The sequence below is a fragment of the Vigna angularis genome, chromosome 10 (genome assembly GCF_016808095.1).
Source record: "Vigna angularis cultivar LongXiaoDou No.4 chromosome 10, ASM1680809v1, whole genome shotgun sequence".
NCBI classification, from domain to species: Eukaryota; Viridiplantae; Streptophyta; class Magnoliopsida; order Fabales; family Fabaceae; genus Vigna; species Vigna angularis.
Genome location: NC_068979.1, coordinates 25109702 through 25181454, shown reverse-complemented (window position 1 = coordinate 25181454; position 71753 = coordinate 25109702). Strand labels below are relative to the sequence as shown.

Genomic DNA, 71753 nt, shown 5'->3' with positions numbered 1-71753 from the left:
ATTGGACTGTAATTAGGTCCTTACTAATAAAAAAACCTACTCTAAAATTTATAAATACAAGTTTAAGGTAAGGAGGTAGGTCAATTTGTATTTACTACACCATTAAAACTTGAGTTGTTGATTCTTTACTAACTTTGACATTCGAGTACTTTCTATAGATAACCTCAATGTGACACGGTGATATGAAAATTTGAATTTGGAGATAACACTCAGACATTTTCCTGACATACTAGACAACATACCGTTAACCTAGAGCCCCAAACTCGAAACATTTGACGTCCACCATGAGGTCTGAGTATTTAACAATCAATAACTCTATGATGACCACAAGAAACATGACAAACAACGATGTACCAGAGGATTTGGAGAACTAACCAAGCCATATTAAAATGAATATAAGCATGCAACAACAAATGCAGGAGATGCAACAAAAAATTGAAGAGAATCTAAGGACTCTTTAGGACTGAAAATGTGACCATGCACCAGGAAAAAAAGCATTTGAAGAAGATCATATCTTTTTCATATATAGAAAAACCCATTAGATGGGAGGAACAAACAAGGCTTTAGAGGAAAGACCTAACCAAGCAAGGGCTCAAAGACAAGAAAACTCAACTTTATTTTTCCATAAGAACAATAATCACTTCAAATTTGAATGTCCAATAAAGAATATAACTTAAGAGAAGCATAAGCATTTCTTCAAATGAAGGATGTGCAGAAAGTTCTTATATCTATATGGGAATTACCTAGATGACTTTGAATCTAAAGAAGAGGAAATAAAAGAGGTTGCAAACCTTTATCTCATGAAATAGAGTTTGACAAGGTGCTATATTTTTGTAACCAAAGCATATCTTGAGTATTTTTTTTGACATTTCTCTTCTTTTTCAAGCTTGCAATAGAAAAACAATAAATATTACTACAGAAGATGTTTCCAGAAAAATGTTGATTTGATAGCGGACCACAAAATAATTATAAATAAAAAAAAAAACTATCACGAAAATATGTTTTCAATCGGATTTTGACAAATAATGCTCAAAATTGGGTACTGAAAATGACTTTCTCTTTTTCATAATTTCTTTACCTCCATTATGTCTAAAATAAACATTGTCAAATTTTTCCAAAGTTCTTCTTGTCCTCACGCAAAAGAATAAAACTATGGTAGACAAAACGTATATAAACATTGACTTTGAGCAGTGGTATTTTCAAAAGAAACCATAAAATAATGCCAACCAACATCAATTCTTAACTAAGTTAGCAATCATTGCAATCTCCTTCATGAGAAAATCACAACACAGTAAGACCTCACCTTTAATGTCACCCTCTTCATCACAACACAATTTAACTTTATTTTTCATTGATACAGCGTTTCACATACTCCCCTTTTCTTCACTTCATTCTTCTTATAACCCCAAATAAAAGGTAACCCAATTAATTCCTAACCAAACTTAACAACAATTGTGCCAACATTACATTTAAACTCACATGGGTTAGTGATTTTCATGAATGTTATGCCACATTCATCAATTCATATCAATCAACCCTAACAAATAAAAAAGGATTTTCATCACAAAAATTAAACGACAAACTAAAAGTAGACAAGTTTTTTTAGATAATCTAAATCTATATTTAAAAATTTAAAATTTCATAAAAAAGGAAAACATATTTAACTTTAAATATTATCTCCGATATTATTGAATTTTTGCAATCTAAGAACTATTATAAAACATGTTAAAATCGAATTACATTCACTAAATTTAACTAAATTCAAAGAATATAAGGTAAATATATATAAATAATGTTATTTATATACACTATAATGAAAGTGACATTGAAACGATGCATTCAATAAATGGTGTGGACTAAAAAGTGTAATTTTTTTAATTAGCCCCCCATCATTATGAGCAATGATACAACTTGCAAGCAACGACTCAAATAAGGATATGCGAGATCTGAGAACTATAAGGAGAGTTATTGGATAATCTTAAAATGTTATCGATGTTGGTATGCAATCACCATTTCCTTTTGTACATAAATTATTTGTTAGCAACGAAATAATAGTTCAACCAATGCAACAGAATTAGAAGGCTTTAAAAATGAGTTAGTTGTAAACACTCGAGTATAGTTTGGTTATAAAATTCTCTTTTCTGCATTAGTTTGAAGCAATCAACCTTTTCCACTTAATACAAATAAGTTAATGGATTGGTTTTCTTCATTTTACGACCTTTTCTTATTTCTTATATTGTTATGAATGAAAAATAAAAACACAACCAAGTATAGAAGATCCATATAAAAAAAAATTAAGAGGTCTATTTTTACATTATCAAGAATTTTAAACCCTCATGTGGGTTTAAAACCTTCCGTAACTAACATAAATTTTAAACTTTTGTAAAATTTTATGAATTTTAGATTTTTTATAAAGATGAAATCATTTACAATTCAGTTAAAGGATCAATTATAGTAGTAGGAATAATTTTCTTTACGTTAATCAAATTTTCAAGATTAGAGAACTATGATGTATCTCATCTAACAAATATATTAAGTAGCATAGCTTAAATAAAGATTCATTCAACATTACTGATTTAAAGTGGTTAAATAATATTTTAAGAGATATTTGTTAATGCATATATTAACAGAATATGTGACTAAATTTTAGTAGTTTCACTACTTTATAATATCCTTTAATATCATATATCAACAAATATGGTTAATAAAGTAAGATAATTGCATTATGCTAATTTACATATAAACAATATGTTGTTATTATAAGTTTTTACAACAAATCTCATAAGGTAAAAAAACTCTATAAATTCACTAGAAAACACACACAAATTTTTTTTCATACTCTATCTTATATTAATATAAATTCTAAAGTTTTCTTATTTACTTCAGCGTCAAAAAGTATTTTGCACATGTATTCTAAAAGATCACACTCTAGATCTTGATAACAAAAAAAAAAATTATCTCTAAGATATAAACTGAAAGATTTAAAACTAGATATATTTGTATGATTATCCAATTAGAACTAAATGATATCTATCACTTAGCTTTACCTAGCTATATAATGTTTTCCATTTAGTTAAAAATTTTCAAAATATAAAGTAAAAATCATAAGATTTTAGGAGTGTTTTTTTTAATTTGATTATATATATATATATATATATATATATATATATATATTTGTTAACAACAAGTTGAATTGAAGACTAAAGAGTTTTGGTGATAAAACTAACCTTGGGATTAAATATTATAAAAATTATTATTCAATTAAAGCTTTTGTTTTTAGCAATTTGTCATTATATTCTAGAATTAGTTTTTATATTTTAGACTTAATTTTGTGTAGATCGTAACAAGTTAAAAAAAGTCAAGATTAAAGCATTTTACAGAAAATGCATTGGGATAATTGATTATTATTTGGGATAATCGATTATCTTAGTAAAAATCATAAATAACATACACACATTTTTACATGTGAATTGATGATTTACCTCAACTTAAAAAGAATAGTTGTTACATTCATATTCTTAAAATATATATGATCAGTTCTTTTTTTACTCAATCCATTATATATGGTCTCTTTTGTATATTTGTTGGGAGTGTTTTTAACGTGGTTTTGCATGATTTTGGTGGGGAGAAAATTGATAGAGCTGAGTTTACTTTTTGGTCATGATTTATAATATGCTTTTTTTGTCGTGGATAGATAACATGATTTATTTTTCAGGATAGTTCTTACAATTGGATTTTTTTTTATAGCATTAGGATTCACTCTTAGGGTCGGTTTAAGGTTAATATACGGGGGAAGTGATGTTACAATTTTATGTTTTCGTCTATTCTTGTTTATTATTCAAATTCTAAGTAATTTTCTGATTAGTTATTATAGAATCTCTTATATTGTTTTCATATATTAATTTATTTCTTAATATAGGACACAATGTTTTGCTAAATATTAAATTTGAAGAATTTTTTTAACAAAATCAATCACACAACTTCTTACTGTTAAAACAAAAAATAAGCAAACCATTAAATAAATAACAACATTAATTAATATATTAACTATCAGATATAATATAACACAACAATTTCTTTTTGAAATTTTGTTACTGTATATAATAAACTTATTAGTTTGACTTTCATGTATGTATTAATCAGATTCTTATCAGTTATTGACTAAATCATTAAATATAATTCATATAACTTAACGTTGCATAACATATTTATTACATTATTTAAATTTAATATTGAGATAACTAAACTTAATTAAAATGTAGATAATTTTATACTGCCAGTTAGTTTAAAGATCATATTTGATTAAATTATTAATTTCAACTACTAAATAGTAAATATTGTTAAAAATATACATTAAATTAAATTCTTAAAGAGAAAATGTTGAAGCATGAAATGGTGCGTTAGTCAACTTGACACGCCAAACATGTGTTGATAACCTTAGATATCATCAGCAATTTTAATAGGGATGTGATGTGCGAATGGGATTGTGCATGCCCACAGCATGGGCAAAATCCTCACCGCAGAGAATCTCCGTTGCGAAATGAAAACTAATAATTTTGAAAAGCCAAAGTTGGTTGGCCATTCGTGAGTGGGGAAGATGAAAATTTGAACCTCTTAATTGGTTGGGTGGGACCCACCAAAGCTAAAGATGGAAAAAACAAAACATAGTCAAAGGAAATAAGAAGAAAAGAAAAAGAGAAAAAGAATGCAGCGCATATATAAAGAGATCGAAAGAGAAGATGAAAACAGAAGCACGTACAGACAGCTCAGTTGGTACGTGAGAGCCAGTTTCAGATTTGGGTTACAGCTAAGTTCTTTTCTTTCTCTCTTTCAAGCGTTGAGTTATTACATATATCACCAGAATCTGAAGAGAGTGTAGGAATCCTACGGTGGGTGGAGCAGCAGAGTAATAATTCTGCAACGGAACATGCTTCATCGGTGAGGTGGGGTGAAGAGAGGAGAGGTGAGTTTCATACGAAAACTCATAGTGGGTTGGTTTTGTTTTGTCGTGTTTGTTTTTACTTTCATTGTTTTTGGGTTTGTTAAGGATGAAGTCAAAGGTTTCGTCGTTTAGTGTTGTGTTGTGTTCGTTTTTTTTATTCTGCTCCTTTGGAGTTCGGTCGACGGATCCGAGGCAGCAATGTGGTCGTGTTTTTTCTTTTCTTGACGGTGAGATTTTCTCGGGAAAATTCTGGGTTTGTGGGGAAGTGGGATAGAAAATAAAAGGGGTGATGATGACGGTGATGATAATGGTGAGTGGGGAAAAGGTAGCGAATCTGATAAAGATGGAGTCTTTGGAGAGAAACAATAGTGGGAAATGAAGGACACTGGGAAAAGTGAGAAGGATAAGGAAAGAAAGTAAAGTTGCATATTTTTGGTGTGAAATTAAATTTTGATCTGAGGGGAGGGGAAGCGTTAGAGGTGAAAATTTAATGCTACAATATACCCTATTGAATTTGGGTATTGGAGGGTAGGGTCGGGGCTTCGTTTTACTGTTTTTAATGCATTTATTGCAGAAGGAGATGGTGGAGTGTGTGATGTGTGAAGGGATTAAGAAAGAGAGAGAAAGAAGAAAGAAAGAGAGAGAGTAACGGTTGACCATTATGAATGCTATAATTACAACTCATCCATCATCTCTTAGTACTCTGTGGTTGCTTTTATTATTAGTATTAATTAATTAATTAATTGATTAAATTTTATTACTAGTATATTAGCATATCTCTTCCTTTCGATCATCCTTAAGCATCCAATACGTTTACCGACATATGCAAACTCTTTCTTCTTCTCCAGTTTTGGACTTTGGTAAATTCTAAATTCTTTCTGCTCTGATTTCATCTCAGCCCTATGATTGTCTCTCTTCCACTTTCTGACTTGCATGTTTTTTGTTCAACCAATTTTGTTTCACTTTTGTAACCAAAAGATTATTATATACCTTCTGGTTCTGAATGCTGCCACTTTGTTTTATTTTTAAAACACTTTAATCTGCAGGTGAAGTTGGAATTTTCTCTGAAATTGTCTGTTCTGAAGTTTTTGATAAAATGGTTTTTTTGCTGGCAAATCCTTTTATATTTTAATATGAGAATAGCTTTTTAGCCCTTGACTATTTTATGGGTATAGGAAGGTTTTGGGATCTGAGATAGATCTCTATCGTTTTGACCATGTTCCCTGATTTCTTTCGTGCGATTCCTGTGTAAGTTTTCACTCTGCTGGTGTTTTTATTCACTGTACCATTTTCTGGTTTTCTAAACTTGTTTATTCTGATGAGTCAGATCTTAATCAGGGCTAGAGGACAAATTATTGGTAGGGATTTTGTAGGGAGTCATCTCGTTATGTAGGCCTTTTGATTTAAAATTTCGGTTTGTAATTTTGTAGTTGAAAACTTTCGAAAAAGTTTGAGATTTTTAAACTTTTTTCTTGTCCTATTATACCTTCTGTACCTTCCTTGGATTCTACTTAGGCGAAATCTTTTACTTATAAAAAGAAAAAGCAGCATACTGGTACTTGCTTTTTAGTACTTAAATATTATGATATATGTAATTTACATGTTGTGTGGATATTAAAAGCTTAATATAGAAAATGGTCCCCAGTTATTCTGCCTTAATATAAACCTTTGTTCTTAGAAATATTGGTAAATTCTTCATTTCTTTCTTTCTTATTCTTTCTGCTTTATTTTATGATTGGAGTGATGACTGGAGTTGGATTCTGTTAAATTTTCCTGTTTGTTTGGGAATCAAGAATTTGGGGTAATAGTGACATAATCCTTTGTTCTTTTATACTGCAATTCAAATAAATATTTTATGATTTCTTATGATTAGAGAATTGCTCTTTCTTTCTTTCTTTCTTTCTCTTTTTACTTTTTTCTTCTTTTTTTTATCCTTTGGAACAGTAGAGTAGAATGTTGTTATTGGATTTTAGCTTTGAGTGCTTCTATAGACCATGGAATCCATTATTGCTTCTTGTTTTCATTACATGCAGCTAATTTAGTTACTTCTAACCCATCATTGTTATTGTTTGCTATTTTTCAGATCTCTGAAGAATAGTGTAATCAGACTAGTCTCTTTGGTTGAAAATAGTCGAAGAACCACCTGCGACTGTTGACGAAAATTTACCCATGAATCTCTACCTGGCTGCACCATGAAATTAGGTGACATACTGTTTATTTATGGTCCCTGCAATTGGTTGTTTTACTGTATCTTGCTGACCTTTTACTTGGTTTTTGCTTTAATATGGGTTGGACAAGTATAGCTTTGGTTTACCATTTGTTCAGGGTGTTTTGTTTCTTGATCTGTGTGTTGAATGTGGGTTAAGCATGGTTCTTACCAGTTCTTTAAAGCAATTATGTAACTATTCTAAACACCTGTTCTACTTATGATTTGCTTAGTTCTAAATGGTATCTGTTTATCAAATGTTTTAAATGGTATTGTTTCATTTATTATCAATTTTCTTACTTTTAAATTCTAGCCTAACTAATTTTTGACAGTATCATAATGAATGTGCAGAAGGAAAAGTGGCTTTTCGGCATTCAAATATTGGTCTTGAGCCTGAATCTCAGTCGTTTGTGTTCATCGACGATCGAATTTCTGATGGATACAAATTACCAAGCCAGAAACTGAAGGAATATGAGAATGAAATGCCCGCATTTCAAGAGAAAACTGAACAAGGTTTAGATTCATTACGATATGACATGGAGTCAGTTGATTGTGAAAGAAATGAATATGAAGCAAAGGTAAAGGACTTGGTTGAGCCAGTATCTCACTCTTCTAAGGATGTAGAGTCATTGTTGAAGTTTCCAAACGATATAGAATCAGTTAAAAGGTCTCCTTCACCCATCTCTAATCCTAGAGAGGGAGAAGGGTCACCTAGGAATTCTGTTGATGTTTACATGGTCAAAACTGTTACAGAATTTGAACCACATCCAGAAGTATGTTTCAATGAGAGTAATTATCATGTTGTCAAGGATATATGCATCGATGAAGGAGTCCTTAAGAAGGATAATGTGGTGTTTGTGAATCCTGTCGACGAAAAGGCCCGCGATTTCTTCCCTTTTGAGAGTTGTGAAACTAAAGAAAAACAGAAAGACAACACCAATATCAATGTACTAAGCCTAACACCAACAGAGGAGTCTGATAAGGTTTCTGCTAATCATAATCAGCACAAGGATTTGATGCTCACTGAAGTTTCTGGCGATGTCAACAAAGAGACACCTTCACTGGGAGACAAGGTTTTGTTGCAAGATTTACTCACTGAGGACTCTGCATCTTCTGATGACAAGGGTGAACAGGTATTTAATATATATTATCAAATATTAAATATGTTAATAGTTCTTTTGGAGGGATTGAATTTGGCATGTTAATTAAGTGTTTAAGATTGATACTTGTTTGATTAGATACAGCATTGAAAACACAATGTGTTCATAGAGTAACTAGTTAAGCCCACAAGTTTGATATTTTCTGAGATCAAAACTGACAAATGACAAATGTGTTATATGTGCAGATCTCCTCCCTATTGGAAGAGTCCAAAAGTACAGACGAGGAAGCAATGTTGAGTAGCCCTTCTTTGGCAGTGGCAGATGATGAATCAAAGAAAGACAACAAGCCTCAAGAGAATGCAACCTTCACTCGGCAAGTTGATCCTTCAGCTCCTGCAGATTGTGGTAAAGAAGAATGCAGCCAAACTGGTACTTGTAGATGTGCTGAAATCCATCATACAACCAGGCCAATAGAATGGAAGAGCGATGATCAGGCTGTAACCAGCCTCATTCGTCACAGCTTAGGTGAGTCAAGTTTCTCCGCCGTCGGTCCAGTGTCTGGTCGAATAAGTTATTCAGGGCCGGTACCTTACTCCGGCAGCATCTCCCTTCGATCGGATAGCAGCACGACAAGCACACGATCCTTTGCATTTCCTATGTAAAGTTCCAGAAAACTTGTTGAGTTGACATTTTTGCATTGGCCCTTTTGGTAAGAAATCCATAACTGATAAGCTGATTTTTCTTCTTCTGCAGAATTCAATCTGAATGGAATAGCAGCCCGGTTAGGATGGTGAAGGCTGACCGGAGGCATCACCGGAAGCAGCGGTGCTGCTGGACGGGTGGCTTTCTTTGCTGTAAATTCTGAGAGATTAGTTTCTAAAGATTCTGATATATGATTAAAATTCTAGCTGAGTTTCATGCTTATACATGATCACCCTAGCTGTTGAGTAGTGTGCGGTAGGTTTAGAATGGCCAGCCAATGCTCTGAATGTTTGCAGGCAAACAAAGTAGTCTTTAGCTTAGTTTGCTTATGCTTCTCTCCTTTTTTTATCTTTTCCTATACATGGTTTCATTGATTTTTTTATTTTATTTCAATTACAAACAATGCGCAGTACATATTAGCTTTTCATCTTTTCATGTATAACTAACTGCAAGCTTTTCAGTTAGAAGGTGGTTAGTTTAATCATTGAACCCTTCTTGATTTGGATATGAATCTAATTTAAAATGTTTCCCATCTTTTCACCACAAATGCTATATATCCAATTATGGAATTGAGAATAGAGAATTTTCCTTTCAAACTGTATATTTGTTTAATTTCCTTGACCAATGTTCCAAGGAACTGGTTGGCCAACATAACTGGAAATACAGGATTGAGTCTCAAGATACATTTGTTTTTCGAGAAAATATGGAAAGTATATAAAATAAGTAATTTTGCTATGTATAAGCAAATAACAAAGGTTGTGCCAAGAAATTTCGAAAGTCATTTTGAATTTAGAAGAGCTTGGAAATTTGGAAAAGTATTTTTGGGAACAATTTTTGTCATGTTTTGCACAAAATTATTCAATACTAGTTTCCACTAAATTAATTTTTTGAAGTGTGAGAATTTAACTTTATGTTTATAAAATCTAAAAATAAAAATAGTGAAGAATAACTTTATTAAATTGATTAATGTAGTAATAAATTAAAGTGTTAAATATGTTTGTCATCCCTTAAGTATCACACGATTTTAGGTTTAGTTCCTACTCGAAACTTTGATGGTGGTCCTCATAGTTTTGAAACTGTTATAAATAGTCCTTAATTTTGGATGACATTAATTTTTGTTTGACGTGGCTAATGGCCAACTCACTTCTGATGGGTATGAGTTTATTCTCTTCTACGTTTTCTTTTCTTTTTATTCCAAATTTGCACACAAACCCCTAATTTCTTCAATGTTTACACTTCACATGGTAGATCCAAATGTACCTCTGCCAATAAGTTTTCCTTTTTGCCACTGGTTTTTCATTGGGAAGGGTTTCGTCTTAGCAATAGGAAGGGAAAAGATAGCAGAAGGTGAGACTATGGGAGCTCCAGGCCCAGCCCAAGGAGGCAAGGGTAAGGGATGAACAGAGTAAGGAAGAGTGGTTTGCCGACGTGCCGTTGAGGTGTCAAGGGATAAAATGGAGTGTATGGATGGAGAAGGAGAAGAAGAAGAAGAATGGGCATTGGGGTGTTTGGTGGGGCTTTTTCCTCGCGGGCTTTGATGGGGAGGAGAAAGGGTGGTATCAGTGCGTAGTGCTGATAAATCAAAGAAAGCAGGAGGTGGGTGCCTAGCTGAAGGGTCAGATGTTGGCATCTTTGGTGCAGACAAAATCATCGACAAAGCACAATTAAGAAATTTAATGAAAATGATTTGAATAACCGATATAGTACACGAGAAAACGGAAACTACAAAGGAAACAACGAGTGCTGAAGTTGACAGAAGGAATTTACATGCGCATTTGAAAACCAGCGGGAAGGGTAAAATCGACGGCGACATTGGGTTTGTCGACGGCAACATTGGGTTTTTCGGCGGCAGCATCTTTGGATGAGGGTAAACGGGAGTCGATGGCTCTGGGCAAGGGTAACGGCTGAGGTCCGAAGGAGGGGGCGGAGGAACGATCGAAGGTGTTGGTGGAGCGCGACAAGGGGGTGATGACGACGCCGTCTATGTCCTCCACGTGACTCAGCTTCCTGGAGCGCGTCGACTAAGACGTGACCTCGCTGTTTGTCACATCTACTAAAAGTTAACGCCGTCCAATTTTAAGGATTAATAGTAAGAGTTTTAAAACGATGAGGACTAAAAACCATCAAAGTTTCGAGTAGGGACTAAACCCAAAATCATGTGATACTTAAGGGACGAAAAACATATTTAACCATAAATTAAATTTTTTAATGAAAATTAAGTGAATATGTCTCGTTATATTTTTTCCAATCTAATGTATTTTAGTCTTTCTTAAAAATTATAATTTTTAGGGTATGCGACTTTAGAAACTATATTGTCCGTGTATGAAGACACTTCCTTGTGCACCAAAATGCTAGAATCATTATGTTGAAATTCTTCAGTTGATTTGATTTTGCAGCAAAATGATTCAAATAATGACATACACGAGTGAATATAATACAGCATAAGATTATTAATAAATGATTAAGGTCAATCTAAGTGTTTCTTATTGTATATGCTAAAATAATTTTTCATTCAATTTTATTCTGAAGTACCTATCTTATGCTACTCTTTATATTTACTTTTTTCTTATGCTTATTTGATTTGAAGTCTTTCCAGAATTTCGTCTTCAGTTTAATACGGTTGTGTTCAAAATTTTCGTTCCTATTATTCCATTCATTATGATTATGGGGAATGGCTACGGTAATATATTGTTGAAGTGGTGATGAAAGTGAATATGGTAAGAGTAAAATTAATAATTATGAGATAGTGATGACGATGATAATAATAAAATGGTGACAACAATGATGATGAAAATAGTTATAATAATGATAATGACAGTAATTAATAAGATGTGATGAACATGACAAAAATAGTAAAAGTGATAGTAGCAATGTTGGAAGTGAAAATGATGATTGTTAGGATAACAAGTGGTGATTATGGGTTATAGAGTGAGTTGGTATCTGTTGACAGTACAATAGTGCGTGGTTATAGTTTTAACATATGTATAGTTATTTGTTATAGTTTTTCCTGTTCTGTGGTCAAACTAAGTTGTTCTCTTGCACTTGATTATTTAAGGCTTAATAGGATCTATTCAATTTCTTGCAATGAAGCTATTCAATACCTGCATTAACAGTTAGAACAGTTTGGTCGAAAATATAACTCCATTCCTGGCAATTATTCTCTCCAGATGATTCAGTTTAGTTTAGATAATGAAATCATTTTCCAATCTCATTAAATATCTATGATTGAATATAGAGTTTCTTTTCAGTTCAAACATCAAATATAAAACTAAATTAAATGGAAAACATAAACATTTGAATATAATTGCACAAATAAGACAAGAGTACAAAGAATTTACTATTTCATTTACTTTCAACACAATAAAGTTTAACCACTCACTATTATTATGATACTACAGTGAATTCATCAACAAAAAATAACATGGTGTTTACAATATGGAACTTTTCTCCCTGCTTTAAGACATTATAACGGTTATCTACTTATAGAATTAAGCTACTTTGTTTTTTTCTAAAAGCTTTATGCTTAACATTGACTTGCTAGCTTAACTAATAGTGTTTTCTTATATGTAGCGTTTTCTCTATGTTTAATCTCTTATAAATGTTTTGGTCTAAATTGAAATCTTATACTATTAGGTCCATAATACAAAGTTTAAATAAAATCTAAACTACTTAACCTATAATATAAAGTCCAAATAAAATCTAGACTATTTGGTCCAAAATACAAGGTCCAAAATTATTCCTACGTATTCTACTAAATTTTTATTATGGCTTAAGATGGCCTAAGAGAAAGAGTCGATGTCCATCTTCCATAGATGATTCCAACTCTTCATAAATGTGCTAGGTCATGGTTACGGGTATGTCATCATCCCCCCTCTTAAAAAGAATTTGCCCTCAAATCTTCAAGTTGATATAGGGCATCCTTCTCTTTTTTTCTTTTTGGAGGTATTTGTCTTTGCTTCCCCAGGGTCAAATACCCCTCTACTTATAACACAAGATAGTACAAATGTTAGTAAAATAAGTATAAGAAGAATGTAGCTCCCAAGGATGATACACCTTTGATCAAATAAATGATCAAGGTTTTGGTTTTTGGAAGCATTTTCTTTGAAACTCTTGTTTGCCTCGTGTTGATGTATGTGCTTTTGGAATGATTTCCCTTTTCAACACAAGGTTTTATTTAGTCTTGTATTTCCATGTTTCTTGATGAAGATGGTGAAAATACCTCTTTTATTTTTCTATACAAGTCTTTGGCCTTTAACATAAGAATTCTCTTGTTGGGAGAATTCTTTAGACTTGTGTTATTTTTCTTGACACTTAGAACATTGATTGTTATAAGTGTCTTTATTTTTCTCTTTACCTTATTCTTTTTCTATTTTCTTTCTCATTTGTTCTTGATCCTCTTCCACTTGAGAATGTGTGAGAGGATGAAGTACAAACTTTCTTTTATTGTGAGTGATGATTATCTCATTGATGTGGCCATGATGTAGAGATTCTCTATCAAAAAGCCAAGGCCTACCTAACAAAATGTGACAAGTTTCCATAGGTATTATGTCACATAACACACTATCTTCATAATTCCCTATGGATAGCTTGACCATCACTTGTTGATTAACTTCCATTTCCTTGTCCTCATTGATCCATTGAAGTTTATAAGATTGAGAATAAGGAAAAGTAGTTAATCCAAGCTTGTTAACCAACCTAGTGCTACAACAATTTGAACATGAGCCATTATCCACAACAAGGGAACCTATTTTGTTTAAGGATTTACATCTAGTGTGGAAGATGTTATCTTTTTATGTGTGCTATGTGAACTAGGTTGATTATGGAGAATACTTATTATCATAAGAAGTTCTCCCTCACAAGGATGGACATCCTCACTTACACTTTCTTCTTGTTTCTTTGCGCCACTTCTCTCACTCTCACTTTCGTCATCTTGGCTACTATATACATCAATACCCCTTAAGATCATGGTATTTTTGGTAGGGCATTGCGATGCAATGTGACCTCTACCAAGACACTTGAAACACTTAATTTAACCAGTGCGAGTGTGAGATGATGTTCCCACCCTTAGTTTCTCTTTTTCTTTATCTTCTCTCTTCTCCCTCCTTATGTTCCTAGAGGGTTCTTCTTCTACCACTTGCTTACCATCTTATAGTCTTTCATAACACTAGAGTTAGAGTGGAAAGCTTTAAACCTTTTTTAAGAGTTGTTGCTCTACCTTAATGCAAATTTGTACCAAATCATTTAAGTCTTTGGTGGGGCAAAAATTCCACTCTATCCCTAATCTCAAGTTTAAGACCACTTAGAAACTTAGAGATGGTGGTCTTTTCTTCCTCTTTAATTCCCGTTATCATCATGTAGAGCTTCATCTTTTGCGTATAGCTCTCAATGCTTATGTCTTTTTGTTGGAGCCTTTGGAGTTTGTCCATTAGCTCCCTATGATGGTATAAGGGAATGTGTCTTCTTCTTATGACACTTTTTAAGTCATTCCAATAGGTGACTTGGTGAAAATTAGAGAGTCTTCTCTATCACACAAGGGGAGTCCACAAATACATGGCATTTCCTTGGAAACTCAAAGTGGCCAAAGTGACCTTTCTCTCCTCACTCACATGATGACACTCAAAGTGTTGTTCAACTTTCATTTCCCAATCTAATTATGTCTCAACATCTTCTTTTCCATGGAAATGGTGGAGGTCTACTCTAACTTCTCTTGGAGGGTGCTCTCTTTGAATTCTAAGAGGGGGAGGTTGATAATATTGATGGGCAAGCCTACTCTTGGTTTTAATCTTGTTTTTCTTATATCTTCTTGAGCCTTTTCTTGTTTCTCATTAAGGACTCTAAGTTCTTCTTTCAACTTAGCAAAATACTCTTCTCTTTTAATTCTTTCTTTTTCTTTGATAAAAGTTTCTTGCTGTTGCCAAATCTTAAGTGACTTTAGCTCTTTTGCTAAATTTTTCAAAGTGAGTTTTAATTCCTCATTAGAGTCACTACCAATTTCATAGGAAGCTAACTTATACATCCTTAAAGGTTTTCAAAAAGATACAATGCACAAGCAAATACTTAAATTTCAAAAGGAGTTCCTCAAGAGACTTAAGGAGGCAAAAGACACCCAAGTTTACTTCTAGGAAAGGGAAGTGAATCACAATGAATTGCTTATATACCAGACATTTCCTAGTCAAAGTTTACCTTAGGCACTCTTGAACCAAATTTCTCAAAGGAAACTAAAGTTGAAATTAAAATTGACACACACTAAACTATCACAATTAAAGAAAGCAAATAATAAACTAGTTATGTTGCCTAATGATTAAGTTAGAAGAACTTTGGTTCCTCTAACCAACCAACTAAAACACAATTTACTAGGAAATTAAGGATCTTGTTGGGAGATGGGATTGAGCACCAAAGACTTTTCCAAGATATCTAACAAGGTCGAATTACAAAAGGCAAAGAAAGGAAAAATTACAAAACTAAAAATTACAACCAAATCAAAGCTTCCATAAGCTTTACAAGTTTACTCCGCTTAAGCCCAAATCCTTACGATCATGATCAACCTCTTTTTTCCCCGACTTAGCCAAGTTTTAGATGAAAGAGAACAATCCTCCAACTTTACACTTACGACAACAAAAGACTTAACACAATCAAACAAACCAACAATTCAACCCTACACAACTTAGAAAATAACCATTCTCAACTCATTAGAAATGGATATAACTTGCACCACATGTATAACTTCCAATCAACAAACTTAACTTGTCCAAACAACAACATTCGATTCAAAACAACAAGAGTCAGCCAAACAACAACCAAAACAACGTATTCATTTTAATCAACAAAACACCAAAATTTAATATTGCAAATGAAACGAGAACACATAGTATATGAATCATGCACATAACAAGATGAAAATAACTTAAGTAAAAGACTAAAAGAGATTATATACCTTAACCCCTATGGTTTATTCCCAAACATCTCTACCCATACCAAAATTAACAACTAATATAACTTAAACAGATTCTGAAATGTTATAAACATCATAAAAAATATTCCAATAGTTTAATAGCTACTAACAAACTCCTTTTAAGTTTGCACCTACACCATATTCATGCTTAAAGCAAACTCTTAAAATAGTTTCCACAGCAGAAAAAATTCCATGAAAAACTGGACATCAAAGATTTTTTCTTAGCACCTTTCTTAATCACTTAACATCACCAAAATTGTGTGCTCAAAACTATGTACCAATCCTACAACTCATATCAGTCTTCCTTATTTACTAATGTAGAAAATCAATTCTCTAGCAGCTTCTATCCAAATATGCACCTACACAAACTATGCTAAACCAATTGCTAGTACCATACAACATGTCCATCAACTATTAGTTTATAAAGAACAAGGTTCACTTCCAAAATGCTGCACGTTCAGAACCTACATAAAAATTACTTGTGTCTAGAAATAGAATGTTGTCTGAAAACCATATTTATGTGTCAATTACACCAAGCATCATATGTGTCAACTGCTGCACTAAAATTGAGAGGTACGCATTAGCTGCAGTAGGCTGCAATATATGCGCCTGCAAGTCTTTCCAGTGTTCAAACAGTCCAGAAAATAAAAACACTACATCAAGTTCACTAATCCAGCGCTAATCCCAGTTCATGCACCAGACTCCATAATGCCTTCAAGGACTCACATACTTAAACAACCAATATAATCTCATCAGTGAACCATTAACCCCGTGACCATTGGTCACTAGTGAAAAATAGGGCTAAGAACACGGGTCATACGTCTCGGTTTCCAGAAAACCGAAGCATATGTAAAGGCGGTGGCCTTTTTGCAATTTGAACGAACTTATACGCCTCGATTGTAGGGAAACCGAAGCATAAAAGCCAAATTACCTCGGTTAAAAGCCAAACCGAGGCGTAATGTTCTGCCACTTTCCACCTAAAACTGGATATTCAACTGACAACTTTTTGAAATTGCCTTACTGCCTCGGTCTCTAACCAACCGAGGCAGAAAGGTTTTGTACTTAGGTATCTTTTCTCGCGAGCCTTGGGTATCCTCCATTTTTTTTTCTCTTCTTCATTCGAAATCGAGAAGCTTAAAGCTTCTGCTCTTTTTTTTTCATCGCGGCAGACTCAACGTTGATGGCGAGTGCGGCGAGGCACGGCAAGGTGATAACAGTTGAAAAACTGTTATTTTCATGCTTAAAATTGATACTAAAAGCAACCTTTAGACTTAAAAACTAGCTTGAAATCATGCTTTTATCTTTATTTTCAGAAATAAGAGAGCTGGACAGGTTTATGCTTGATTTCAGTGTTTTTGTGCAGGTTTTAAGGTGAATTTAGTGAAAGAAGTGAAGAATAAGAGAGATGGAATCAGAAAAGGAATCAAAGAGTGCAAAAAGAGAAGACGAAGGCACCGCTCAGCGGCACTTTACCGCTGAGCGGCACTCAAGAGCTCACGGGAGGACCGCTGAGGGGAAGAAGTGAGACGCGCACTCACCGCTGAGCGGTACTTTACCGCTGAGCGGCACACTTATGGGCTTGGGCTTTTGATTCTTTGTAATTTTAGAATAGTATATAAGCTTTAGGACGTCCTAGGGTTTGTATCTTTGGTAGAACGGAGGCAAACACTTTCTCTTCCACCCCTTTGAAGGAGGATCTTGGATGCTCAGGCTACCTCTTCACCTTTATTGGGTTTATTCTTTCATACTTTCATTGTAATTCATCTAGGTTCACCATGAATATGGTGAACTAAACTTTGTATGTTTGTTGGGGAATCAATGTAATCTCTTGAAGCTCTCATATATGGAATTTATGCTTGCATCTTAATCTAAGATTTATGCTTTCTTTCATCATTAGTTAGGGTTTTTCCTCTTTGCTCAATGCTTGCATAGTTTAACTCATTCAATGCATGATTATTGGTTTTGTCGATACGGACACGTACGGGGAAGTCTAGATCCGGGGAATTTCTCCCAATATTATATTGGTTGTCGTTAAGCTCCTGCACTTATGAACTAATCATTAGGAATGCTAGGAATTGTATGAACTCGTGATTAGGGAGAAGCCATCTAGAATGGTACTTTAGAGAGTGGCATTAACAATGATGATTTGAATGTTGAATTCCTAAAATGTATGAGAGTGGATGAGATGAAATTGACCCCCAACAACATATTCATTCATATATTTCATTGAAAGTGTTTATCTTTTGTCTTTGCCATTGATCAAATTTCATGCATACATGTTTATTTTCGTCTTTTGCATAATATAATCCAAATATTTCGTCTTTAAGTCTTAGCTAATCAAGAAATCACACAACTAAACTAGGCCGTGAGTCCTTTGGGAAGAACGATACTTGGTCTTACCAAGTTTATTACTTGAACGATTCGGTCATACTTGCCGATTGTGAAACAAGTTTGTGACATCATATTTTGGTGCTTACAAATTTGTCCATCAAGTTTTTGGCGCCGTTGCCGGGGACTCGTGGTTTAACTGGTTAATTTGTGTGATTATTGATTATCTTTGACTTTAATTTTGAATTTCTGTTTTTATTTTTCTGTTTTTATTTTTTCTGTTTTTATTTCATTTTATTTTATTTTATTTTATTTTATTTTCTGTTTTTATTTTATTCTCTGAATCTTATATCTTCTCCTATATCTTTTTGTGCTAACAATTGTTTTTAGGGTTTTGTGCCTAATGTCTGCAGAATGCAATTTGGTCAAGAATTTAACTATATGGGCACTCAATTCTACCAAAGTAATCTCAACCACTGGTGGGAACCTCACTCAAGCATGGATCAAAGCCAATTTTGGCAAGCTGCTGGACAATTTGAGAACCAACCACAACAACAATGGCAGCGAAAACCCTCTCTATCAGAAAGTTTGGAGGACACCCTTCAACGATTTTTGAAAAATTCCGACTCTACTCAGAAAAGCATTGAAGAATCATGTAAAAGGATGGAGATGCACTTTCGATACATTAGTCAGAGATTGAATGATGAGGTTAATACTGAAGTTAACCTTAAGGAGGAAGGGCAAACCAATGTCACTGAAAGTGACAAGATTCTTGATGAGAAAAAAATAGAGGGAGATGCGGAAAAGATAGAGAGAAAAGAGAAAGAAGAGTTGAGTGAGAAAATTAAAGATGAAGAAAAAGAGAAAGAAGTGGTTGAGAGAGAAGAGAGAAAGAAGATTTGTGTGAAAATAAAGAAGTTGAAAAGAAAAAGAAAAGGGAAGAAAAAAATGAAAGAAAGGAAAAAGAGAAATTTTAGGGAGAGGAAGCGTAAGAAAAAGAAGATGAGAGGAAAGAAGAAGGAATCATATGAAAAATCTCATCCTCATCTAAAGAAGAATCATAGGAAGGAAAAGAAATTTAAGTGCTTTATGGAAATCTTCAAGAAATTGGAGATTAAAGTTCCTATGATTGAGACACTGCAACAGGTTCCTGGTTTGATCAAATTTCTGAAGAAGTTCAGTAGGAAGAAGAAAAAGAAGAAGGAACTTGAACTTTACTGGGTCAAGCTAATGACATTAAAAGAGCGCTTGCTGGGAGGCAACCCAGTGATTTAAAAACTTTTGATTTTATTTTGGTTTTGTAACTTTTAATTTGTGGACATTATTTTGTAAATATTTTGTTGGACATAGCATCTACTGAAGGATGCTAGGTGGATATAGCATCCACTGAAGGATGCTAAGTGTGTAACACCTACTGATGGGTGTTGGTGGGAAAATTTTGCACCTACTGATGGGTGTTGGTGAGTATTGTAACACCTACTGATGGGTGTTGGTGGATTTTGGGTCAGGCTCGTGACGTTAAACAAGCGCTACCTGGGAGGCAACCCAGTTGATTGATTGTTTCTGTTTGTTTATTTTAGTTAGGATTTGCATAAGCATTTTTAACATTGAATTGCAGGGAACCCATGAGGGGCATGTAGGGAAGTCACGTAGGTTAAGAAAAGAAGGAGAGGAGCACATCACGAAAGTGCCGCTGAGCGGTATTTTACCGCTGAGCGGTACTCCCGCAGATTGGGCATTAGTTCCCCTTAGCGGGACCCGAGCCCATTAGGGTATTTTTAAACCCTAAGCTGCGCACTTGCTCATACTTTCAGGCTCTTCTCTGCACACACACTCCTACATACCTTTTCCAAGGTTTTCCACATCTTTTCACTCTTCCCTCTTAAGAAAATATCTCTTCCACTCACTTTTTCACTAGTGTGCCATCAAAGTTTGGGGTTGGAAGAGAGCATTCTAGCTTGGAAGCATTCTCATTGCATTTAGCATCTCCACCCAAGTAAGTAAAATGCATTTTGTTCATTCTAGGGTTCTTGAATTTGAATGTGATAGTCAAAGCATGAATATTTAGGGGTTTTGATTTCTATGCGTGATTTGATGATACATTTGATGTTTGAACCGATTAAACTGCATGATCATGAACTGGAAAACTGAAAATTGCATTTGGGTGGAGTTAGGAAAGCTTTAAAATAGGTTTTTCAAAAATCTGCAGAGTTACCGCTGAGAGGTAATCTGCCGCTGAGCGGCACTCTGCCAGATTTGATTTTTCTGAAATTTTGCGTGTTGGAATGTGGCACTGGTGGCGCTGAGGGGAAATTATGGCCCTCAGCGGTGGTTTAGCTTCGAAAGGAGTTGTGTTCTGTGTTTTACTAATGATTAACATCATGTTCTGTGGTTTTGTTTGTGTTTTGAATGTAGGAATGGCTTCTTCATCAGGAAAAAGATTGAAAACCATGGCAACCAAGAGAAAGGAAAAGGAACCAGAGCAACCCCATTCTGGCAGGTTCCTCTCTAGGAAACATGAGAAGCACTTTAGGGTGGTTCAGGACAGGAGACTTCTGATGGAGAGAAAGGTTGGAATGATACCTAACTTTGCTCCTCAATTTGGAGAGCAAGTGTTAGGGAATGATTGGGGAAAGCTAGCCACTTATCCTGCACCTGCCAAAATAGCTGTGGTAAAGGAATTTTACGCCAATGCAAAGAAAATTGGTGATTATCCAGCTGAGAATTATTTGGGATATGTTAGAGGCCATGCTATCAGGTATGATCCTGATTCTATCAACAACTTCCTGGATACTGTGCGGGCTGGTGAGCAATGTCAGTTTGCTCTTTGCATGGAGGAAGGTGCTGATTTTGAGGATGTGGAGAGAGTGTTGTGTATACCTGGAGGACACTTCCAAAGGAATAGATCTGGCTCAGTGGTTAACATTAGGAGGACAGATTTGAATCCTCTTGCAAAATATTGGATGGCATTTTCTCATGCCAACATTCAGCCATGTTCACATGTGTCAGATATTACTCTCAGCAGGGCACTATTCATCTACTGTGCTATCAGAAATTTGAATGTTAATATTGGGCAGGTGATAGCTGATGAAATTAGTGTATGTGCTAACACCTCAAACAACAAAGCACCACTAGGACATCCTTCTTTGATCACTCACCTTTGCAAGCTAGCTGGGGTGGACACTTCTGTTCCACCATTTGAGAGGCCAAGAAAAGCTATTGATGAGGCTTATTATAGACAGTACTGTGGAGGTGAGGATGTAGCTCAGCCAGTTCCACCACGCCGGGCTCGTAGAGAGAGAGGGCCAGCACAGAGCCAGACATCTGCTGATACACATGAAGCAGAACCATTCCAGATGAGGGACATGTATATGTCTCTTATAGGTGCTCAGTTGCAGTCCATTCACAGAGGGCAGGTGGCCACTGCTGAGATGATAGTGGGGATGTATGATACACCTCCAGCCCACAGGTGGACTATGGATGAATTCCACAATGTAGTAGCTTGGCCAGAAGAACCAGTACATGGAGGAGGAGCTGGAGCAGCTGAAGCTTCAGCTAGAGATATGGAAGAAGATGAAGCTGAGGAGGAGGATGCATTTGATGATGATGAAGATGAGGAGGAAGAGGAAGATACAGAGGACAGCTCAGACTGATGAGGAGCTGAGATAGCATTTACTGATGAATGTTATCATATGATTATGCTTTTGTGGTTTAAGTTTTCTGAACTTATTTATTTTTGTTTGATGTACTCTATTGAACACCTGGTTTGTTATGATGGTTTGCTATTAACTGTGATTGTGTGATAAGTACTGCTTGATGATGCTTATTGATTGATTGATGTTGAGATAGATGTGCACATTAAAATGCTTATACAGGTGATTCACAAGCTTTGTGAACAAATGCATGATATTATGATTGTGATTGTGAGATTAAGCAGGATGTGTATGTCAAATGTGAATGAGCTTATATGTGAGGTTTTGAGCTCCAGAGTTTTTGGTATGATTGAATGCTATTACTTTGAAAGCATGAATGATTTTGCCCAGGTTTTCTATGATTGAATCAATTGCTTGTTTTGCATCATGTGATCAAGGCCATTTGTTGGAACCCTTTTTATTGGCCAAATTCATAAAAGTTAGCCTACTAAAAGAGAACACGTTGTGTTCTATCCTTTGAACCCTTAGCCTTGAACATACACTGAAAACCTTTGATTGAAAATCTTTACCTTGAGTTAAGTAGAAGATTTTGTATGGTATTGTTAAATGTTCAAGTTTGGGGTTGTTGGGAAAACATGAAAAGAAAAGCATTGAGCTAAGAGGTAAAAAGTAAGAATATGCAAAGAGAAAAGAAAAAGAAGTAAAGCTCAATGCAAATGCAAAGGTAAAAGAAAGTTGGGAATAAATAAGATGATTGTGTTGTTATGATTCTCTTAACTCAAGGATTTTGTGATCCAGAAAAACCAATTTTCTTGTTAGCCCAGCCACATTATAAGCCATTGAAAAGTCCTTGTGATGATGCATGCTTGTGAATGTTTTTGATTGTGGTAAAATGAAAGGCAAAGTTGATTCATGTGACATTGTGATAGTAGAGTGAATGAGTGATTACCTCTTATACACTTGTGTGTTGAGTGAAACACTTTACCTAGTGAGGAAATATTCCATAAGCACATGAACATCCATGCTTAATTGATTGATCATTCATGAAAAATAGCATTTGTTGGAATTTAAATGACTTTGTGAACACTAAAGCATGAGCACATCTTGATTGAACTCTTGGTCATAAGTTTGAGTGAAGTTGTTACTTATCTTGAAAAAGAGGATTTTTTGAATGAGTGAACCATCATATGAATTGGTTGGAGATGGAGTTACATTTTGTTTGCTTGAGGACAAGCAAAGTTCTAAGTTTGGGGTTGTGATAACAGTTGAAAAACTGTTATTTTCATGCTTAAAATTGATACTAAAAGCAACCTTTAGACTTAAAAACTAGCTTGAAATCATGCTTTTATCTTTATTTTCAGAAATAAGAGAGCTGGACAGGTTTATGCTTGATTTCAGTGTTTTTGTGCAGGTTTTAAGGTGAATTTAGTGAAAGAAGTGAAGAATAAGAGAGATGGAATCAGAAAAGGAATCAAAGAGTGCAAAAAGAGAAGACGAAGGCACCGCTCAGCGGCACTTTACCGCTGAGCGGCACTCAAGAGCTCACGGGAGGACCGCTGAGGGGCAAAATGGCCGCTGAGGGGAAGAAGTGAGACGCGCACTCACCGCTGAGCGGTACTTTACCGCTGAGCGGCACACTTATGGGCTTGGGCTTTTGATTCTTTGTAATTTTAGAATAGTATATAAGCTTTAGGACGTCCTAGGGTTTGTATCTTTGGTAGAACGGAGGCAAACACTTTCTCTTCCACCCCTTTGAAGGAGGATCTTGGATGCTCAGGCTACCTCTTCACCTTTATTGGGTTTATTCTTTCATACTTTCATTGTAATTCATCTAGGTTCACCATGAATATGGTGAACTAAACTTTGTATGTTTGTTGGGGAATCAATGTAATCTCTTGAAGCTCTCATATATGGAATTTATGCTTGCATCTTAATCTAAGATTTATGCTTTCTTTCATCATTAGTTAGGGTTTTTCCTCTTTGCTCAATGCTTGCATAGTTTAACTCATTCAATGCATGATTATTGGTTTTGTCGATACGGACACGTACGGGGAAGTCTAGATCCGGGGAATTTCTCCCAATATTATATTGGTTGTCGTTAAGCTCCTGCACTTATGAACTAATCATTAGGAATGCTAGGAATTGTATGAACTCGTGATTAGGGAGAAGCCATCTAGAATGGTACTTTAGAGAGTGGCATTAACAATGATGATTTGAATGTTGAATTCCTAAAATGTATGAGAGTGGATGAGATGAAATTGACCCCCAACAACATATTCATTCATATATTTCATTGAAAGTGTTTATCTTTTGTCTTTGCCATTGATCAAATTTCATGCATACATGTTTATTTTCGTCTTTTGCATAATATAATCCAAATATTTCGTTTGTAAGTCTTAGTTAATCAAGAAACCACACAACTAAACTAGGCCGTGAGTCCTTTGGGAAGAACGATACTTGGTCTTACCAAGTTTATTACTTGAATGATTCGGTCATACTTGCCGATTGTGAAACAAGTTTGTGACATCATATTTTGGTGCTTACAAATTTGGCCATCACAAGGTTGTGGCGCGGTCGCGGTGAGGTTGCGGTGAGCTCGCGGCGAGGGCGTCCTATAGCGGTGGTGTTTCTGCGAGGGTTCAAACTCCAACTTTTTTCTTCTCTCTTCTCTTTCCCGGCTTCACAAGAAGGGGAGGCATCAACCTTCATCTTTTCTTCTCTCTGTTCTGGTTTTGCCTTGCAGGAGCCTCCCTTCTTCCCCAAATCGTTCTCAGTTCTCGTTCTTTCTCACAAGGAGGGAATGCGAGTTCAAAATATTGGCGCGACCCATCTCTTCGACGCATGGATTCGTTTGCTGGCGTCTCTACGGCGGAGAATGTCTCGGTCTATCGGAGTTTAGCGGCGGTGCATTGCATTCTAGGGTTTCGATTTGGGACTTTGGGGTCCTGTTCTTTTGTCTGCTCTTGTTATATTTGTGCAATTTGAGAAGGTGAGATCTGGGTCTGGGATTTTTGTTTGATCTGCGTTTGGGTTTCTTTGAGAGCTTCGTTGCATCTGCATTGGGTTTGATCGTGAGGAAGTCCACCTTCGAGGTAGCCAATGACGACGAACAGGTTCAGACTGGATGGCAGTAGACTCTTGGGTTGGGGCAGATTGAGCTTAGTTGGGTCTTATGCATTTTTGGTCATCTTTTGTTATGTCGCACACTTTAAGACCTTTGTATCGCATTCACCGCCATTTTAGTTTTCTCTCTCTACTCTTATAGTTCAAATAAATATGCCAAAGTTGTGTTTAGGAAAATAGTGCAGTAACCAGTGGTGTGTAATTAATTGTGTTCATGTGTGAAGGTGAATGGATTTTCCTGCAAGGCAGAGACGAATGTGACAGAAGCTGATTTCTTCTTTGCTGGTTTAGCCAAACCTGGAGTTATCAACAACACATTGGGATCTTTGGTTATTGCAGCCAATGTGGAAAAAATTCCAAGACTTAACACATTGGGAGTGTCTTTCTCTAGAATAGACTATAAAGCTGGGGGACTTAACCCACCTCACACACACCCTCGTGCCACTGAGATTTTGTTTGTGTTGGATGGTCAATTAGACGCGGGGTTTATCACCACAGCCAACAAGCTCATCTCAAAGTCCATTAAGAAAGGTGAAATCTTTGTGTTCCCGAAAGGTTTGGTGCATTCTCAGAAGAACAGCGGAGACAAGCCTGCTTCAGTGCTTTCTGCTTTTAACAGCCAACTTCCTAGAACCTTTTTTGTAGCTGCAGCTCTATTGCCCAAAAACCACTCTACTACCTCGGTTCAGGTCCCAACCGAGGCAGTAGAATCCGAGATATTGACTCGGTTCAGCAAGAACCGAGGCAAAATCCTACCGCTTTTTGACTCGGTTCACAACCGAGACAAAAAGGGGTAAACTTTTTGCCTCGCCTGTATATGCCTCGGTTGAGGAACCACTGTCATTTCCCTTGACTGCACTAGTGGGTGAACCAATTCAAATAGTATGCACCAATTTAATAAGCAACTATATACTTAAGCTTCCACAACCAACATATTTATCCAGCACCATACAACAATGTGACTTCTATCTAACACTTAGATCAACCATAGACACCACATATATACTTATAAAGCTTCATGTTCAAACTTAAAACACCACATTTTTCTAACCAGAATTCTTAAGACACACCATGCATCAGCTACAAAAACTATATCCCTGGATTAACATTATATAGTCCATATTATCACTGTATTCAATCTGTTTTAATTAGCATACTAAACTGTTTTTTTAACTAATAAAAATTTCCTCCACCAAACTAGATTTTGTGTCAGCTTAAACAACCAATTTTCAGTAGAATACCACAGCAAAAACTTTAATTCCAAGCTTGAATTTGCAATCCAGAAGCATGCGTCAGTTATTTTTTAGTAAATATTACCATTGATTTAACCAATTAAAGTAATCTATAGTTGTCAAAACGGGCCACCCGACTCGACCCGACCCGGCTCACCACGGGTTGGTCACTTAGTGAGCCAACCCAACCCAGCTCATTTATTAGCGAGCCAAAAAAATTCGAACTCGACCCGACCCACCACGGGTTGGTGGGTAAACGGGTTGACTCACTGACTCACTTAATTACAATTTTTTTAAAATAAAAAAAATTTACAAACTTTCCATAATTCAAATCTATACAAATTTTACTCCCCAACAGCGGTGTTTAATTAATTTTGAAAATAAGAAACTTAAATAAATTTTTCAAGCAAAAACAAAATAATAAATATTTTTTTATAAAATTAAAATTAAATTTTAATAAAATAAAATTAGGTAGGTGGGTTGGTGAGCCAACCCAGCCCACCACGGGTTCAACTCGCATGAGCCGGGTTGAAATCTGATCCGCATAAAAAAATACAATTTTTTCAAACCCAATCCAGTTCAAACCCGTGGTGGGCCGGATTGGCCCGCGAGTTGTGATCTATTTTCACAGCTGTAAAGTAATCTATGTGGATAATGTAATTAGCACCTTCAACTACTACACTTTTAAAAACAATTTTAAAGCCTAAAATCATCCTAACAAGACCAGAATTACCATTGCACCATAACTATCTCAGGTTTTAAATTATAAAATTGGTTTTTGCATCTAATAACTTCACTGCACCAAGGCCAATTTCAGAAAAGAGCCACTGCACCACTAAATTCCAAGTACAAGTTTTCTTTTTACAGAAACTTAACACCATAAGACACATAAAATTGTAATGCTGAACCATAAAACATGACCACTTAATCACTTAATATTCTGCACCTAAAACAACAAGTATACATTTTCTATGAACTATACAAGAAGCATTCACAGCCTTAATTCAAAAACACACAACCATTCAATTGAACCGAAAATTATATTTGCTTAAACTAATCACACACTTGTGTACCTGACTTGAATACACTGCAACCAAAATTAAGCACCTAAATATAAAGGATTATATTCCCAAAACACATTTAACAGGACATGCTCAACACATAACATCCCCAAACATCAACTAAAATTCACGTCCAAAGCATTTGTTCAGTGTATCATTTCTGCACATACAAAATCATTAAAGTTTAGCATCCCTTACCTCTTTTCCAAAAAAAAAAAAAAATCTTTAACTCTATGTTATTAATTCCACAGCCACTTCCTTTGCTAGTTCTCACCCACGACAGATGCACAAAAAAATTCTAAGGTCTTAACACTCACGTTCTAGCTCTCTTGCTCAGAGCTATTTTCATGTTAAGTTAAAAGTACTAAAACCACACACAACTCAGTCCCTAATAGCATTCACTCATAAATTAATAGTCTATAAAAATATAAATAACACTATAATAATTTATTTGTTTGTTTAATTTTAAATTATATTAAATATTTTCAGCATTTGTTCCAAGTGATCCAAACTTATATGTTGTTCAATAGAGATCTAAGTTGTTAGAAAAAAAAAACCACCGAAATAATTAAAGTAATAAACAAAGATTTTTTATTATTCTTCCCCAATGTTAATGTTTTAATTTAAAAATAAAAAAAACGTGTCTATATATGCAGAAAAGAAAAACAAACGAACGATAACTATTTAGTTTACGTTACAGAATTGATCAGTACTTGCTCCACAAACATTTTTAACAAAGAAAAGTAATTAAAGTAAAACAAGAATACTTTTTAATAAACTAATAAATTTAATAATGTAAAAGTTAAAAATATTGAAGAAAATTATATGAAAGAGTTTCTAAAAATTAAATAATGGACTTATTTAGACAAATTTTCTATAAACACTTCAAAAAGAAAAAGAAAAAGAAAATTTAATAAAATAAAATTCTTAAAATATTAAAATTAACTAATACCTAGAAATGGGTTTATATAAAAGTACGTATAAAAGAAGTTGTCTAAATTTTAATTTATAAGAAAATAAAAGAAAAGAATAAATTTGTTTTAAACACTCCACGATGAACTTGGATACTTAGCTGTCTATTCATAGTGTGGATTAAAAAAAATGAATGAATATCACGTAATTTTATATCTGGGAGGCACATTTGGACAAAAAGCTAACCTTTCCTGAAACACTGCGCCCTAATGTTTGATGAAAAGCGTTGCATGTGGCGAGCTTCGAAAAGCACAAGTATTTCTAGGACGATGATGATGAAGATGCGTTTTGACTATGAGATGGAAGCTTGAAGTGATACCTTAGCATGTTTGAATCATTTTTTGATTCAGTTTGCAGTTCCCACTACAGTTACTAACAAAACAATGTAGCATCTTTTTTTGACTTGCATGAATGTTGGTCCACTTGGTGAGTTTCGAGAGCCTAATAAAGTGGTAGTTTTTGGAACAGTATAGTAACCGCGTACAGTTGTAGAACTGTTGTGTCATGTGAATCGTCGTAGAAATTTCACTTTACAATGTACGATCTTCACTTCCTAGGTACGTAGTCTGCTAGCTAGAAAGTTCCATTCCCATAGGATTCTCTCTTTCTTGTAATACTACAGTCAAAGTATTTATAGGGTGCTGTAATCTCTTTTTTTAAATAATTATAATGAGTTTTAGCTACATTATAATGTATGCTTGATTTTAATGGGTACGTGTTGTCGATGTAAAATTTTCACGAGAAAATGAGGTCGTGTAAACAAATCTGACGGGGATGAAAGATTGTTATAGTCTCATTCAAGTTGTATAATTGATGTTAAGATTACGTATTGAATACAAACATTTGATATACAAAAGAAAGTCTCCAAAATTTACACTGTAGACAAATTAAAATAATTGATTATCACAATTTATCGATAATTTTAAAATTTGTTAATAAATTAAAATTATTAATAATCAAATATTTGTCAATAAAATTCATTTATAATTATCGATGAAAAAATATGTCAATAATGAGTAATAAAATAATTTATCGGTAAAATTTGTTGATAAATATTATGATCTGATTTGTATTAAGAATTTTAAATTATCAATATATTTTACAAACGAATTTTAAGATATATAATTACTGAAAAATTTATCGATGAATCTTACGTATAAAATTATATTCATCAGAAAATTCGTCGGTGATAGAAACTTTAATATTTATCAATACAATCAATTAGTAATTTGAATTTATCAAACAAATTTATTTTCATCAATAATTATGTAAATATATAGTGACAAGTGAAATGTTAACTACGATATATTTCAACAATTTTAAGAAATTTAAATATATAGTATTTGAATTACATACAATTTGTTTTTTAAATTTTTAAATAGCTTTTTTTACGAAGTAATTGAAATATTTTATATTTCAATTTTCTTATTTGAATAAAGTAATTCAATGTTTTTTAAGGAAAAATTCTATTTTAAAATAAAATTAGATAATTTAACTTTATCTTTCAACATAAGTTCACTTAGTTTAACCTTCGATTTTAGATGACTCATCTTGATCTTCAAATTTAATCGACTCGGCCCCACCTATGGCTTGGACTGACTTGTCCAAATTTTTGGCTCGGACTAGCTCATGTCTACCTTTGCCATGACCTTACTCTTCTAAATCCTTTATTTGAGCCAACTCATCTCAACCTTCGATACATAATAACTTGTCCTGACCTTTGACCTAGGATGACTAGTCTCATCCTTCAACCTAGTCTACTCATTTAAACCTTTGCGTCAAGCTTACTCGTTTCCTTCTTCAGTCACGGCCTAGGCTTAAGCTGACTTGTCTGCACCTTTAGCCCGACCAACTTGTTTTGACCATCAACCTAACTGATTTGTCTCAACCTTTGGTTCAAGCTTACTTGTCACAACCTTTAACCAAGGTCGAATTGGCTCGACCTTCGACCCAAGCCGACATGCTCGACCTTCGACATGAATCAATTTGGCTCGATCTTTGGTCCTAAGCGACTTGTCTTGATCTTCGGTCCGAGCTGACTCGACTTGACTTTTGGCTTGCGGTGAATCAACTCTTCCCTTGCCCTTTGCAAATTTGTCTCGACCTTGTTGAAGTGCCTCAACCTAGTTCAGGTTGACTCGTTTGAACCTTAGGTCCAGGTCGAATCGTCTCAACCTATGGCCTGCACCAAATCAACTCGACTTTCAAACGTCTACTTGTCTTGCTCTTTGGTCAATCAACGTGACTCAAGCTTTCTCTCAGATCATCGGCTTGTCTCGACTTTTGACTCAGACCAATAAATCTTAAACTTCAAGTTAGGCCAAATTGATTCGTCTTTCATTCCGAATCAACTGGATTGAACCTTCCGTCTGAGCTGACCCAACTCATCTTTTATTTTAAGTCGACTTGATCGAACCTTTATCTTAATTCGACTCAACTCGACCATCTTCAATAAAATTAAAGTGAATTAAATTAAAGTGTTGTAATTTAAAAAAAAAAATAGGTTGTCATCTTTCTCCATCATAATCAAGTGATAACATGTTATCACAAGTTTTTTTTGTGTGTGATAGTTACGAGGGTTTCAAAAGAGTTTTTTTTCAATGATTAACTAACGTTTAGATATTTTACAATCGACATATTGATTCAAATAAGAAATTGAGGAACAATTATACCAATGTAAACCCAACATTGCAGTAGTTTAACTAACATATTAAAGTATAAGTGACACCTCATGGACGTGTATGTTTATTATTTCTCTTTTTCAATGCCTTTTTTACTTTCATGTTACATTTAATTTTTTTTAAAGGTTTTTTTTTTCTTATTCTTTGTTTTTAAACTTTAAAATGCTTTCTTAATAACAAAATTATTCTTTCTTTAACACTTTGTTCACTTTGATTTGAGAGAGAGTGATTGAATGGATTTGAGAGGATTTGAAGGTAAACTTTTTGTTGTTTATTTGAGTGGATTTTGGAGGTGAGAGTGGATTTGGAAGTAAATTTTTTTTTAATCTGTCACATCAATCAAATTCTACACTAATTCTCATAAACTTTACTTCCAAATCCACTCTCACTTACCTCTAAATCCACTCAAATAAACAACAACAAAAATTTACCTTCAAATCCTCTCAAATCCATTCAATCACTCTCTCCCAAATTCATTCAAGTGAACAAAGCCTAAATGTTTTCAAACAAATATTTTAAACTTTTATTGGTTATTTTTGTTTATGTTGAAAACATAATCATATTTCTTAAATGCTTCAAGTAAAGTTATTTTTAATGTGATGAATGAAATTCATGTTACTATGTTTGTGAAGTTAATTTAACAAATTTATGTTGAAAATCATTTTTTAATTTCTATTTTAAATAAAAAAAATTAAAAAAATTAAAGTATACTTTCTGAATTACAATATTTTCATTAAAAAAATGACACATCACTAATGAAACACAAAAAAACACTAGAAAAGAAGTTTGAATAGTGTTTTAAAACATTTTCGCAATTAAGTTTTTAATGAATTTTGCAGGGATTAGACGATTTGTAATAATTCTTAGATGCTAGTGTGTTTAAAAGAGTGTTTAAGAAAATGTTTATAAAGTGAAACAATAACATACAATTTTTATATCGACTTGCTCTAACCTGAACTACATCTAGTTTTTCCTTAAGATCTCTAAGAGATTCCACTAATCTTTGTTGATCTTATGGTTAAAGATGATGATAACAATGACAATAGGGTCTGTGATGAGTAGAAGAAAATTTGTATTTTTTTAGTTTTGTTTGTTTGTTTTCTTTGCTTTGTGAGTGGCAAGTTCATAGGCCACAAGATGTAATTACAATTTACTATCAATGAAATCAACTTTCACGTCAATTCTGTGTTTCCTTTCATGAGTTGTGTTTTATTCATATTTTAGTAGTGGATGTGTGTTACGAGTACTTTGTTTCTGCTCGGTAGTAATTTTGCTGAAGTAGAGTATTAAAGTATGCATGTTGTTAAGATTCAACCAAAATCGCGTATATTGATGGTAGGAAACTGCATAAAATGTTCAACCAAAACCACCTTAATAGACGATAAGGAACTGTATGGAAAATTTAACCATGACCGCCTTAATAAACAACAGGGAATTTTATAAATCGTTCAACAAGGATTGCCTAAGGAGGAAATTAAATGGAAGGGTCTATCATAATCAATGATGGTTGAAAGCTTTTCTGTTAACATTATGAAAAAAAAAACATTGAAAATAAAATAATTCAAACCAAAGTTATTATTCGTAAGGACTAAAAAGAGAGTTTCATTAGCCTCTTCTGCATAAAAGGGATAAAATTTGCCTTATGCGGAAAAACTTATCATCCCTATCACTGAATCATTGAAGGGGGAAGGCAACTAAGAAATTGTTCAAAAAATCTTTAATTCCTATAATAGAAACATGATATCAAACTCTGATGACGAAATCATCAACATGTCAAATAACTGTTCTTCCTTTATGATACAAGTAAGAAAAGATGGAAGTGGAAAGATTATTATAGGCTTGTGTGGTTGAGGGAGCAATGCACTGAGATAAAGCAAATTATTATCGAAAGTAAGAAACCAAGGGCCCTACAACATTAGGTGAATCAACAACAACCTGAATTGCGTGATGCCTCCTTAAAAAGTAAAAAGTAACTAGTAATGAGTATTTAAGATTTTCCCATGCTTGTTTCGGAACTCTGCATTTTGTGCTTTGTGTTTGCTTTCTTTCTCTCTCTTATGCCCTTTTCTGTCTGTGAGGTTTCCTTCTTGGGTTTGTATATAAACCAAACCTACCTGCTGAAGAAAGTACCTCTCTGCATCATCTCAAGAAAAGAAATGGAGCTTCTAATCATCATCACTCTTTTTACCTTTTCCTTCTCTTCTCTTCTACCAACTTCTTCTTCCCATATTCAGTTGCAACCTTCTTCACTCCAGCTTCAAGGTGGGAACAACCTCTTTTTATCTTCTTCTTCATCAGTGAATCAGTTTCCAAGTTCTTATTATCATTATCTATCAAACAAACTCCTTATTATAACTCTTCATATTCTTCCTTACAGATGATAATATGAATACAAACCTGCAGCTTTCTCTACCAGCGGTTCCCAGAAAGCTAAGATTCACTGAGAAAGTACTGCACGAGTCTAAAAAAGCTTCTTTTTAGTTCTCTTAAGTTGTTTTCATCAATATTTATGTTCTTTGTTCTTTATAATTTTCCAAAATTAGGTTAAAGAAGATGAAAAAGCCAGAGATCTTGGACCACAAAAGCAGGATGATTCCTTTGCTGCAGGTAAAGATCGCAAAAAGTGTTTAATCATTACTCAAAATAACTCATTGACTGCATGAATTTAAAGAACTTCCTTGTTGTTAATTAATCCTAGCTTGTTCATGCAGTCTCTCATCTCAGAATCTTTTCATGAAAACTAGGTTAGCCGCAGTCTAGAGTCTATTTTACTTTCCCATGGTTCATGTACCAAATCAAGTGAGGTTAATTTCATCATGCTAGGGGTAAACAAAGAAGTGAAAAATGAAAAGTAGAGAAAATAGTTGCATTTGTGGACTTTAGCGTTTAACACAAATAGTTGCTATCACACTTCCATTTTCATCCACTACTACTGAAAGATCTCATTCCTCTCCAACTCAATTATCACTTTGCATTATCTTATCAGTATTCATTGTTTGACATGAATATGCATGTGTTAATGAGCATATTTTGCTTATGATTCGTGTTCTAAACTTTCCATATTAAGTCACAAAGAAAAGCTCTAGCCACATATTATCGGGTACATCTTCACTTAAACTTAATTACTATATTCACTTTCTTTATCAGCGTAGATAGAAACAGCAGCAATTTGTGTCCCCAACAAATTTCAGTAATGTCACTTTGAGTAAAGCATGAACTATATTAGAGAATTACTTACATTATGTGGATTTAAGGTTTTTGACAGTACTAATAATTCTTTTTTCATAATCAATAATCCCTGTCAATATCATGTTTACAAAATAAAAAATTCCACCTTCCTTAATTTTTCATTTTTTTTCTGTCTTGTTTTTAATAAATCAAAATATATTGGTGAAATATGGAGTATTCATGAGAATGAAGTGAAACCCACTTTTGTATATCTTCAAGCAATATTGCATATTTTATAATTGAGCATAAACAATATTCTAAAATCCAAAAAGGACTTGTACTATAATTTATGTTTGATTTGAATCCACTTTTATGCACTATTATATATTAATTTAATTGGAAATAAAAGATTCACCAGCTAAACATGTTTAAGAAAACATGCAACTTTTGCAGAGAAACAATACCATAGAAAGCAAAACATGGTGCTTGGCAACAAGGGGACAAGACAAGAATGGATGGAGGTTGATGACCCTTCACAATACTTTACCATGGATTATACCCGAGTGAGAAGACGACGTCCCATACACAACAAGAAATTGCCGGTTGGTCCATGAACATGGTGTTGAGAAAATGCCATAATCATAAACAGTTTTCACTCTATAGTTGGTTTTGAAGCTTGTACTTATATTAGGTTACGGTTTTGTTCAATATGTGTGTTAAAAGTGTTAAAAACGTAAGCGTGAGTTTAAGTTATTGAGTAAAAAGATGAGAAAAGTTCCAAGGATCCATAAATGTGTAATTAGGAACATGTGCAGTGTGTTTTGTGTCTTCACTTTTGCCTCCATGGCTAGCATTGGGACCAAAACCCTAAAACTTGTATGAAAACTAGGACTTCACCTATCTAATTAACAAGTACTATTACTCTAAATTAATTATTATTCTCAATGAATTTGTTTTTTCTTTTCCTTGGTGTTAGTAGTCAAAGGGGATTGGCATTGCCAACATTTCGTAAAACATGGTCTTGGAAAGTCAAATTTTGATTTGTATATTAGGAGGAACCCAACATAACGTGCTTGATTATCGTAAACAAATGTTTTAACCTGTCATGGAAGAATGCTATTATCATGGTGATTTAGACACGGCATTGACATCCGGTGGAACCCACAGTTTGCTAATAACATGAAGACATACCATGATAAAGATTAGATTGTAATATTCATTTTTAAAATTCTTGATAGCTTTTTTTAATTTCATTTAATTGGAATATAAACTGCACATAGTTACTTATGATAAGTAGGATCTTGAGTGCTTAAAATAGTTCATAATAGGGATTATGCTTTTGTCTTACCATGTCCCATAAAAGGCAAAGCCAAAATGATGCTAACGTTGCATATATTTAAACATAATAAGCCTACATATGCGAATGAAGTGATAGAAAATGTATAATGCTTACTTGTTGGTAGTAGATGCGTACATTCACAAGCTTAGATTGAAGGCTCTCATGGACAATCAGATTCACACCTTGTGCAGAACGTTGGATGAGAATGGAGATTCGTTCATCGATTTGGGAATTTAGGGTTTTCAAGAATTATTTGAACAACGAAAATTTTGAGGTTTTGAGAATCAAAGGTTTTCACAAGGGATTTGGAAACTGGAATACGATTGAAGTTGAGACGATGTGGGGAGATTTGGGAGGAAGATTAACAAATTATATATTTTTTATTTAATCTTTTAATTTTACCCATGGATTAAATGGTCATACCCATTCATCTTGCTTTCCCATGCCCCTCCATCGTAGGTAAGTCTCATGATGAGTATGTTATTTTCTAATTTTTGTTTCCTCCTCAATAACAACATTATCCGTGTATATTTTCGTAGGTAAAAACAACTTACATTCGGACCTTATTTCATGGATAATTATCCATGGAAAATTGAGTTTTTTTTAGTAATAATTGACCAAAATAGAAAGCATATTTTACTAAAAGATATTTTTTCCCATAATAATCACTTAACAACTTAAGATAATCGATAAAAGATATTGAGATTCAAAATCTTATAAATTAAATATTTCTCCAATCTATTAACTAGAACTTGGTGAATATGTATTCATACATTCTGAAATACATTTTTGTACTAAGTCAAGTTTCAATAGTGTTCCAAGAAAAGGTTTCAACAAAGTTTCAAATCATTCTTGTTTTGCAAAGATATTTAAAGAAACCAAAGCTATGATTGTTAGGTGTATTGTATTTTGCACTTCTGGAGCTTTATAATGGATATATGGATTGTCGAATTTGTATTCATATTCTATTATTTTTATGATTTGTAGAAGTTGAGACATTGTTGTAAATGAACCCTGTATGTATGTTTTTAATGTTCTTCCAATATTTTACTACTGCATTTTCATCATTCTTTAATGGATAACTAAATCTTTAAGGATAAATTCATGAAATCAACATCAAACAACACAATTTAGTTTTGTATTGATCATTCGTTTTGAGTTTGTTCCTTCTCTTTCCTAATTTTGGTTTGGACCATGATATGTTAACAATTTTTTAATAATAGACTATCTGTCACTATTTTATTGGTCTGTATATTTGAAATGGATTAATCACAAACTACCACATAGACGTTGTAAAAAAGTTGTCAAGAAAAAGTTGTTAAAAATACTTTTTCCTTTTGATTTTGCTTTTTATGATATCTATTTGCATTTCTAAAATTAGAATTCAAATTAGGAATCAATTAAATCTTAATTTAATAATTAAATGCAAATTGAAATGAATGACATTAAGATTTAATTTGTACCAATCAATTTAGTGGATTTATTGAATCAGGAAGTTGTTCAAACTTGAACATAGTATTTAGAGAGTTATAATTTTCAAATTGTTTGATTGTTTTAGTATATGAATTTATCTGTGTTGATTATTATTTATTTCAATTTTAAAATATTTAATTTTTCTTTCCAATATATTTTTATTGTTATTAAATTCTTAAACTCTCAATCTTATTTTTACAAGAAAAATAGTAAAGATGAATACAATTTAGTATGTGTTCTTTAGGAATTGACCATGTGGTCTATATTACAAAATTTAGAGAACCCTTGTGTTTTTTTTACTTATGATAATGAAACATCAACTAACTTGGAAAGATATTTGTTTTGCGAACTAGAATAGTTAGTATCAAAGTTTCACCTATTGACTTCAAATCATTCATTGATTTCTGAACATATAAAATTATTGTCTAAACATTCCTTATGAAATGATATTTTCAAAAAGTGTCAAAAGCCTTTAAAAAAAAAATCAACCCTCCCTTCTTATGTTATTTTTGTTTCCAAACATGGCATAATAACCACACTCAAAGTTATCAAGTTATTTGTACACTAATATTCGTTCTAATGCAGAATGCATTATTGACTCAAAGACATGATGATGAGAAGATTGAGTTGTTATATGTAGAAGCAACATCTTCTAAGTTCAAAACTAAAATGATATTCCTCCACCATCTCCTCCAAAACGTCATCAGAAGTGGAATAATGCTCACAAAAGGCTTAAAGGGGAGATGAGACTTCATTAATTGTTGAGAAGAATGTAAGTGTATTTTAAGTCTCCTTTCAACACTAAATATACTCATGTATCAACATAAAGGTTGCAACATAAAATGTAGGATTCCATGGAAATATGTAGTGCAACCAAGGAATTTTTTTTTTCACATGTACATCATGATATATTAATGACTATCATAAGGCATTCAAACATTATGGACTGGAACATGTTGTTGGAATTGAAAGTCAATTTCAAGTGCACACGCAAAAATTTCCTATATACCTTGTGTGTGTTGAAACATTTAAAAGAAAAATGGACAATAATTCATTATTCATATTGTTGTTAGTTTACATTAGTATTTAAAGATGGCATAAAATTCCACTCTTTTAGGATCTTAAATAAATGGTTTAATTATTCAATAGATCCTATTTTTGGGCTAGAATATCAAATAAGTCCCTTACTTATTCGTTTTCTCAATTGGATCTTTAATTATGAAAAATTGAAACAAATAGATTATGTGGTATGCTGTTTAATAGGCGTGTACGTGGCATGCTTAATTGGATCCTTAATTGGACAAACGTCGTTTAATAGGCGTGTAAGTGGCATGCTGATTGTCATTTTTTTAATGATATGATATAGATTATGTGGTAATAACCATAATGTGATGTGGAATTGTATAATTTTTGAATTAAAAAAATTGAATTAAAAAATTGGGGGAACTTCCCCCTTTCTTTGAATTGAGATTTACAAAAATATATTGGGGAAAAGTTTGAGGGTGCCTTCGTATTAGGGTTTGTTCGTGGGAAAAAAGAAAGTGAGCTTTTGTTGAATTGTGAAATTAGGGTTCGTGGGCGAAATACAACAATTTCAAATTAGGGTTCGTGCGCAACATTTGAAACAATTTAAGGTTGAAGCACGAGGTGAGGTGTGGGACCTTGTGTCGTTGAAAGCGCGAGGCTGAAGCACGTGGTGAGTGGAGGTGAATTTGAACCAAGGTCAATGTTTGTGCTTTATTTTCTTAGCTTTTATGGTTGAGAAACCACAATATTGGGTGGTGGTCCCCCATGGTTTAAATGCTTTGGTCTGCGTTGTTGATTGCAATATGGTGGTCCCCATGTATGTTTAAAGTTATTTGATAGTTTGTGTTTGAGTGCGTTTTGTTATTGTTTTAATATATATATATTTTGTCGTCATATGCTTGCATAACAGGTGTAGATATATTTATATTGTGTTGTGTGCAATGGACGAGGCTATTGAGTGTGTTTTCCACCATGGAGGGAAGTTTGTTAATGATGGTACCCTTAAGTATAAAGGGGAGACAACAACTTTGTCCTTTTACCCTAATATGTAGAGTTATTTTATGGTTGTTAATGTAGTGAAAGGTTTAGGATATGATGGTTTTAAAGATTTATGGTACTCTGTAGGAGGGGGTTTAGTGTTGGAAAATAGGTTGGAACCATTTATTGATGTCACTGGTGCCATGCATATGGCTAACTTAGCTAGGCTTAATGGTGAGGTTCATTTATATGTTGTACATGTTGTTTCTGAGCCCAAAGTTATATATATGCTTGAATATATTACTGATGATGAAGTACAATTGGCAGCAATGTTGCATGAGTCCAGTGAGTGTGTAGGTAAAGTTGGTGGTCAATGTGGAGGTCATAGTGCAACAGAAGAGATAGGCGATTGTGTTGTTGAATTGGAAGGTGAAACTCTGATACATAAAAAGTTTCATGAGGGTGGTGTTGAAGTTGAAGGTCATGGTGACTTACAACAAGAGCTACATGAGGGTGAAGAAGATGGTGATGATGTTGAAGTTGAAGTTGAAGGTGATGGTGACGTACAAGAACAGGTGCATGAGGGTGAAGAAGGTTATGGTGATAGTGACGTAGAGCAAGAGTTGCATGTGTGTGAAGGAGTTGTGGAGGAGGAAGTTCATCTTCGTAGTTGGAGTTCATCTAGTGACGAAGGTGATGTACATGGAAATAGTCAGTGCTTGGAGGGGTTAGTTGATGTCAATGTTGAATGTGATATGGTGATATAGATGGAAAAAAGTCTGGTAATGTGGAAGTAGAAGTACAAAGTCTTTCACATGAATTTAGTGTAGAATGTTCTACTAACAATTCAGACAACAACTTTGATGATGATGACAGAGGTTTGTCAGATGAGGAGTTGAAATATGAGGAATTACTTAGTGTAATAGATAACGATAAAAAGGTTAATGAAAATGAGGGTTATGGGATATTTTCTACCTTTTGTATGCCAAAAAGTATGGTAGACTTTACATGGGAAGTTGATATTTATTTTGCTGAAAATCAAGATATTTTAGAAGTTATCAAAGGGTAATGCTTAGGAAAATGGAAGGAATATAAAATTTGTAAAAAATGATAAAACAAGATTGAGACTGAAGTGTGTGGGTGCAAAAGAAGAATACCCATGGAACATATATTGTGCTTATATGGAGGTTGTGAAATCATGGCAGCTGAGAACTATAAATGACAAGCATATTTGTACCAGGGAGTGCAACATGAAGTTACTTGATGCCAAGTGGTTGAGCAAAAAGTTAAAGAAAACAGTAAGGGAAAATCCTAAAGTGAAGGGTGTAGATATTCGTGAAAAAGTTCAAAGAAAGTGAAACATTGGTATATCTAGGTGTATGGCTTATAGAGTCAAAGATATTGCTTCTAATAAAATTTGATGGGTCCTTTAAGGAACAATATAAGAGGATATATGATTATGCACGAGTTGTTAAGAAGAAATTCAGGATCTACAGTTAAGGTTCATGTTGAGGATAATGAGGGTGATGTAATTTTCAAGAGATTTTACTCTTGTCTTAAGGCTTGCAAAGACAATTTTGTCTCTTGTAGGCCAATAATTGGATTAGATGGAGCCTTTTTGAAAGGTGGTGAGTTGTTAACAATTGTTGGGAGAGATACAAATGACCAAATGTTGCCTATTACATATGCGGTGGTTATGCGGTGGTTGAAGTGGAAAATAAGGATTCATGATCCTGGTTTCTAGAGCTATTGATTGATGACCTTGGTGGTGCAGAAGTATGTTCATCAATAACTTTTGTGTCAAACCAACAAAAGGTAATAGTGATCTTTAATTTGGTACTTTCCTACATTGATTCATTACTTATATATGCTATTAACTGCTCTTTATTATTTTAAAACCACTAGGTTTACTTCCAGCTATACAAGAATTATTTCCTGGTGTTGACCAGAGATTTTGTGTCAGACATTTGTATGCGAACTTTAGGAAAAAATATCCTGGTAAAAACATGACGTCTGATGTGGAGGGAGCTACTGCCACTCACCCAAAAACTCTGGAGATGAAAATGAGAAATATTAAAGATGTCAATGAAAAGACATTTAAGCATTTGATAGTCATCCCTCCAAGGTTTATCTTTTAAACTTAACTTCATATTTTGTATTTATATATTGTTAACATTTGTTTACATCATATGTTGTAGATACTGGTCAAGGTCTAGATTCAGTCTAACACCAAAATGTGACACCTTGGTCAACAACATGAGTGAGACATTCAACAATGTTCTTGTACATACCAGGAGTAAACCAATCATAACCATGTTGGAGGAAATCAAGGTGTACATCATGCAAAGATCGACAAGAAACAAGTCTAGATACAGTCCTTTAGAAAATCAATATGTCCTAAGATCAAAACCAAATTCCGAAAGGAATCACAATTAACCAATTGGATTCCTAGGCAAACCCCATTTATTACTTCGAATTGTGTTGAATTATTTAATTGGTTCCTAAATATTGTTGTTGTACTTTGTTGACAGTTGGTCAGCCAATAAACTGTTTAAAGTGAGACATGTCTCCCACAACAGAGAGAAGTTTGTTGTCAACATAGACGAGTTGTCATGCTCCTGCAGGAGATGGAACATCATAGGAATTCCATGTTGTCACTCTCTTACCACGATGAAGTTTCTAAATATGGATGGAGAACAGTTCATTCCAACTTGCTTTATGAAGTCCACATATGAAGAAACATACGCATCAATTATATACCTCATCAACGACAACATGTGGGAGATAACACCAGATGCGGATGTCATGGCTCCTAGGAAAAAAATATTACCAGGAAGACCTAAAAATAAAAGAAGACTAGAACAATAGGAGATTAGAAAGGATGATTCTCGATTCAACAAAGGTAGTTTGTGCAAAAGATGTGGGCTATGTAGGGACCTTGGCCACAACAGAAGTCGTTGCCCCAAAACAACCCAACAAGACACCCAACAGGCCACCCAAGAAGCTACCCAAGAAGCTACCCAAGAACTTAGTCCATCATCACAACCACTGATCCCATCATCACAAGTTTGGGAACTATGTCATGACCATGAAGGTCAACCATAGAAGGTTGGTTGTAGGAATGATTATAACAATTTTTGGTTATTATGTGTTATTTCAATGTACACTTTTGGTTATGTTTACAAAACAATGTTTTTTATGTTTAATGTTGGTTAGTGTGTGTTGTTTCAATGTTGCAATCTGTTGTTTGAAAACAATGGTCTTTGAATGTGGTGTATGACTTTGACAAACAATGTTGTAATGTAATGGATATTACATAATAATTAAATCAAATATTGTATTATATCACATATTGTTATTAAATTACATATTCATGTATGACAAAGAAGTGTCACTGGTCATAGTAGTATTACCAAGCAGTGTTAGTGAAGATGAGAAATTTTAAAATGGCCACATTGTGTTCTAGTTCAGACTACAGGTTTTGGTGTAGTTCACAAGTTTAGACTTTTGCTTACTAACTTTCCCCAAAAAAGTGCAGGTTTAGGTTATTTAATAATGTGACCAAATAAGATTGATAGTTTTATAATTGTTACATTTTTTAACTCTATCGCATAAAGCATGGTGTCCCAATAGTTGTTGAAAAGAGTATGATATCATATTTGGTAGTAATTATATTAGGGAAAAGAATAATTGGGTGGATGATTTGGTACAATTACTTCTGAAAACAATTATTACTGGAATAATGAGTTTGGGTTTGTTGTTACACATGTACAAAACATACATGAATTACTTTATTTAGTAGTTTACCATAATATGGTTCTAATCGTAATACACTCACTGACCACGTCCCATGTTTACCAACAAAATTGCAGTCTAGACATAGATTAAATACAACCAAGGTCCATTCATTCATTCACAAAAATTGATTTCAACATACATAAAGTGCATCCTAATACAGTCATAGTTAGTGCTACATTATTGATTTGTCATCCATATTGAAATTACAATTATATTAAGCACACAAATCAAACAAACCACTCATATCAACACCTTTATCCATTTTTCCACAACCTTAAGTAATTTCGGCAAATCAGTCATCATCTTCGTACGACCTCCCATTTCTTCTTTGTTCGACAAAAGACTCATCCTTTGTTTCCCACTTCATATTACAATATCTTTTCTCAATACTATCATCACAGCACCATCTGAAGAAATTGCAACGCTTCTTCATTTCCATTATATAAAAATAAAAATTACATCAATTAAAAAGACTTACTACAAACAAAAACAACATACAATGGACGTTCTTCTACCTTGTACTTAGGGGAGCCCCAAAATTGTTTCCTTATATTCTTAGCAGTTCGAGCAGTTTTTAGAAATGATTTCTCTCCACAAAAGCGAAGGAGTGAGACACCAGCAATCCTAGATCCTCCACCACCACGAAAAATCACATTAGGGGTTTGCTTCCCCCACCCATTACACGTTGAAGAAGAACATGAATGGGACATCTACAATTGATTTTTCATTTTCGCCCTAGAACGAACCCTAATTCCAAGCACCTCTTCCCCAAATTCTTTTCGCAGAAATAAAAGACAACAAAGGATTGATTGGGTTCAATTAAAGTTCTCCAATTTTTTAATTCAATTTTTTTAATTCAAAAATTATAAAATTTCACTTCACGGTTATTACCACATAATATATGTCACATCATTAAAAAAATGACAATCAGCATGTTACATACACGTCTCTTAAACGATGTTTGTCCAATTTAACTATAGAGTTCTATTTGTTTTAATTTTTCATAATTAAATACCCTATTAAAAAATGAATAAGTAAGAAAACTATTTGATATTCTGACCTAAAGTAAAACCTCCAAGTCATTAAACCTAAATAAATTACGAAAAAAAGTTAGGATGAATGAGTGCACAGTTCTTTGAGCTCAAATCCATACAATAAAAGCAAAAGAACAAACTAAAACATTCTCAAAATTTGCCACTGGATTCAATTATATATATATATATATATATATATATATATATATATATATATATATATATATATATATATATATATAACTTGAGTATATTTAAGTCAATAAATAAATTATAAGTAATAATAAAAATTTATATTATTATATTTTAGTTAAACTATAAATTTATTCAATTTTATTATAAGTATATTTAGGTATAGATGAAAATAAAATAATTTGTAACAATATTGATAGTGGTTTCGCAAGAAAATTACTGTTAACTTGAACAAGAACTAATAACATAGAAGTTTATTTTATTTTTATTTAGTATTTTTCGAAAGTGTGTATAGAAATATTTACACATTAGACTCCATAATCTTTGTATTAAAATACGTTTAGACGGTATATATAAATTTAAATTTCAAGATATTTGTGTTTAGAAAGTAAACGAATGAATAAATACCAAAAATGTAAACAAATAAAAGATCCATGCAGTTCACTCCTCTCCTCTTACCATACGTTGTCGTATCCCCGTCAAACAGATCCTCCAATCTTTCCCACGGTCTCCGTTTTTCTTCTCCTTCAATTTCTTTCTCTCTTCACCGAGAGACCAATGGAGGACCTGTGGAAGCGCGCCAAGACCTTCGCCGAAGAAGCTGCGAAAAAGTCTCAAACTCTCACTCCTTCCTCTTCCAGGATCGCCGATCTCGTCTCCGAAACCGCCAAGAAATCCAAAGAACTCGCCGCCGAAGCCTCCAAGAAGGCCGACATCCTTAAATCTGCCGCCCTCCGCCAGGCCGACCAGATCAAGTCTTTCTCCGACACCATCGCTATCCCTCCGCAATTCGCCGCCATTGCCACCGCCGCTACCACCGCCTCCTCCTCACCGACCGCCCCGACGCCGGAGGACCTCGAGAAGTTCGGCGTTTCCGAAGACCTGAGATCCTTTGTCAGGGGCCTAACTTCCACCACCTTCCAGAACTTTCCTCTCAGTTTCGGTAATTTTAGAAACCAATTTGCGGATATCTGTCTTTTTTTTTAATGTTTTTGAACGGCTTGAGTGAGTGAGATTGAAAATGTAGATGAACCTGAGGTCTCTGATGTGGCCACTGTGGGATCCAATGTTCGGAAGGATCTCAATGAGTTTCAGGAGAAGCATGCCACTCTCGTTTTAACTACTGTTAAGGTAAATTCACTTGTTTTTTTTCAATTTTAAATACTTTTTCATATTGGATTCCTTATGTGGGGGAAATTGCATTTTATGCTCTTTGTTTTAGTGCACGTTTAGCGACAACATAAGCAGTGTATCTATTGTCTTCATTCATATTTGTTGGCTATTCCTTTTGAACTAAAAAGATGGACAGATGGGCAAGATAGAAGGCACCTCTTTTAATAATAGCGTGTTAATGTGATTGCTTTGTAGAGCTTCTAATTTCAGATGCTTGTTTGGGTAATATAGCAAAGCCAACCGAAAATGTACATTTTTTAAATAGTAGTTTGTCTTTGTGATTTCTTTATAATTCATCCCTCTGCACATGTTTACTTTAGAAAGGTGCTAAAGGCTGGTGTAAGTGTGAGTCTTGCAGTCTAAGCTTTGTTTTCCAGGAAAAAATAAGGATGCATGATTGAGAGGTGATTTTGGTGATTTCCCTGGTCATTTTGGTGATTACCTTTACATCATGTTTTTTTATTATTTATTTGTGGTTTAACAAACCATTTAATTTCTATACTTGTACAAACATTTTGTTCTGGTCCCTACGTATAAAAGTGCCCCAAAAAAATTGGTGGTTGTTTCGTCAACAGAATTTTGAAAATGAAGTTGGTTCCTCTGTGAACCTCTGTCAAAGGTAACTTTCAGCAAGGAAGCCTTACCTCCTGTTTGTTGTTTTTATTTTCTCTTATGCTAATCTTCCACTTTCTTTCTCTTCCCTTATCTTCTTCCTCTCTTTATTACAGAAGCAATCAAAACATTGATAAAGTTAAACTCATTATATCCTGTTATATATAAATCTCATAAATTGTCCATAAAAGTTCAAAGCCTGTGAAAATCTGCCATTGTATGCATATCTGACTACAATTGAATTTCAATATATCCAATATGTATGACAAAATATCGCCTTTCACAACAGTGTGTCAGAAACATCTTCGTTTTTAAATTTTTGGCTATTTAACAACCACAACCTTATTTGGCGATTTAACCAAACTGCCAAAACTTTTATAGCTGATTTACTTCATTAGTTTTAATTGTGCTAGTGGAAGGTAACACCAAAGTTAACAAAGTAATTTGACAATTGACAGATAAGACTCAAGCATAAGAAGGAATCTTGTGTAAGGACTAAACTATTAAGTTCCTAGGTACAGGGACTGCAACACGGTTTTTTCAAGTGTAAGGACACCAAAATATATGCTTAAACAGGGACTAAAATGTAGAGCTTTTATGTGTGGGGTGGGGACTGAGACCAAAAATATGTGCAACTGTAGGAACTAAATGGTTAATTGAGTCTTTATTTATTGATCTTTTACTAGTGTTAGGGATGAAAATGAGGCAAGACAAACATGGTTTAGCACAACTTGATAAGAATTGACTAAACTCAACTGGTAGATATGAACCTCTTTTATAGATCAAATATAATTCAAAATCACGATTGTCTTGATTCAAATCTTTAGCTTGGGTCATATTCATATTATAAAGTATTTTGACTTTTCTTAATATAAAGTTATGATTGTGATACATATTTCTTTTATTTATTCATACAGAAATATTATGAAATTAATTATAAAATTTTAATATATATGTGTGTGTGTGCATTTGCGTAGATCAAGTTCAACACATTTGGTTCATGAACCAAATTCAATGAATTATAGTCAAATTGTCTCTCAATCTAATTTTAAGGTAGTTTGGTTAATTGCTAGCTTTAGTAGTGGTGGCGGTGTTTTGCTGGCAAGCATCTATACATTTGGTCCCTACTAGTACTAATATAGGAAAACTTCGATCGTGTCCTTTTCCATGTTTCCATTTGATGATTAATTGAGCTTTACTTCTGTGATATTTCATTGTGATCAAGCTAATTCATTAAAAGAATCACCTTCCTCTTTATTTCCAATGTGTTATTAGTTACCATCAAGCAGTCATGCTATTATAATGCAAGGACTGAAGCATATGTGTTTGAACATGTTAGGTATCACAACTTGCTACTTTATTAATGTTTATGTATTTTAATTACAATATCGCAGGAAATTTCAAGATTGAGATATGAACTATGCCCACGCACCATGAAAGAAAGATACTTTTGGAGGATATATTTCACACTTGTCAATACTCATGTGGCTCCGTAAGTAACATTAATAATTCACACAGTATGTTAGATTTGTCAATTGAGATGGGGAAAATGTTCTATTTTTTTTTAAGTAACTTTGTTTACCTTCGCCGAGAGTTTCATTTGTCCTGAAAGAATAAATATTTACAAAAGTAAAGGAGTTAACAAAAATAAAATTAGATAATACACTGGTGATCAAAGGAAAATATTTTCTGTTGGTTTGTGTCATTATGTACTTTATATTTTAAATTTATTGTTATAAAACAATGTTAAAGTACTATAAATAAAAGGAAAGCGAAATAATGTGGTGGAACAACTTGTCATTGTAATGATTCAGATGTTGTAATAACTCTTATTTTATATGTAAATGCATATTGTGATTTTAAAATCAGGATTCTAGATACATAATATTATAAAAGTTATAGGATGGTTTCAATAAGGCAAATGATAATGGTGGCTTGTACGGATTCCCTGTATGTTTAAATAGATGCACAAGTTTCAAATCCGGTTGCTCATGTGTGTTCCAAATGATAAATATCCTAATGTATATAGGCTAGAGCTAACTAGATCAAGGCTTCTTTTTGATGCTACTAAATTTTATTTAGTAAAGGTAGTATTATACTCAAGGAAAAAGTGTGGGAAAAATAAGAAGAGTGTATTTGGGGAATGAGTAAGTTAATAAAGATGATTACCATCCAACACTGTAATTTTGGATAGCACACAGAGCAGCCCACCACAAAATTTTTATTGTAGGATGGCTATCATGGAAGTTTATAGATACAAGTTGAATAATTTATATTGCACAGATACAAATGGTAATAAATTGTTAAGATATAATAAAGAGAATCTAGAGTAGTTAATAATTAGTGGGATACCATGGAGCAGGCCCATAATATCTTAAATAACAGGATATTGAGTTAAAGTGGATGCATTCAGATTAGTAAATATGTGAGAAACCCTTGGAATACAGAGTGATATCCTTTTTTATCCTTCTTTTTAATCTGAAGGTGAGAATGAAGTAGTTCCATGATTTGTTCAAGTTCCCTTTTTTTTAATATCCCTAGAAATCAATTAGTTCAAGGAATAGTGGCATGCCCGTGTTTTGGTCCTTTTTCATTCCCATAATGGGTTCTTTTCAAGACCGGGGAAATATCACGCAAACAATACAAAATAGCCATCTCTTTTGTTCACCATTAGCTTCACATGGTTCAGCAATTGCTGCAATATTCACCTACAGCTTCCACTGCATTCATTCATGAGATTCATATCTTTCATCTCTCCAGAGCCTTGAAGCGTAAAATACTCATTTCAACTCTCTCTCTCTCTCTCTCTCTCTCTTTTTCTCTCTAATATTTCTTGTTCTGTTTATTTCTCCCATACTTTTCTCATATTCTCAAAAGCAGACTGAATCTGAAATAGTTTGGATATGAAAATCATCTAGCTCTTTTCTATATTTCTATCACTTTCATTTGATAAAAGAATAATGTTTTTCACAGGAAGGAAATTTCAAGAATTAAAATTTCAAGAATAATGTAATAAAACGAACAATATGCTAAGACATAAAAACGATTTAAGCTATTCCCAAGAATTTTAATATTATTAGAAAGTGAGTTTATGCCTAACTCATCCCCACAAAACCGGCTTGTAAGGTGAGGTTTGCACCTCACTTATATATTATCATTTGGCCTTATCTCTAGTCGATGTGAGACTTCCAACACACCCCCTTCACGCCGAGGTATAGACATCTCGTGCGTGATAGTAGAAATTGGGTGGTCCGATAGCGGCCCGATTGCGGGTGGAAGAGAAGAATAGAATGCCCACTTAGAACTCGCTAGGATAGGCTCTAACCATGGCTCTGATACCATATTAGAAAGTGAGTTTATGCCTAACTCATCCCCACAAAACCGGCTTGTAAGGTGAGGTTTGCACCTCATTTATATATTATAATTTGGCCTTATCTCTAGTCGATGTGGGACTTCCAACACACCCCCTTCACGCCGAGGTATAGACATCTCGTGCGTGATAGTAGAAATTGGGTGGTCCGATAACGGCCCGATTGCGGGTGGACGAGAAGAATAGAATGCCCACTTAGAACTCGCTAGGATAGGCTCTAACCTGGCTCTGATACAACATTAGAAAGTGAGTTTATGCCTAACTCATCCCCACAAAACCGGCTTGTAAGGTGAGGTTTGCACCTCATTTATATATTATAATTTGGCCTTATCTCTAGTCGATGTGGGACTTCCAACACACCCCCTTCACGTCGAGGTATAGACATCTCGTGCGTGATAGTAGAAATTGGGTGGTCCGATAACGGCCCGATTGCGGGTGGACGAGAAGAATAGAATGCCCACTTAGAACTCGCTAGGATAGGCTCTAACCTGGCTCTGATACAACATTAGAAAGTGAGTTTATGCCTAACTCATCCCCACAAAACCGGCTTGTAAGGTGAGGTTTGCACCTCATTTATATATTATAATTTGGCCTTATCTCTAGTCGATGTGGGACTTCCAACACACCCCCTTCACGCCGAGGTATAGACATCTCGTGCGTGATAGTAGAAATTGGGTGGTCCGATAATGGCCCGATTGCGGGTGGACGAGAAGAATAGAATGCCCACTTAGAACTTGCTAGGATAGGCTCTAACCTGGCTCTGATACCATATTAGAAAGTGAGTTTATGCCTAACTCATCCCCACAAAACCGGCTTGTAAGGTGAGGTTTGCACCTCACTTATATATTATCATTTGGCCTTATCTCTAGTCGATGTGGGACTTCCAACACACCCCCTTCACGCCGAGGTATAGACATCTCGTGCGTGATAGTAGAAATTGGGTGGTCCGATAGCGGCCCGATTGCGGGTGGAAGAGAAGAATAGAATGCCCACTTAGAACTCGCTAGGATAGGCTCTAACCATGGCTCTGATACCATATTAGAAAGTGAGTTTATGCCTAACTCATCCCCACAAAACCGGCTTGTAAGGTGAGGTTTGCACCTCACTTATATATTATCATTTGGCCTTATCTCTAGTCGATGTGGGACTTTCAACAAATATCAATTCCTGAGAATTTTAAATGCAATAATGCTGCTATAGTGGTCATCTTGCCTGTGTCAGAAAACACAATTTTGGCCCATTAAAGCCATCATTTTACTCTACTGGGGGGCAATCTTGAGGTTTTGCCCCCTTCCCTCTTCATTTATCTGAACCCTGTTTCTCCACCCTCCCACCACTCTTTGGAACATTTGTAAATACAGACTACCCTTCTCTTCAATGAAGACCCACTTTCTCCATGACATTTCCTGCATCTTCAGTCGCATCCAGGCTCAACCTGCATATCTATGGCACATTGTTCGGTGGTTTCTACACTGTTCACAACCTCTGGGTTCTATTATGATCTTGTCTGAGAGATCTTTGTTCTTCATTATTGTTTATTTTACAGCATCTCTTGTTTCTTTCCTATCTTCCATTATTGTGTTCAGATAGACAACCTTACCTATCTACTATAAATTTCTTTGTAGTGGTCATCCCACTATATGCTGTCTTGCTCTGGCAGTTTAGACATTATAGTCTTCTGAGATCCTAGATCTTAGAAGACTTTAGATATCCATAATCTGTTGGAGATTTTCTAGCTGAGAAACAGGATGGCAAGTAGTTTTGTTTTTTACTACTTAAACAAAAGCACTTGAAGCATGTGCTAAATTGTTGCTGGGAATCAAACAAACTACAACTGAGACCAATCTAGCTAAGTAATGCATATTATTTACTTCTCAAAAGCAACCTATTTTACAAGAATGTGATCCAATTACACAATATACTAGCACTACAGGTAGTGAAGAGGCCTAAGTAACTAGAGAGTGAGGAGCACAACACTTTTATGTGTCACACTTGACCATAGGGATGGCAAAGCGGACTTGCCTGTCCAGTTTTGGCCGCCCTGCATTTAGCCAGCAAAAAGCAGGTCAGGCAGGCCCCTCCGCATAAGAAATGTTAGCTAATTTTTTTGCCCCCCTTGCATAACATTTGACGTGGAGGGTTGTGAGTCAGCTCGCAAAAGGAATTATTTATTTTTTGTAATTTTCTCCCTCAATTATAACATGTAAAATATCAGAGTGCAGAATTTTAATAACCTTATTTTTATTTAATTAAATTAGTAAAAATAATACATTCTATAAGATTATTTTTTAAAATAAGTAATGTTCATAATTTTGTGATTTCTAATTTTTAAGTACAAATCTCTTAGAAATTTCATAGCAGTATAACTAAAACAACAATGGAAACTAACTTTCAAATAATTAAAGTTGTCGAATAGAACTGAGACTGATGAAAGACACTTCAAAAGCAAACTTACGTAATGGAAAAATTCTACAGAATACTCATATCAATATGGACACATCATAAGCTAGAGGCAAATTCACACAATGTGGGCTATGTGGGTTGGCCCATGTTGACCTGCATGGGGTGCGGGCTATGCAGAGCAGGCTTAAGCGGGTTAGTGGACCAAAATATTCAGCCCCACATTGCCATTCCTACTTGGCCAAAGCGTCAATAGCACCATATAATTGTTTTTGGAACAATGTTGTCTTATTTTCCCCTTACATGTTCATTTAAATTCTAGCGTATTACTTGTTTTCATGGAATTTAGGTCGTAGTTTTGTAACTTTTGACTCTTGGCTGAAATTAATTGAAACTGAGCTTTTAGCTCCTTCTAATGTTGGAGTTGCAGTAAATATAGACTTCAATCTTTATTCATGTATGAGGAAGCTTGGCTCAGAATGCTTCTATTGTGTTCGTGGAAGCAGATAAATCACTGTTGTAGAGGATAAGATTAATTCTAAAGTAAAGCTTTAAAAACCAGAAAGTGATGGTATTCTAATATTTTCCCGAATTTTTACTGCTCTTGTTGCTTTTTATGTTGAGTTATGTGTTTAATACATGAAGTAAGCCCCATTCAATAATTGTAATGTTACAATCAGGTATGAGAAGCAATATATGGAGGAGGTTCAGTTTAGAGCATTAGCAGAGAAGAATGACGATACTAAGGTGGAACAAGCTGCTGATACTGGAGGAACTGGAAAGGCAGAAGCATCAGGGAAGAATGTGAAGAGTAGGTCTTCTAAATCACCCTCCAATGAGCAAGACTTGGATACATTTCTTCTTGGAGATCTTGAAGACAGTGATGAAGGTCCAGGTATATTACTCAGTTTGTTCAGATTTTGTCACAGAAAGCATTCACTCGAGTGAAACATTTTAAAATTTTCATCCCGGATCAGGGTCTTAATTTTGCACATTTTGTCTGAGCTTATATGTGCTAATGTGCAAAAGCATGAACCATTCCACTGTCGATTATCATTTTCAAGATTCTTGAGAAATTGACTTCATTTTGAAATTTTTTGGTTGATTAATGAATAATTATGTCATGATCTTCTATGAACTTTTGCCATTCTGTCTACTTTCATAATTATTATCATTTCCATCTTTCAGATGATGGTGAGGGCAGTTTTGATGATGATTTTGACAAGATTGGCAATTCTGTAAGTGCTTTTACCTGGGTCGCCCTTGGTTTATGTTTTCCTTTTTCATTTAATATACTCTAGCTGCCTTAATATTGTTTGGGAACACAAACTGAACATTCCCCATGTCTATGAGAATAAATTACAAAATAAATAAGAATAATTTGATTTGGAATATTTAGTTTGAAAATGATTTTGCTTATTAGTAAATAGAAGAGCCAATGAGATTAAGAAAATGCGGGAAACTAGGCACCAAGTGCACACACTCGTGTTGTAGTTTAAATAAAATAATAAAATTGTAAGATTATAATTGCATAATTGTCCTCTCTTGGCATTGCTGGAAATTTTTTAGTGCATGCGGCTTTTCTTGATAAGATGATTTTGATTTATTATGTTATAAACCTTCAGGATGTTGAAGATGAGAAGCATGCGAAGAAAACTGCTGAAACAATTTAAGATTTTAGAGACTGAAATAAAAGTGAACTTTGCTGCTGGCAACTACCCTGAGATATCAGCGAATCGTGAAGGCAAATGATTGTAGCAGCCTGGAATTATGGAATGGAGGCTGTAGATGTAGGTTTGGTGAATGAACTGGTCGGGAAAAAAAGTGAAGTAATTCGTCATTATTTATTTATTTACCATAATACCCTTTACAGTGGCAGATTAATTCTGGACAAAGTTGAGACCTGTTGCCTTGTACAGTTAACCTTGTTCGTTACTGAAGTGTTTCTATTTGTTGTTACTTTTAGTATATAACGTGAGCATATTGATTTTAGGGCTTAGTACGTGGTTGGCATTGTGATTAGGGTAAAAGGGGGTGTTCTATTTATAAAATGTTTCTGAACTATTCGAACATATTGTTTCTTTTTCATTCACTGAAAGTATAATATCTCATTTTTGTTTACCTTTGGTCACCTCAACCCAACTCTTGCAATCAACACTCACTCTCATCACTGCACTCTGTCCACTGCCTGTGTAGTTAAAAATGTGCACAAGTTGTTTGATTTTTGATTAGGACAAAATATTATTTATATTATATCCTATTAGATTTTTTTAACGGTCAGATTGAATCAAACTAATTTAATTAAGATTTGTTGATCTGGTTATCAAGTTAAGTCAAGAAATATTATATTTTGAAAAAATCGTTACTGATTTAGGTTTAGGGCGATGTCCACCCACTAATGACAAGATTGGCTGGAGGGAGAGGTATTTTCGGCTAAAGATAAATTCTTCTTTATTGAGTTCCAGGCTTAAAGCTGAATTAGCAATTGGGATTGGGATTCAGACAACTGATAGAAATAGAATAAGGATAACCTTGAAATGAGTCCTAGCTTGAAAAAGGATTTCAAAGAGAGGTTGGATTATGCCTCTCTTTCGTATTTTCTCTTTTTCTACTGGTTCTCAGGTTATTGCAAATTTAAAAGTTTCTTTGTTTTCCAACAGTTTTGAATTTGATTTTCAGTTAGAGGCGTTTCAAACTCTAGTTTGGAGAACAAACTTACCTTTTGACACCAAATTTGAAGGGATACTCCAAGTTTTGTCCAAGGTGCGTGTCTCTTACACCAGAGGGCAAAGATATAAGAGTGAATTTGCATCCCTAGACCTATGTTGAATATTTGCATCCCTAGAGCCGCTTTAGTAATTCATATGCTTTGCTTAGCTGTAGATTATATCATGAAATAAATCCGAATATTCAATGATTATGCCTACTAAGGATCTATATAACAATGTATTATGCACCTTCTTGATATGACAAGCAACTTCTGCTCAGCAAATTGACAAACAACTTATGCTCATATTGTGCAAATCGTTTAGACATCATCTGCTTCATCTCACACTTATTCTCCTAATCATTTTTATCATAGTGGTTATGTTCATCGTGGCAAAGCCAATTATTGTTGTCAAGGTAGCCGTACTGGATGGGGTTCTATTCAATATCAAGTTTGCAAACAAGAATGGCCATACTCTGTCACACTACTATCACCACTCTGATCCAAATTATACTGGTCAATTTTATGTCAGTCATCCGACGCCAATCCTGCCCCATATTACAATCTACCTGTGATATCTGAATCACCGTCCCAGCCGCAACCTTCAAATCCACCGGGCCAACCACAATTTTATATGATAGCAACTTCAAATTCTTCACCTCCCATTCATGCCCATCTATCTGATCCTGCCCAACAATCTCAGAATTGATTCATAGATTTAGGAGCTTCACATCATATTAATTATGATCCTAATATTCTTGTGGAAGTCGTTCCTACTCTAGGAGATGCTAATGTGTTTCTAGGGAATGGACAACATTTGCTTCTATAATTCTCTGGTTCTGCCACTTTTTCCTCTCATACTAATCCTCGTGTTACCCTTTATCTGAAAAATCTTTTACATGTTCCCTCCATAAATAAAAATCTTGTCAGCGTTAGCAAATTTGCAAATGATAACCATGTATATTTTTGAATTTCACTCCTCTATTTATTTTGTCAAGTCACAAATTGATCACTCTGTTCTTATCATGGGATATTTTGCTCTAGATGGTTTATACCAGTTTGCTTCTCTTTCACTGCATCCTTCGCCCAGATTTTCTCACTGTTATCTGTCCCAATACTCCTCCACTGTTAATTCTAGCACTCACCAATCCTCATCATCCACTCCTACATCATCTCACCCCGTTACTTTATATTCTCCATGGCACCATAGACTAAGTCATCCTTCTACTGTTTTACACACTGTCCTAAATGCTGTAATCTCTCTCTAGTATATAAAACACCTGTTGACTTTTGTGTCGCATGCTGTATGGGAGAATCTCATCAACTTGGCTCTCATCCTTCTTTAACCCTTTATACTCATCCTCTTCAACTTATTTTTTATATCTTTGGTAACCATCCCCCATTCAATCATCCCTGGGATATATTATATTTCCTTTGTTGATGCTTATAGTAAATATACCTGGATTTATTTTCTCAAGCACAAACCTGATACATTACAAATGTTCAAACAATTTAAAACACTTGTTGAACTCCAGGTAAACCATAAAATTAAAGAAGTTCAAATAGATTGGTTAGTTTCTCCAATCTATTGGGATTCATCATAGACTAATTTGTCCACACACTCAAAATCAAAATGGTGTTGTTGAACTTAAGCATCGTCATATTGTTGAAATGGGTCTTACTCTTCTTTCTCGCGCTTCTCTTCCTCTAAAATTTTGGGACCATGCTTTTCACACTGTTGTTTATCTCATTAACAAACATCCCACTGCTGTTGTGCCTCACCCTGTGCCTTACTCCACAACTTTTCAAAAAGAACCTAACTATACCTTTTTGCGTGCGTTTGGTTGTGCATGTTACCCTCATACCCGTCCCAATAACCATCACAAACTTGAATATCATTCCATTGCCTGCACCTTTTTGGGTTATTCTTCTTGTCATTAAGGTTACAAATGTTTGAATTCAAATGATGACCTATTTATTTCAAAGATGTTTTATTTGATGAATATACTTTTTCCTTTACCACCATATCTAAATTTTCCCCATTACCCGCTTCACATTCTCGAACTCTTCCTCTTCGCATCCTTCCATCTTATGTTCAATCACCCATTCATCATGCTACTCATGAGTCCAAATCTACTTTTCCATCTGTTGAATCACATCCTGTTTCTCCTCCACCTACACACTGTCTTGACTATACCTCCACTGAATTACCAATCAATGATCCAGCCATTGACTTACCTCTTCTTCCTTCCACAAGTGGACCTCTTGCTCCCATGGTTCCTTCCACTTCCCAATCCAGTCACCCAAAGCAAACTAGATCCAAGTCTCGCATTGTCAAACCGCGACTCTATCCCTCCCTTCTTCTCACTACTACTAAACCACAACTATTAAACAAGCCTGGTCATTCCCTCTTTGACGAAAGGCGATGCAACATGAAGTGCCACATCACATCTTTAAGTTTTGCACCAAATATACATCTTCTGAGCAAGCCATCGGTGCCTACTTTGAAGAGGTAGGGTCGTCCCAAATGAATTGTTTGGCAAGTTTGAACAACCTCTTCTTTTGATGCCAAGTGTGTTCTTCATCATCCCAGTGGCCTTGAGATTGGCAAAGTCAACAAACCAAGGTTTGATTTGGACTGCAAATAATTTCTCATCTGGGAATTCTTCCATAATTTCATCCTCCTAATTGATGGGTTCTTCATTGGTTAGTCTAATAAGATGGTCAGCTACAAGATTTTCACTTCCCTTTTTGTCGTTGATGGTAAGATCAAATTCTTGTAGTAGTAGGATCAATACAGGGAAACACTAGAGGGGGTTGAATAATGTTTTAAAACTTTTCGCAAAAACAACTTTTAATAACTATTACAAGTGTTAGTTAAACTGTAATAGTTGTTAAACGCTTGTGTTTTCAACCAAGTGTTTAGGAAAACATTTTAAATAGGAAAAACAATAATACAAGTATTTTATACTAGTTCACTTAATCTTGAGTCTCCCTTAAGAACTCTTAAGGGGTTTCACTAATCTTATCCAAGATTATAAACCACTCCTTATATACACCAAGTATTCTCAACCACTCTTGGTTCCGAAGTATTATAAATCACTCTTGGTTTCCTTAGTCAATCTTGACTAGTCCAAGTTCAAACACTCATGGTATAAACCTTAGACAACCGTCTAGAACGTTTAACTCTCTTAAACTAAATGATACAAGTGTTTTAATTCTCTTCAAAATATCCAAACACAATCAGTTTTTTATTACAAGTACAAATTTTGATAAATTTCAATGAGAGGATAAATACGATACAATGAAATATGAGAACTTGTGAAGTTATTTCTTTTGTTCTATGAACAGGCATAGATGATATAAGCTTAATGAGAGAATAATAGTGGAACGATACAATGATAGCAAAAGTTCTTGTATTTTCTTGTGTGAGTCCTCCTTATATAACTTTCTTTGAGATCACCATTACTCAGAGAGAGTTGACATTCTTGAGAGTTGGTGGCTTCTCGTACGAAGATATGTACTTTTCTACACCTTGAGAACAGTGACACTACTTTTGCACTAAGCTTGTATGACTATGGTAGGACATAAAGGTTTAGGAAACATTCCAGGAATGTCTTCTTATTTCACAATATCTTTTTAATCCATGTGGAGTGCTTTTGAGTAGATCTTGGTATTGTCAATATCCACATAGATAAAAAGAGGAAAATAAGAGAAGACAAAGTATAATACGTTCATGCATTTAATGATCTATACGTTGGTAGAGTGTTGAAATGTGATTCGTAAAATAAGTGTTTAGTGCAAGTTTGAGCTTTTTAAAAGTAATGACAATTGATAAAATATACATCATTTATTGCTTCTTTCTCTTGATGCGTTTTTGTCAAATATTGTTTAACCTTTTATAATTGACACGTCAAGGTATGTTTGATAAGCATTTAATAGGAATGGATTTTATCTGGACAAGATATTTCGTTAAATGTTATTTTTTAAATTTCAAAACTCAAAATGCTAGATAGTCTATTCTCTTGAGACAATCTTGTCTTAACAAATGCACAAAACAAATAGCATTCTTCTATAGAAAACACTCCAAAGAAACAAGTGAATATATCATCTTAAAATGTGAAAAGCACAAATAAAGAGGATATCTTGGCCTTGTAAGACATAACATATCTTATACTAGTATGTCACTTTATAAACCATAAACAAGTCTATGTCAGTAGGATATTAAAGTGTCACAAACTTTTTAAGTATTAGAAGTATTATGCCATTAAATGATCTTAAATCAGTTGAGTTAAAGCCTGATTATTATCACATCTTTATGCAACGACTTTTATATATGCCAAGGTTATTGATCAGAAGTTATTGGATCATTTGGAAAATGAGAATGTAATCATATTATGCCAATTAGAGTTTTTTATTTTCTTTTTTAATCCTTCACTTTTTGATATTGTCCATCTAGTTAGAGAGATTAGGTTGTGTGGCCGTGTTTGAGATTAATATATATACCCGTTAAGTGATGCGTGAAGATTTTGAAAGGATTTTAAGTTGATTAGTAAAATTTTCTGGAAGAATTACTTTTAATGGCGTAGAGGTGTAAACCAAAACTTAGCTTTCTGATTTAGGTTGGGAGAAGGAAGGAAAGACAACAATGAGTGTGCAAACCAAGATGTTGGTAGGTCTGCAAAACAAGCCTTGTTATCTTTCGGAACGATTTTGTTTCTGGCTTAATGGACATGACTTTTACTCTATTTAGTTATTGTCTGTTGTTGAATATATTTATAATGTATTTTTTCCCTACAGTTGTAATTGTTTTTGGATGATTATCTAGTATTTATTTACATAGTAAAATACAATATAAATATCTTTTATATTATTTTCCTTTTCTATATGATTATATGGATTTGATATCTCTTGCATTACAATTTATGCATTTGCTCTTTTCTTTGTTTAAAAAACAATATTTTATTAAACTAAATTTTTCTTAATTTGTATGCAACTTTTTTAAGTATTTAATGTCTATTCATTATCATTATAAAAAAAACTGTACAGTCAGTAAATCAGAATGAATAAAACAATAGATCCTTAATATGCATGATTAAATAACAATAAAAAATTTTAATATTTTAATTCACACATTATTTTCTCAACATACTAAAATTTAATTAAGAGTTAAATATATTTTTAGTTCTTTAACTTAAACATAAAATTAAAATTCATCCATCTCAATTTTTGTTATAATTTAATATTCAAATTTTAAAAATAAATAGATATTGTCAATAAAATTAAATTATTTAATTTTTTACTATAATAATTTTGTATTAACATTTGAATTCTTTACTACATTTAATATATTCAAATATCGTACTAGAACATTGTATAACATAAAAAAAATAATGTTATTAATTAAAAGAATTATATTTATTTATTTTTAAGTTAAGAAATAAAATATATTTAAATTTAGATGTAGATAAACTTCAATAAATTTAAGAATTAAAAATAGTCTGTATTATATGTATGAGGTCATAAATTTTAACAATGGTAAAGAAAAATTTTCCAAACTAAACAATTAAAATGGATATGAAAGTAATCGTTGTTGCACAGTTTGAGATCATGTATAGCCTTTGAATTTATTTATTTTTTTCCAACTTGTGTTTTCCCCAATCATTTGGTATGGAATTTTGGGTTGTCCTTGAGTGCATGAAGATCAGCATAGTATTGGGCTATCCACCTTTTTATTATCTTCATCTCTTCCTTTCGTTGTTTTACCAACCATTCTGGATCACTTTGATTTGCCCGCAAAAGATCCAGACAATGAGATCCTAAACAAAGAATTAATGTTATCATTTGATATTTTTTCATAGAAAACAGTTAAAAATATTAGGTTCACCTTAAATATGTCATAAGAAATAATAGAATAGTTTTGGAACCATCATATGGATACTAAAGTTGTACTTACTAAAATTATTTGCATAAATATTATTTTATTTTCTTTAAATTAGTACTCTTAGGAAAAATGTACTTAAGAATATATTAAATCGATGAGATGTATAAGTATACATCTCAAGAAAAATAAAAACTCGAGGATAAAAATTCAAAAACCTAATCTTAAACTAAATTTTAGAGAGACTACCTTTTTCAAGAAAGTCTTGACTAAGAAGGAATTAAAAAAAATGATAAAATATTATTAAGCAGAAGCGATTGAAAAATAATTATAATGACATTTACTAGAAGAAGAATGTGACACAAATTGATTTTACTTGAACAAATTCAACACAAATTGTAAGAGTTGTGGAAGTTTTTCTAGTTTGAACGCACGGTCATTTTGTAAAGTAAGAATTCATTTGTAAAACACACTTATAAAACAGGTACCTAATACAAAGTTCAACAACAAAATGAATCCCTTTCCAGACTTTTCAAGTCTGTTATCCCATCAAAAATTTATTTTCTAATTAAGTCATAATTCTAAGATAGATTAAATCACTTTGAAAACTAGTTTATAATTGAAAACTGTGCCTGGTTTATGTTGTCTTAGGTTTAATCGCATATGAAACATTCTTGTTAGCTAGCTAATGCTAGTGACATCCAAGAAAATGTTTTTGTACATTAGTGCATTATAATTGTTCTTAGTGGTATCACATTGAATGTGACATATAATTTAGAAAAAGTATACAATTACCAAAATGTGGTTATAAAATAATCAGAAAACTACATATATTATAAAAAAAAATGGACCATTTAGTAAAATATAGTTAGAAAGAGATTACCAAGGTAACATACCATTAACTGTATGAACGGCAACAATGCTGTCTGATATGTTTTCCAGAACCCTGAAATATTTAGATGATTCATACATAGCTATTCTAAAATATTGTCCAAAAGCATATTACGAAGATACAAGAAATTCTTTTGTTTTTTTTCTTCTTTTTTTACTTGAAACAAGAAATTCAAAAAAGAACATTCTATATAGTTTATTTCTATATATTATTTCTCATTTCACTGATATTTTGGGACCAATTTGAAAAGCTTTTCAATATTCAATAATACTTATTATGCTTTCTATTACTTAATGATTTCTTAAGTACTTTTTGTTTTCTATTTTACAAGATTATGTTTTATCTTCTCATGGATAATATTCCATTCACTCCATCATAGTATATATTTTTTTAGACATTATTTAAGAAAAATGGTAATAGTTTAAGAAAAATGATAATAGTTTAAGAAAAATAATTGATGGTTTATTTCGAGAAATGTCAAAACATTAAGAAATTTGAAGTTTATTTGTATTTCCATCTATTGACATTGGAATAGTAAAATGTTTAGAGTAAGTTAATTTTTTGAAAGAAGTTTGCTTAGTAAATTTTGTACATGGTTTAGTTTGACTTACATATTTTTTTTTTCCTTTTTGATAATATTTACATAATTTAGATGAGATGTCAAAATACATGTTTTAAAAAAATTGTAAAACACTTTTTCCATTTTTTTTTCTGCTCTAAACAAATTGTACTATAAATTTTTAATTTTTATTAAGTTTTGTATTTTAGGTTACTTACCCTCCAATACTATATGGGTCCTTTAACCCATTGGAGAAAATAATGTTGCTTCCAAATCTTCCAAGTACCAATTTAATATTCTGCATTAGCAACACTAAATTAGAGTTTCAGAATTTAAATACAATATAGATAGAGTATTATTGTGAACACAATTGAAGACAAATTTCTTATAAAAGATATTATATTTATAATTTGGTTGAATGAATTTGTTTAGAAGGAAGAAAAATAACATATTGATAATTAAATAAAGGAAAGAGTAATTACATGGGCAGCATAGTATGTAGTGATCCAATGAGGACGAGGTGAAACACCAAAAGTTGTCTTGCAGCCTTCCACATACCTCTTTAGGTTGAAAGGATTAGGTTCAAACATTGTATCATTTCCTATGCCGATGGGTATTACCATTTCACTACATGTCTGAATCAAACATTGTATCATTTATACAATTTATTTTTACCCAAAAATTATTAGAATGTCTCATCAGACATAATGAAAAATGATTTAAAACAAAAAAAAAGTAAGGTAGCCAGTGGACAACTAAAATTAACAAACTTGAACCATATTTAATTTTTTCACTTTTCTTAGGGCATGTCATTTATAGTGTTTCTGTTGGAATGTCATGTCCATCACAATGAGATAACAAATTTCATTGAAAAATTTAAGGCTTTCACCAAATTGTGTCACCCAAGTATAAGCAAATTAAGGAAAATGCTAAAAGCTTAAACTTGTAAATGCAATTAATTCATAATTACCTGCCATCTCCATCCCACAGTTGTCTCAGATTCATTAGTTGGGCCATTAACTGTGCATGTGGTGTTTCCTTTGAGAGCCACAACACCTGCATATATCTTACTTAGGATATCACTCCCAAGAGAAGCTCCATCAATGCCACCACAAATCACATTAACTGGATATTTTGGAGGTTCATTATATTGAGCTCCATAACCATACATCAACCTTAAGAAGTTTATCAATTCATCAGGTTGCTTTAATAAACTGCAAAATGTGACACTCACTCAGTAATCACATATAAAGCTTAACACCATACTATTGCATTACAATCAGTTTTAGATCGATTTCATCCCTTAATAAAGAATGTCAACATCTGATGATCTGTAACTTGCTACTTTTTAGAGATTTTGTTGAAAATAAAAACTCAGTGAAAAGTAGTATAATTTTTCATATGAATTAGACTCCGATCACAATTATCCAATCCCTATTTGAGGAATTCTTTCTAAAGATCCATCATATTTCTTAGAAATAAAAGGGAGAGAGAAGATGGTGTTCATACTGGCAAGTGTTGAATCTCTTGCTGAGAGTGACCAAACCATTTGGTTGAGAAGCTACTCTGTGAATTTCACTCCAAGATTGCAGTATAGTTTTGTAACATGTCTCACTAGCTTCCTGCATATAATTTCTTCATCAAAATAAGCATTTCATGAAAAGTAAGTAAAATAAATATATGAAAAAAGTATCAAATGATGGTGAATTACTCGATAATCCCTGGTGACAACAGAGTAGTAACCATTTTGTGGCGTGATGTTATCAAAGTATAGGATTGGTGCTGATGAGGCCAAAGCACCAATTGCCAGGTGGGGATATTTCAGCCTAAACCACGAGGCAAGCACTGCATAAAACAAACCTATTTCCACATCAATAAATCATTTATAAAATCATTTTTATTATGATCTAATCAGATTCTGTTTATGTACATTAAGTTTGCTGATTTTTATGATGATAACATCTTAAATGTTATATCAGTAATCATTTCTGATTAGTTGACTGTGTAAAACTCTTTACAGTGTATGAAAGTCGAACTCAACTAATGAGTACAAATTTGAAACACCATGAAGGAATGCTGATAACTAACTTCCACCATATGATCCTCCAATTACAATCACAGGGGAATTTTGGGCATGTAATGTGTTCTTGATATGTTTGAGCACTGCTGCATAATCTGCCAAGGCTTGAGCTGAGTTGAAATACCCAATAGTGCTTGCATTTTTCAATGCTTCTTCCCTGGATCCAAATGGCACTGATTTCCCATAGTAGCGGTGCTACAAGAATCCAATTGAAGATTTAATCATTAGAACCAGAAAATCAAGAAAAAGTGAAAAGAAAGAGTTATGTATATACAAATTACCTCTATGTATATCAAGAGGGCATTGCAGGAAGCAGCATTATCAGTTAAAAATCCTATGCTGTTAGGGAAGTTATCTATGGGTGCTTCAGCACCAAGGTATGCAAATATGGGGGCACTAGAATTGGCACCACCCCAGTACTTGAAATTTATAAGGTATCTTTGTGGGAATGTTGTGTAGCTTTCTGGGTTATAGTTGAAGTGATCCAAAGTCTGTTTGAAGAAAAATGATTTGATTTCTTCTGCATCAACCGCAAGTGGGTGATGGTGTAGTGATGCTTCCCATTCAGGAATTGGACTCATCCTTGGAATTGTTGTCCAAGATTGTGTTGCAGAGAAGGAAGGTGAGTGTGTGAGAAATATCAAAAGAAGAAACAACAAGGAGTGGTGTTTCATTTCAGCAAAGGAGAAAAACAAGAGTATGCCTTTGAGGTTAATTGGTTTCTTTCACAGAAAATATATGAATTCAAAACGTTCATATATATCATATAATCTTTAGCGCGTGATCCTCAGTGCTTAAACAAAATTAAGATAAATTATACATTATTAATTCCTATTTTATAATATGAGCCTCTTTTTTTTTTTTTGTTTGGGATGAAATTTTTAATGCATTCCACTCAACACACTCTTTTGCATCTTGAAATATATTAAAAATCATGAAATTTGATGGTTTTCCCAAAACACGCCTCTTTTTGATTTAGTAGTATTAAAGAGTGTGTTATTGGAATTTTAATATTTTAAATAAAAAAAATTGTTTGTTAAGTTTTGAATGTTTGATATTAATGGGGTAATATGTATGGATGGACAAGTATTGATAATTTTTTTAAGAACTCAATTAATTTTTTTAATGAATCTCTCGTTTTAACTACATAAAATATGATTAATAACATGAATAATGTCTTTCTAAGACAAGATTAAACATTGTTTTCCTACACTTATTCATTGTGTCACACGCAACTTTTTTTAAGGTATAATAAAAATATGTAACGTGGTTTATCAAGACTACATAATTAGAAAGAATATAAGAAGAAAACCAAAGATGAAAAAATAAAAATAATTGAAGGAACAAGAACAATCTTATTTATAGAAGCTCGAATATGATCAATATGGTCACAAAATCTTACTCATACAAAAATGATAATAACTAGATTTTTTGACGTACCAAGAGTTATGATCTAAGGTTTCTATTGTTTCGAAAGACTTCGCAAGATTTGATTAATATGATCGAATATTTCATATGACTTTTCCAACGATTTCAGTTTGTTTAAGATCGTTTGGAATCTACTGAACATATTTTGAACATTTTCATTTTCAAGTATAGAAAACAGTTCATACTGTCTTGTCAGCAAGCTCAATTTATTCCTTTTGACTTCGTTTGATCATTCATACGTGATAATCAATGTGTCCTACATTTATTTTGTTCCTATGTAAACATGAATCTTATTGTATTCTTCTTCAGAGATAGTACACGAAAGTTGCAAGAGTTTAACAAGTAACATTATTTATGTTTATCAGTAGTTCTCTTTCTTCATCTATGCTCTTGAGGAAAACAAGGGAACGACGTTGTTGATCATCAAAATGGATTATGTACGTGCTTTTGAAAATATATGTTATAATTTGAACTTTTTATGTTGAAAGAAGTGCTAAATGTCTCTTTGGATGTCTAAGGACCGTTTGTAGAATCTCAACATTCCGAATTACCACGTATTATAAAGTTTCAATCAATAAGTTTTACAATGTTTTTAATAAAAAAAAATTATGAAAGAGATTCACCTATAAACGAGAAGGAAATACGATTAAATTTGAGGAAGTAGAATGTTCATAGATAACAAAGTGCAATTATAATTATTTTTTAGTTGCATTGTAAAATCATTTTTAAATAAGTAGCTCGTTACTTAAAACAATGTTGTATGCAGAACAAAGGAAGAGTAATAATATTTTCATAAGCAAAAATTATTTGCACTGATTCGATTCGATTCGACATTGTTATTTGTTCTTTCTTTTCCTTTACAAATTATTTTACCCTATAATGTGTGTGAAAGTATTATTAGTCAAATGAATCACCCTAATGTGATGGTTACCGTCAACTACACGTGACCGAGTTCGAATTTGAGAACTGCTTCCATGGCATTTCGCGCACTTGGCCACTCCAAAACCACACTCCCCAAGTCATGCTGCAATATCATATTCACACACTCTTCCTCCTTTTCTTCCACGTGCCGGCGGAGAAGCTCTTCTCCGCCCCCGCCGCAATCTCCGCCGTCTCCGAAGAAGGTGCCATTCACGGTGTCGGTTCACGGTAAGACGTGGCAGGACCCATATCACTGGATGTCCAACGTTGATGACCCGAATTTGATGGAGCATCTCCACCGCGAAAACGTCTACGCCGATGGCTTCATGGCTGACAGTCTCAAACTCCGTTCACTTCTGTCCTCTGAGATGAAAGCACGGTTACCGCCCACCGTTTCTACTCCCCCTGAACGTTGGGGACCCTGGTTAGTTCCACCTTTCTCCATTTTTTTCTTTTTGTTTTATTCATCTATGAAAAAAAGTAAAGTATAATGCACCTTGGTAGTCTTTGAAATTACCAATATAGGTTAACTTAGTCTGTGAAGTTATAATAAAGTCATTTTAATCCACAAATGCACTAAGGAATGCTCATTGAAAAAATAGTCCATCCATTATTGACTTTTTGACTGCGTTATCGAACCAATTATGATGTATAATTGCCATGTATGATGCGTTTGTTGAGTTCTACCCTCGTTAGCTTTAAACCTACCATTATCATGATTTCTGATTCGTCGATTTCATTAAAGTTTTGAGAAATGCTACACCCGCTTTTGAATACGCATTATCACTTGAAATTTATTGAAAATGGTGAATCTTTATGAGTCTAATTCTGCTTAAAGATTTCTTTCATGATTTTGTAGTTTTCAATAAATTTAGTAATTAATAAGAGTGTGTTAAAGAAGTCTTTGTTAGAAAACGGGTTGTTTAGCCTATAAAAAATTTACAATAACAACGCATATGAATTAAAGTCTATTTCTTTTTATAAATTTAGAGACTAAATTAGTGAATTATCCTACAATAAAAGATGAAGTAGATTAGTGATGAGATGTCAGAGCTGAGAAGATATTTCTGGACGAATTTTTGCTTTTGACAGTTTTTATTTACGAAGTTGCTTTGGATGTAAGATAATTGATATCCTGATTTTGCTAGTGTTATATTAGCAAATGTTATAACATTGTTCTCTTTTTTGGATGTGAGAGGAGAGAATAACTATTTTTGACCATACAACTATACATGGAAAATTGAAAATGATTTTACTTGGATCTAATCTTGACTGTTGATGTATTCTTTTATTCTCAAGATTGCCTTCTTTCACCTGATATGCTTCCACATGTGTTGCTTGAGGTGGAAGAATTGTGTGTCTCGTGCTGAATGTTGTGTACTATGTCAGTTGGTTAATAGTAGAACTAATATAATGCATATGTAGGACTGTTGATAGCTGTGTAAAAATATAAAACTAAGGAACCATTTGGTTTAAGAATTCCTTTTGTTTTCTTTTTCTGCTCTCACTTAGACTACAAACATGCCATTGTTTTCACTTAATTTCCGGATTTCAAAAGTTTAATTAGAAACAAAGTATACATAAGGTAACACTTTTGTAATAAAACGTGAAAACAGAAAATGAATACAAAAACAATTTCTGGGACCTAATGTCCGCTAACTACAGAAATGTACCGTTCCTATTTACTTTGACTCCAAGTTTAATTGATTTCATATTCACCTCCTCTTTCTCAGGATGTATTACCAGTATATTCCAGAGGGAAAGGAATATCCTGTACTCTGTAGGAGGCTGGAAATTGAGAAAACTGGTTGGCTGAAGAATTTTTTTTTTCATTATGGAATGACAAGATCAGAAAGGGAGGAGATTTTACTTGACTGGAATGAACTTGCAGAGAAATATGGTATGTCTCTTCTATCCTCACCATTTATTTTGAGTTTTCATTCCTTTTCAAAATCAGCTATAATAGTTGTGGAAAGGAAGTTATCACTAATAAAGGATGGGTATCTGACAGAAACATGGCATCCTTACTCTGTCATATTTTAATGGAGCTAGTCAGGTAGCAGTTTACTGCTTCTATAATTGTTGTTGACATTGTAAAATTGCAAACATCCAAACAGATACAAGCTTGGTATCTTTGATTAATAAACTTACTTCTCTTGAATATTAAAGATCTATAGCATGGTCCTTTGGCTAGCCTTCATGGGATCACTTGTACTCATTCTTCAAATTGTACTTTAAATTCTTGTTTTTTTTCTCTCCTATTGATGATTGTTGACAATATAGTCAAAATTTGTAGGGTATGTCAATGTTGGAACATGCAGAGTTTCACCTGACCACAACTACCTTGCATACACACTTGATATTTCTGGTGGGGAACAATACACACTTCAGGTAAAAGACCTCAGAAGTGGATTAATAGACCCAAAATCAAAAGTTGATGGTGCTGTTAGTTTGGCATGGGCTCAAGATGCAAGCTCTCTGTTTTATACTCAATCGGATGAAAATCAGCGACCTTACAGGCAAAGTCTTATCATCAGATTTTCCTTGTTAGTTTTTCAGTTGTGGGAAAAGGAATGGGTTTCAGTGTAAGATGCTATCCTAACTGTCATATGTTATTATGGCAGAGTTCTCTGCAGAAAACTTGGATATGACCATCTGTATGAATTTCCAGTATTTACTGAAAATGATTCCAGTTTTTGTGTGGACATAACAAGCACGAAAGATGGGAAATTCATAACAGTGAATTCAAACTCAAGAACTTCATCCGAGGAAGGGATTTACTTGTCTTGTTTTATGAATACAGAATGAGATTATTCTTTTCTAGTGATTTGTTGATCTTGATTCTTATCTCAGGTTTATGTTATAGATTCCGTCAATCCATCAAACGGTTTACAGAAGTTATGTCGTCGTACTTCTTGTGTACAGTACTTTGTGGAACACCACTCTGGTTTATTTTATATTCTTACCAATGCTCCTCTTCCTGATTCCCAGTGGTCTGGTCAAGGTTATTACCTCGTTAGATGCCGGGTTGAAGATATAGAGTCAACTAAATTGCAGGTATTTTTTATTAGTTTTATACATCCCAATTTGAGTTCTGTTACCTGTGAGTGGTGTGTGAATTGTCTCTAAATCCTCTTCATTATGCTTATTTAACTTCAGAATATCATCCTTCCAGACAATGACATGGGCATATATGATATGGACATTTTTGATGGATATTTGGTTCTTTTCTTCAATAAGAAAGGTTTTCCTATGCTATGCTCATTGAACTTTCCTTTGCAAATTGATTTGAAGGTATATGAATTTCAATTTATTAGGAATTTTTGTTTATAACTGTATTGAAAGGTTTATTATGCCTTCATATTTTGTTCTTGTTCGCCTCTGCAGCATAGCATCTAAACCATTTGATCCTGATGAATATTCCATGTGTACCACAAAAGATACTCCAATATGATGACACCAACAAGTTTGTACTGTCTTCCCTTCCAGGGTGTATAATGCTTAACCAATGCTAATCGAATGTAGTACTTTAAGGAAGATGTAGAAATGTTTTGAAGAGTATAATTGAAATGGCCAGAAAACCAGAATCGGAATTGCTGTATTGGCGTGTCTATACTTGTATTTCCAGTTTAGCCATTAGATATTAAATTGTATTATGTTGCAATGACATGTATACTATGCACCATCTACATGTCTATAGTGAATTTCAGGGTCTCTCATCTTCTCATTTCCTAAACTAGCTATAGTATTATGAGAATACGAACATGGCCATCAAACCAACAGGTCAACTAGCAAACTTGTACGAGTTTATGAATTTTCTTAGAAGAACGAAAGTGAAGATAGAATTACAGATGATGAACTAAACATGAACTGAGAATTTTATTATCACTGAAAACATGAGTACAAAAATGTATTTATAGGCATTGCTTACTGACAGCTATATACACAAACTGACAACTGTACTAACTAACTCATTAATAAAACCTACAACTGTACAAAATGACTTACATGTGATGTCTATATAAACTGTACAAACTAACTTGTTTCTACTAACATCCCCCTCAAACTCAAGGAGAAGATTTTTCAGAACAAAAGTTGTTCACATTGAGTTTGCACTGAAGAAACATAAAACAAACTGAAGGTAGAGACTAGGTCAGAACATCCGACCATTGATCAAGAGTTGGAATATAAATATAAATTTAATGATATTAAGAAAAAGTAAAACTTCTAAACCTTTTCCCGTTCAACATTAACCATTTATTTGTGTAGTTGTTTCCAATTTAACATTATTGGTATTTTCATGGTTATGAATCTGTTTGGAAGATCATTAATGAGAGGTGGGATAATCATCTTTGTAGGCCTTTGCATATGAATGTTGAACTCCAAAGTGGTTCATGAATTTGAATATGGACGTTGAACTCCAAAGTGGCTGATGAACTTAATTGGATTGGATCTATTTCTGAGATTGTGAACTATTTAGACATTTTCTTTGGCTAGTAGTTTGCAATTGACCTTGGAATGTACCGGTGCTTATTTTCTGTACAAAGTTTCATTACGATGAAACATAAATGAACTTTTTTGTTCCAATTTAAAACCTACATACATTAACAATGACCCTGAATTTCTTTGTAGCATCAATCATATATTCAAGACCTGAAACCATGGTACTTTCCTCTGCCATCAAATACATGCAGTGTCAGTCCAGGTTCAAATCATGACTTCCTCCGTGTGGTTTACCGTGTGGTTCTTTCATCACCCGTGGTATGATTACTAATAATTAGGAATGCAATACACAATTTGTAAACTCAGATGATTTCATAATTCGTGTTTGTAAATATGTATGTAAAGATTTTACAATAATAGTCTACTAATATTGAACTTTGTGGGTGTTCTGTGGATGGTACTGAATACATGTGTAAGAATTCATGTCCTTGATTTTTCTAAAGTTTATCAATATGTATTTGGGTGTGTGTTTAATGCTTTGCTTTGCATGATTTCCCACGATCCATTTAAAAACATAATTTGAAGTTTTGATTATAAATTATATTCAAAGTTTCTTTTTAAACAAAGTTCTTAATTTAACCTGCTTTGTAATTTATAGATATATTTTGTGACTTTTCTTCCATCTGCTAATATTAAGCTGAACTACTTTGAAAATCGTTGCCCCTCAAAGTTTGCAGAAAAAAGTGAATGGCAGTCTTTAACTTTTTAATTTTGTTCATTTTTATGACAATTTTTTATATATATTTCCTGTTGAGATGCCCTTGATCTTGCTTAATAAAACAGACACCGCAATGTAGATTACTTGCTTAAAATGAAATTTAAACATCAAGCAAAAAGGATATTATATGATTTTAAGTTTCCTTGCAGTATTCTATCTGCAGATTACTTTCTATTTAGATTTTCCATTAAGCAAGCATATGTAGTCTATGTAATACTTTTTACAAGTGTTGTATCCACAAAGATTTGTTTTACAAAATTTATCGTAATTTGTATCTGACTTATAGTAAAAGTCACATGAAATAGCGTATCAACATGATTTCAATTTCAATTTCAATAGCAAATACTGCCAAATTAGGAATAAAACTATAATAAGTGTTGAGATTGAACTTCATCTATTCCGTTTTGCTGTACTCTGCTAATTATATATATATATATATTATATCTAAAACACTGCAGAGAGTTTGGAAAGATTACATTCAATCCCATCACAACAAGGATTTCTGCCCCTCCCTGCTTCAGTCTTTCAAGTTCAAAATTTTGACTTTAG

The 71753-nt window shown here is 33.6% G+C and overlaps 6 protein-coding genes and 1 long non-coding RNA gene across 9 annotated transcripts in view; 6 read left to right on the top strand and 1 right to left on the bottom strand.

Moving 5' to 3' along the window:
* The first annotated feature begins 4720 nt into the window (after window positions 1-4720).
* On the top strand, window positions 4721-9377 carry LOC108334634 (uncharacterized). Of its 3 annotated transcripts, none has more exons than XM_017570523.2 (5): window positions 4721-4963; window positions 7026-7144; window positions 7500-8281; window positions 8494-8906; window positions 9002-9377. In XM_017570523.2, the coding sequence occupies exons 2-5, from the start codon at window positions 7135-7137 to the stop codon at window positions 9111-9113; spliced, it is 1317 nt and encodes a 438-aa protein (XP_017426012.1). In that variant the 5' UTR covers window positions 4721-4963; window positions 7026-7134; the 3' UTR covers window positions 9114-9377. The 3 variants fall into 3 exon arrangements, with proteins under 3 accessions (XP_017426012.1, XP_017426014.1, XP_017426013.1); XM_017570525.2 differs by having other exon boundaries at window positions 4723-4963; window positions 7481-8281; XM_017570524.2 differs by lacking the exon at window positions 4721-4963 and adding an exon at window positions 5491-5802.
* Window positions 9378-24724: 15347 nt separating this feature from the next.
* On the top strand, window positions 24725-27829 carry LOC108334922 (germin-like protein subfamily 2 member 4). Its single transcript, XM_052870054.1, has 4 exons — window positions 24725-24830; window positions 25097-25125; window positions 25231-25750; window positions 27789-27829. Exons 1-4 carry the CDS (start codon window positions 24725-24727, stop codon window positions 27827-27829), a joined length of 696 nt encoding a protein of 231 aa, XP_052726014.1.
* A 5185-nt stretch (window positions 27830-33014) lies between these two features.
* On the top strand, window positions 33015-35043 carry LOC108335592 (uncharacterized). The gene is made up of 4 exons (XM_017571621.2): window positions 33015-33214; window positions 33330-33400; window positions 33496-33559; window positions 34574-35043. The coding sequence occupies exons 1-4, from the start codon at window positions 33109-33111 to the stop codon at window positions 34732-34734; spliced, it is 402 nt and encodes a 133-aa protein (XP_017427110.1). The 5' UTR covers window positions 33015-33108; the 3' UTR covers window positions 34735-35043.
* A 9341-nt stretch (window positions 35044-44384) lies between these two features.
* LOC108334627 (uncharacterized) lies at window positions 44385-53636 on the top strand. Its single transcript, XM_017570513.2, has 6 exons — window positions 44385-44903; window positions 44988-45091; window positions 47140-47237; window positions 52196-52410; window positions 52704-52753; window positions 53141-53636. The coding sequence occupies exons 1-6, from the start codon at window positions 44519-44521 to the stop codon at window positions 53186-53188; spliced, it is 900 nt and encodes a 299-aa protein (XP_017426002.1). The 5' UTR covers window positions 44385-44518; the 3' UTR covers window positions 53189-53636.
* A 308-nt stretch (window positions 53637-53944) lies between these two features.
* On the top strand, window positions 53945-59036 carry LOC128194358 (uncharacterized). Its single transcript, XR_008245801.1, has 3 exons — window positions 53945-54087; window positions 54195-54278; window positions 58845-59036. It is a non-coding gene; the product is annotated as an uncharacterized LOC128194358 (long non-coding RNA).
* Window positions 59037-59740: 704 nt separating this feature from the next.
* On the bottom strand, window positions 59741-64215 carry LOC108335478 (uncharacterized). Its single transcript, XM_017571498.2, has 9 exons — window positions 63916-64215; window positions 63643-63829; window positions 63266-63399; window positions 63064-63176; window positions 62525-62768; window positions 62037-62189; window positions 61773-61852; window positions 61000-61049; window positions 59741-60041 (listed from the first exon to the last, which is right to left on the bottom strand). The coding sequence occupies exons 1-9, from the start codon at window positions 64213-64215 to the stop codon at window positions 59884-59886; spliced, it is 1419 nt and encodes a 472-aa protein (XP_017426987.2). The 3' UTR covers window positions 59741-59883.
* A 1727-nt stretch (window positions 64216-65942) lies between these two features.
* LOC108336085 (uncharacterized) overlaps window positions 65943-71753 on the top strand; it is an 8930-nt gene continuing 3119 nt past the window's right edge. Inside the window, 6 exon segments of the mRNA XM_052869859.1 lie at window positions 65943-66407; window positions 67717-67883; window positions 68280-68502; window positions 68608-69040; window positions 69143-69277; window positions 70616-70744. Coding sequence (XP_052725819.1) covers window positions 66037-66407; window positions 67717-67883; window positions 68280-68502; window positions 68608-69040; window positions 69143-69277; window positions 70616-70744 — 1458 coding nt within the window. The 5' untranslated portion in view covers window positions 65943-66036.

What these genes read in the sequence shown, in the direction of transcription:
- LOC108334634 (XM_017570523.2), top strand. An exon ending in CTGATGACAAGGGTGAACAG is followed by an intron (nt 8,282 to 8,493) that starts GTATTTAATATA and finishes TTATATGTGCAG; the next exon opens with ATCTCCTCCCTATTGGAAGA. An exon ending in CGATCCTTTGCATTTCCTAT is followed by an intron (nt 8,907 to 9,001) that starts GTAAAGTTCCAG and finishes CTTCTTCTGCAG; the next exon opens with AATTCAATCTGAATGGAATA.
- LOC108334922 (XM_052870054.1), top strand. Translation starts at nt 24,725, where the DNA reads ATGGATTCGTTTGCTGGCGTCTCTACGGCGGAGAATGTCTCGGTCTAT. An exon ending in ATTTGGGACTTTGGGGTCCT is followed by an intron (nt 24,831 to 25,096) that starts GTTCTTTTGTCT and finishes GCACACTTTAAG; the next exon opens with ACCTTTGTATCGCATTCACC. An exon ending in TCGGTTCAGCAAGAACCGAG is followed by an intron (nt 25,751 to 27,788) that starts GCAAAATCCTAC and finishes AAATATTTTCAG; the next exon opens with CATTTGTTCCAAGTGATCCA.
- LOC108335592 (XM_017571621.2), top strand. Translation starts at nt 33,109, where the DNA reads ATGGAGCTTCTAATCATCATCACTCTTTTTACCTTTTCCTTCTCTTCT. An exon ending in TTCTTCACTCCAGCTTCAAG is followed by an intron (nt 33,215 to 33,329) that starts GTGGGAACAACC and finishes TCTTCCTTACAG; the next exon opens with ATGATAATATGAATACAAAC. An exon ending in AGCTAAGATTCACTGAGAAA is followed by an intron (nt 33,401 to 33,495) that starts GTACTGCACGAG and finishes TTCCAAAATTAG; the next exon opens with GTTAAAGAAGATGAAAAAGC.
- LOC108334627 (XM_017570513.2), top strand. Translation starts at nt 44,519, where the DNA reads ATGGAGGACCTGTGGAAGCGCGCCAAGACCTTCGCCGAAGAAGCTGCG. An exon ending in GTCAATACTCATGTGGCTCC is followed by an intron (nt 47,238 to 52,195) that starts GTAAGTAACATT and finishes TGTTACAATCAG; the next exon opens with GTATGAGAAGCAATATATGG. An exon ending in TTGACAAGATTGGCAATTCT is followed by an intron (nt 52,754 to 53,140) that starts GTAAGTGCTTTT and finishes ATAAACCTTCAG; the next exon opens with GATGTTGAAGATGAGAAGCA.
- LOC108335478 (XM_017571498.2), bottom strand. Translation starts at nt 64,215, where the DNA reads ATGAGTCCAATTCCTGAATGGGAAGCATCACTACACCATCACCCACTT. An exon ending in TTGTCACCAGGGATTATCGA is followed by an intron (nt 63,177 to 63,265) that starts GTAATTCACCAT and finishes AATTATATGCAG; the next exon opens with GAAGCTAGTGAGACATGTTA. An exon ending in GACCCATATAGTATTGGAGG is followed by an intron (nt 61,050 to 61,772) that starts GTAAGTAACCTA and finishes TAAATATTTCAG; the next exon opens with GGTTCTGGAAAACATATCAG.